The following is a 72,089-nucleotide window of genomic DNA, read 5'->3' as shown; positions in this document are numbered from 1 at the left end:
GACATCCAACCACCTCATCCTGAAGGTGCTCCAGTTATCTAGCATTAGAGCTGCTTAAAAAATATTCTTGAGACATACGGCTTTTTTTGCTTCTTTCAATTATGTACGTTCTTCCCTTTTGTTGTCCCCTACAACTTCCCCAGGTCCGTAGTAAAAAGAAAATAATAATATCTGGCATTATGCCTGCAAAAATAAATCAAAAACATATTGGTTTCCCCAGTAAAAATGACACTGCTTTTTCATTTCTGTTACTCACTTATAAGTTCACGATTATTCGTAGACAAACAACGGAAGTGAATGTTTTGATTCTATGTCAATGATTGAAATTCATCAGATTTCAGACAATTTTAGGTCTAAAAAATGCTTTTTTGTGTGTTTACTTTGAATCCTTAAATCTGACATCTGCCCTTTAATTACATATAGGGGCTTTATAACTTACGGATGGATATAGTGTAAGGTTTGGCTCTTCAGGCTAATGATGACGAACCTTGCTCTGTTGGGTTAAGGTCTCAGCATTGTGAAAGCTATTGAAGTAAATAGGATTTGTCAACCCAGGAGTGTTTGGGATCGCATGCCCACTTCAGCCAGTGGAAACCTGTGTGGAAATTGGGTTTGTTTGCTGCAATAATCTGTGACAAGAGCCGACGAGTAGCGCGTTTTGAAATGCTGTCCTGACCACCACTGTTTTACTGCACAGGTTTTTGCCTGTTTGTGGCACGACTCTTAGTTTGCAGCAGTCTTGCCATTGTCCTAGATGTTTCCATAACCAATGAAATGCGTGAAAATCGGAAGCAGTGAAGGACAGACATTTGTGACGCCGGGACCGGCGAACCTGGCACAGTGCAATTCTCAAAGTCGCTTGGCTGGCGGGTTTTGCCCACTTCAGTATTGAACCAAACACAACTGAGTGCCTCAATACCACAGCCATGTGACTAGGAGGGGTCCATTTTGGGGAAGTGATCAATGAGCCATGTCTCCTTTGAGTGCCATGAGACTTTCGGTCTGTCTTTATAGTGTATATAGGGCCTACCTGCCCCTCTGTGCGGATGAAGGAAGGAGAAAAGCCACTTTGGACCAGAGAGATGCATTCAGGCCTCATCTGGTTGCATGCATCCTCACACACTGTCTCCATTTTGCACCACAGGGGAGCAGAGCAGGCTAGGTTGTAGCTCAACTGGAAGTCCCAGGGAGACGCTTGACTTCCCTTCCTGGACTCAGATAGGCTTAGCCAGATGTTTTCTCCCTCCGCCTTTGTCCTCCTTCATGCCTTCCACTTCTATCTCTCCAGGAAGGGAGGCCGTAAGTCGCTGAGTCATTGACGTGACTCGACTAATCAGCTCCATATGTTTGAAACACCGTGTGGGCCTCCTCTAATCATACCTGACCTAATCAAGAAGCTCCCCTTTGGGGTTGAGCCTGCATTGGTCTTTGGTTGCCTGTTCAGCCCACACTGTTTGATGAGATTGTACAAACCCAAAATGGCCTCCAGCCCCCCCATAACAACAACAACAAACAGAATGACCAACAAAGCAGAGTCAGCCGAGCAATGGTCAACAAGGAAGTGGGTAATTTAATAAGCCAAGTCATTTAAATGTTTGTTTTCAACTGCACTGTGAGGAAGTGGTATTATCGTTGCATTTCATCAAGATAAGGAAGGAAGTCTGAATGTGATCTCTCACCAACAGAGCTCCTCTTTGCCAAATAGCTCTTGTGAGGTCTATTAACTGGAGTTTGGGTTCTGGTCACAGATCAGTTGTTCTGATTGTGATTGAACAGCAGGGGTAAACACCGGGGCTTAAGCTATTTTGAGAGCGGCAGAATGGGTTGAATTACACTGACGCCGACAAATAAGACACTGAATAGGAAACATTTCAGTCAGTGCAGGTTTTTTTTCTTTTTTCCAGTACAATTCCAGTACACAAACAATTTTTTAGAAAAACATTTGTGTGTGTTGTTCTGTGGCCGAAATGGACACATCTGAATGACTGACATACTGTAAACCCTGAGTGCCCCAGTTTAATTTAATGTCACAGTCGTCATTGATAGGTTCAGTCCCTGTTGAATAATCTGATCTCAGTGTTGGAGCATACAGCGCTGCACTAAGGGGAACAAAGCCTGCGGACAATCCTTGGGTCATAAACCACATGTAGCTGCGAATCGTCAAGATATGAACAGCCAGGCCCTACTAATGCATGTTGTGAATGTCACTTCTGAGACTAAACCAGGAGCAGAAGATGAGGACTTTTGTAGAAGATGGACTATGAGCTGTCAAATACAAACTATATGTGGTCGCGCATACACACACATGCACGTCTGTCTGCATGCAACTGAAACTGCTGCCAAGTATAAGATACTGCTCCAACCATGACAGGAAGGAAGTGTTTTTGCAGAAAATGAGAAAACATTTCATTTCACTCATTATCGTGCAAATGAGGGGGAAAAGGTTAACTACGTAAACACTGTACAGGACTATGATCCACACAATTCCACACATATTGCCAGGCTAGGCCTATGCAACAATAGTCTAGTTATGGAACCAAAAGACAATCCCATAGACTTATGCAATTCATTATGTTTGAATTCTTCAGAGTCTACAGAGCTTTTTCCCACAGAATATTTCAAGCTGTTTCTGATGACTATGTTATTCATTAGTTATCTGGGACATATTCCTTTAGTAATGGGGCTGTGAGGCAGACATCAACGTGATGGATGGGGGCTATCGAAGCCCCGGAGGAGACCGTAGAGCTAGGAAAGATGACAAATGAACAAAATCTTCTTGTGGTTTTATAAGATATTAACTTTGGTAGCGGTTAAATATTTCATTTAGGAGGCATTTATTTTAATGTGTTAAGCCTTGAAATTAGACAAAACAATGTTCATAATTAGTCACGCCTGTCGCATTTTCTGTGAAACTGCACTGACTCGAAAATATTGTGGTGCATTATGGGATTCCCCTTCGCCCATGAAGCCAGCGTCATCGCAAGCTCACTGGAAGTGGCCACTTCGGGGTCTAATTAGCCCAGAAACCCTCAGTGACAGCTTTGAGACCCTTGAGCTTGTGGCGGAGGTCCACGCAAATGCACAAATGGGGAGTTGAGGGTAAGGGGATCATTTGGAATTCAGCCTGTCACACACACAAGATATGCACGTGTGCTCTCTCACACACTCATGGGGCAGGGGAGGGGGGAAATTTGTAACAGAAGTTAGATGTAACAGACAGTTTCACACCGGAAACGCTCTCTATAGCACATTCTGTTCACATCTGTTTCTTTCCTTGCACATGCAAACTCCCTCACAGAAATGACCAGTCTAATGTTTTGGTTTTCACCTCTACTGAACACCCATTTTCCTTATCCCTCTGTCCCTCAATCTACATGGACTCACACGTCCAGCACATTCACAATGATCTCTATTCAACTTTGCCAGAACGAGGGGTGTGGAATGCCTGCTGTTGGCTGCCTGGCTCGGCTATTGAGTGGTGGGGTCATGTGATCAGGCTGTGGGGGCGTGGCCTGGGAGAGGCAGCACAGCCTGCCCAGCTGGAGCAGAGATCAGGGTGATTGAGAGGAAAGAGAGAGAGAGGGAAAACAGGGAAGGGTTGGGTGAGTTGTGTCTCTAGTTTTCTGTCTATTCATTACATGCTGTGGCTACTGGTTTCTCTGTTTGTATGTGATTTGCTCTTGCAGAGAGGCTGTGGAGGGGTGAGAGAGAGAGAGAGAGAGAGAGAGAGAGAGAGAGAGAGGGGGGGGGGGGGGAGATGAAGGGGTTGTTCTGTATGTTTTGCTTGTGGATGTTTGGGGTGTATCAAAGTTAATTTGCAAAGTGTCTTGTCCTGTCTTGGTGGGGTTTTGCAACTATGGTGTGAGCTTCATTTGTCAGGGTTTGGGATCTGTAACATGTGGCGTGAGCTCTGTTTTGTCAGGGATATGGCTTTGCAACATGTCGTTTGAGCTCTATTTGTCAACGTTTTGGAACTGTAACACGTAGTCCATGCTCTATTGACCACGGTTTTGGAATGTAATGAATAGTGTGAGCTCTATTTGTCAGGGTGTTGCGACGTAACATAGTGCATGTGTTGTTTTTGGCTGGATTTGGAACGGTAACATATAGTGTGAGTGTGGAATTTGGCAGGGTTTGGAAACCTTGTAATAGTACAAAGAATACTCGGAGCAGGGCATGTAGTGGTTTTCTGTCTTTCTCTTGTTCCGTTGTGCTGCTGTTCAGCTGTCCAGGAGTGTTGGGGTCATTGCTCCCATTCCTTAAGGCTACCCCCCCCCCCCCCCTTTTCCCCTCTCCTCATTCTTTTGTGTCCTCCGCTCCACTCCCAGTTTGAATAATCAATCACCTAAAATGGACGCAGGGAGTGTTTGTTGACCAATTACGTTAGTCCCAATTGGTCCAATCATCTCGTGGTTTAAAGCTTTCTTAATGCCTTTTAAAACTGAATTTCTCCCATCCAGGATTAATTCTAGCATGCCTTTGAGCCATTGCAGTGGATTAGTAAGTAAGACATGATTGCATTTTTGGCAACTTGATGCATCTGTTCTCTGCTATAGATAGGGCAAGGTGAGTCGAAGCGTCGGCACACATTTTCTGCATGAGCCTTCCTTCATCGGAAGACAGGATCTAGAGGACCGCTCCTTACAAACCCAAGACCACCCCTCCCCCTCGTCTCCTTGTCTTGACTCCATTATGGAAAGAAGCCCCCAGCCTGCCCCATCCTATTTGCCGATAGCCATTTGGAGGGACCCTGCTTTTGTGGAAGGTAGCATGGCGGTTTGAACCATTGGGCCGGGAACCCAAATGTTGCCAGGTCAAATTCCTGAGCCCACGAGTTAAAACCAAGTCTGTTGTTCTGTCCTTAAGACAGCAAACCGTTATTAAGGGGTTGGGGATTGAAGCGGAGATAATATTTTGGTTGATCTGTGTATGCAACTGGAGACTAAAACTATGCGTCTTAATTGCTATTTTGCAGTTAATATGAAAGGTCTGATTTGGTTTTTAGTCATTCACGATTGAAGTCACACCAATTCAATTCATTGGATTGACAAAAACCACCATTAGACAACTGTAACTGAAGGCTGCAGAACAAGATGCAGAAGCAGTGTCTCTTTCTGCTGACGGTGTCACACCATTGAACGCATCTGATGTTCTAGATGTCTTTCCCCTCTGGGTGTCAGCTACACTCTGTCCCTATGTGGCTGAGTGGTTATGTGGTTAGCCTCACTGCATAAAGTGTGTGTGTGTTCACCATACCTTTAATATAAAAGTAATTAGCCATTGCCATAAAGCAGTAGTTTGTTAGCAACATTAGATTTTCAGGGACTAAATACATTTTCTGATTACTGTAGCCAATGAGGATTTTATTTACAATAGCTTAGAGCTGTACTTGTTTATTCTATTGACCGTTATACACCTCGTTTGCAGAGTGATGGGAATGAACCGGGGATGTGTTCACAATGACTAAACATTATAAATAATGGCATCAGCCATCACAGATGAGTAGAGTACGCTTCATCTTTGTCAGGCAGTGTCACTAGAAAATATATCCCCCTAGTCTTGTCCAGTATTTGTATGTATCGTATGCATTCATTTGTTTTTAGTGGTGTCGTTAAATATATTAGAAATATATTGGTTTAGCAAAATCTGAGTTAAATGTGTGGAAGTGTTTTGCATGAACGCATGGAAATGTGTTGTTCTTGGGTCTCTGCTTTTTAAGAGGTGAAAGTTACGTCTGTTTAACAATCCCCTTGAAAGCAGCATACAGTTGTCAGCGGTTTTAGTGGAGCTTGGGCGGCTACTTGTTGTCCCGCATGGGAATTGAATGTTCTGTACTATATTGTATAGTTTGAGGTAGTCTCGTTTTCTAAACCTGGTGAGGTGACAACCCTGGAGGTAGTTGGCCAGGAAGAGCTGAAAGTGGTCATGTACCTCTGTACTCCTTCCCACATCCAGTGACGGCTTCCTCCAACGACCAGACCACACTAGGAGGCTGTTTACCGTGGTGCCAGTGTATATGAGAGGGGAAGGGGGAAGGAGGCGTGCGGAGGCGGTAACGGTGCGTCGTTTCCTGTTAGAGGTGACAGTTGTTGTTGGCGAGTCAGTAGGCATGAAAAGGAACGACTGTATTTCAGACACACCCTTTATAATGACATGGTTGACGTGATTTAAAATGGTTGTTTTGAACGCCTTGGTTTGGTTCTTCTGAACAACACTCCATTTACAGTAAACTCAGGTTATTAATGGACCAGTATCGGTGTAAACTCAGGTTATTAATGGACCAGTATCGGTGTAAACTCAGGTTATTAATGGACCAGTATCAGTGTAAACTCAGGTTATTAATGGACCAGTATCGGTGTAAACTCAGGTTATTAATGGACCAGTATCGGTGTAAACTCAGGTTATTAATGGACCAGTATCGGTGTAAACTCAGGTTATTAATGGACCAGTATCAGTACGCACACCAGGTTGTTGCTTTAGCTGAATAAATGTACACACAGGTTGGCAGCTTCTGATTTATGTGTATTTGATGTTAAACTAAGATCTTTCAGGAGTCGTCTGCCATTGCTTGTAGTCTTGAAGCAGCTGTCATCAATTTGTTCTCTCTTGGTCAGCGTTGGAGTTTTTAGTTCTTTCTCTGGTGAGACTGGAGTTTCCATATGTTCTCCTGCTGCTTTCTTCTGTTTGTGGCCTACCTTCTGTTAGTTCAAACAAGGACAGAGTCAGCATACTGTCTGAACCTTGATGTGGTATATGGTTCTTGACATAATGAAACACGTTCTGGTCATTCGGGAAATCAGAAACATGTCTCTTTCCCCCCGTAAAACACCCTGCTTAGGTGATATGACAACTTGATGAATCCAAACATCTGCAAAAAGCCTTTTTTCCTAAAGGGATAGTTCATCCTATTTTTTTTAAATGCCTAATTGGTTTGATTTTAATGTAAAGCAGCGATTTAGATACATGGGATATGCTAATGTCGACACCAACACTTGGGATTTTTTGCTACAAATGCTACAAATTCCAAAACATTAGCATTTGGTTTAGAGGTTAGAAAATCAATATGTAATTTGGGTGAATGATCCCTTTAAGTCTCTTTAGGCCCCCGAATAAGGTTTGATTTGACTTCTGTTGTTGGCCCACAGTGTGATTCTAATTGCTTATCTTACAACTCCACAATGTGAACTGACTAATAAACTTAATTGCCGCCAAATTTTTAGGCTTGCCTATAAAACCTAGGCTATATTTTCCTGTTATAAGGAAGAGTCACAGTTTTCAGTGGGTGTACAACATTTTCAACTCCGGTCCACCATGTGCCCACTGCCATCCAGCCGTTCCCTCCCGTTTCTGGGGATTTAGTTGGACTGGCTCTGTTTCTGGGTGCATTTGAGTCTCTTCCTCAGAGGCCAAGGGGTTTGATGGGAGAATTGTGGTAAGTGACTTAGCACAGCTGGATCGCACTGTGCTCAACACGGCACTCAACAATAACGGCTCCGCTCATGAAACTCCCTCCTTCCCCTCCTCATTTGGTCAGTACGATGGTGCGAACCTTCCCTGTCTCTTTCTCATTCTCCCACACTTTGTCATTTGACTTGCTGTCCTTTAGTTTCTCCTATTTTTCTAGTTCTCCCTCCTGGGTCTCTGTCACTGTAGAACTCACTGTCTTCCTCTCCTGTTTCCACCAGCTGGATCTCTTTCGTTCCCTCTCCATCTTTCTCCCGCTCCTGTCAGCGGGGGCCTCCTTCCCTTATGAGCCCTCCGTGATCTCCTCCCCTCCCTCCCACTCCCCCTTCCTCCCTCACTCTGACACTGTCTCTGTGGTGCGTAACGAGGGGCAAGTCATTATCTATGTGTTCCAGAAGTTTCCGCGTGGAAAGCTTTATTTTAACACCATCTGCTTTGGGCCCTGCCGGGTCAGAGGTGCCATTCTTAGGGAGGCTGATAAGCAACGGCAGCAGTGACAAACCAAGTGGCCAGGTAGCGTTGTTCACAACAACCTTCGGTGTGACCGTGCGTGCGTGTTTTCGCGAAACGCGTGAGCGGGATATCCCCTTGGATGTACGTCACAGGACTACGTCACGTATCCTTCTGCCGACCTTCTTTAATGACAGTTCTAGCCCACCATTGACCTGGAGTCCTGTCCCGAGTGAGACATTAACTATTTATCTCCTCCACAGTTTACACAGCTCTCTGACCTACTCCTCTTGGCCTCCTTGGAAACATCGGGCATCCATCATGGCTCTCCCCTCTTTTCTGCTCGGGGGGGGGGGGGGGGGGGGGGGATTCACAGTGGAGCCCCGGTTTAATCAAACCCGGAGTAGATTCCAGTAATGGCCAGGGAAATGCATACCGTCCAATCTGAATGGCTATATGTAGCCACAGGCACAGTCCTCTCTGTGAATTGTCGATTTCGTCTCAAGTCGTCCGTGTGCACGTCTCGTACCACAAGATACTCTGTGTATTATCAAGTGTCGGTTGCATTGTGTTTGCTCTAGTTCCTCTAGCTCTTGGCTGAGTGTCGTAGGAGGAACTATTGCCCTCCTGCCATGCCCGTCTCCTCCACACTGCCCTGTGTAACATGACCCTACTTATCTGCTCTCCTCCCTTTAAGAGATGGCTGCCAAAGCCGGGGAAATGGCATCTCCTGGTAGAAAAGAGAGTAAGCGGTCTGTTCTGCTGATATCCTTAGCATCTACTTGCTAAAGGGTTGAAGTGGTGTGGACTAGCTGACACGACCCACACGACTGCACATTAAAGAGCTATGATTTACTGTTCGTGACGGGAAACACCACATGAAGTTCAATACTCAAACAGAACTTATGCACACACAAAACGCCCTACATCCAGTTTATTGCCTTGGTTTGTTGACAGAGTTGAACATGAGGAGCTGTGATGAGGAGGCGTTGTAACTTAACTTCTATTTGAATCGTAACTGTTGAGTATTGGCCTGTCTGCTTTACCGAGAACAAGTTCTACTCCCAAATAAAGCACAACATATATCTCCAGGATTTTAATGAAGTGTTCATTGTGTTGCAATGCCGACATGTGATACTGTTGGGAAAGTGAGTACTTCTCAGCGTAACCCAGTGCCATTGAGGGGGGAGAGAGTATCGAGACTATACAGTTTAGTTTAAGAAGCTGTGGAAACAGTGTCCCTCAACAGCAGTAAAAAGTAGTGGATGAGGTAAATATACAACAGGAGACAATGTAGAGGTCTGTGTTAGATCTGGAAAACCTTTCGGCAGACTGAAAGGGTTTTACAATAAAAAATGTCCCATATTATTCTTCAGAAACAGAGTCATGGTACTAGGTTGAACAACAGTTATTACATTTCTCCAGAATACAGAGAGAGAGAAATTACACCTTTACTCTACTAAAGTCTAAAAAGGATTGGTTCTTGATGGAACATTTAGAGGTCCTTTAGGAGTTCCTAAACCCCTCAGCATTTTTTGCAGAACTCTGTAAAATAATTTTTCAAAGAACCACTTTTCCAAGTTTCCACAAAAAAACTGTTTGAAGTAATCTTGGGGATGGATTATTAAAGGGGTATGTTCTTTGGGGAACACTTTAACAGTAAATCATTTTTCCTGTTTTACTCTTTAATTGTTTTAATTAAAATTTTAAGTTCCTTCATAGTTGCTTCATATTATGAATTATTGTCGTTGTTATTTCTACTTATTATAACAATTAGGTGGGTGTTGCTATTTCTCCTGTTTGACATCTACATGCTGTATTTCTGTTATATGAATAGGAATTGCATTTCTTTGCATGTCTCACGCTCCCTGATCACAGGAAAAGTTAGGGTCAGGGTGTTTCACCTTGTCAGCTTGGATATATGATCTAGCAACCTATCTGGTACTGGTCAGATACTCTGACCACTAGGCAACCTGCCATTCAGTTGAAGGTTCCTCCATGAACCTTGTCTTTTTAGTGTGTGTCTTCAGATTCTACATCTTCACATTTTAAGCCATTCCCTGTTGGCTTCCTGCATTATATCATCCAGTGAAATTAAGTACATTTTTGTACATGTCCTGTGTTTCCTTTTTCTACATTAGTGCATTAAACATTTTGGTTGACTTAAGTTGATTCATAGCTAACCCTTTTGGTTATACTTGGCCTTGTCTGATAATCTTGTACAATTATTATTATAATTATGATTCATGTTATGGGTATTTTGCGATTTGGCAGAAGGGAGCATGAGTAGTACATCTAAAATGCATGGGAGATACACATGGATTATATCCATGGTGGAAAATACATTTCTAAAAGAAAAACGTAGACCGGCTTAAAGTAGCAATAGTTGGCCAGCCGTTTAAATACAAAATAACCAAAAGGTATTATCAAACTGTCACATGTACTTTCCCTAAATCATAGTTGGCAGTGGCTCACTGGAGGCAAACCAGAACGGAGTGATTCAATAATATAGATTTTTCTGACTTGGGTGATAGTTATTACATCTGCTTTAGTTCATATGTTATTAAATTCTATGCAAATTGAGATTTCCACTGTGTTTTCCCTTTAAGTAGCTCATTTTAGTTTCCATTTGTGACTTGTTTGTGGAATCTTACTTTGTGGCCATGAAAACTAGTGTGGACTGGATGCATACAACCATATTCAAGTTAACCCAGTTGAAAACAAAAACAAATCACTCCCAATGATCTTTATCTGCTGTTTGAAATAAACAAATAACATTTTGTTATGTGGAAAAAAGTTAGTACACAAATCTTGTCCATCACATAAAATGGCTCAAAGGTCAAGCCATTCATAAAGATTAGAAACATGCATGCCAATCAGTCTGGAATGGGTTGCAAAGACATTTCTAAGACATTCAAAGTACATAATTTCGCTGTCTGCCGCGTCGTTTACAAATCACTTGCAGTCTACTTAGGACCGACCATCCTACCAAATTCAGTACCAGAGCTGGCTCACAGAAGTCTCTAATCCCCGGGTTAACTTCAAACGATCTACAGACCCCTCTTGCCGCACTCAGTGTCGAAGTGCTTAGGTCAACTGTCAGAAACGCGCTTCATATCAAGACACAACTGATATTTTCCAGACAACACCTGAGTAAAGACCAAAACTACTGAAACAATATGCTATAGAAAGTTGAGCCAAAAGGGGAGTTGTCTTGCCGCAATGTTCTGTTTTGGCATAAACAAAACCCTGCCTTTGAACAGAAGAACGTCTTACTAACGGTAAAGCATGGAGGCGGTGGAATTATGGTTTGGGGCTGCTTTGCTGCCTCAGGGCTGTCCCACTTGACATTGCTGAGTCAGCTTTGAAATCCATATTGTACCATAGAATTCTCGAGGAGAATGTGTGGCCATCAGTCAAAAAAAGCTGGATCTTGCAAAATGACAAAAGAAAATTAGGATTATGGAATAGCTGAGTCAAAGCCCAGATCCAATCCTACGGAATATCTGTGAGGGGACTTGAAGCAGGCATGAAAGAGAGCCTGCAAACATGACACAGTGGAATCAGTGTTGTAAAGAAGAGGGCGCAAAACATCCTCCCAGTTGATGTAAGAGACTGCTGCCACAGGTACAAGAAACAGCTACGTTAAGTTATTTCAGCCAAAGGTTGTGCTCATCTTTGCCTCACTATGAAAATACATTAATTTAAATAAATAAATGATTGCAAAGTTTCTTTCATTGTCATTTGTTAAATTATGTAGCCTCATATGAATAATCTGGGAGTGAAGAGAACATCCATAAATCCATATATGTAAAAGTTAAAAACAAGACAACTTTCTGAGGGGTGTACTTTTTCACATGACTGTAAGATTGAAGGGTTCACAATGTGTGCTGCATTTGGAGACGGCAACTTGATCGGTATGGTCTGTAGGTGTTATGTCCTCTCCAGAATCTTTTGAACTGGTCTCTTTATTTCTCCTCTTTCTGTCTGCCCGTCTTTGTGGACAAGCTTCGCTGACCACACGATTCAAACAACACACTGAGTCACCAGGCCAAATGACACATTGTGCTTCACAGAACACTGTCCTGGTTTCTCGTTTGTGTTTTCCTTTCTTCCATACTACTGTTTGGTATCCAGTGTCCTGGTATAATCAAATGTTGGGTTTGCCTTAGAAACAAATGGATGCAAAACCCATCAATGTAATTTCCTTCAGAACATAAAGGCATCAATATAGGGATTGTGTTTTGAAATTGTAAAGGTTCTGGCGTTTTGTTTAGGGTTTGTACTTCTTTTAAATAAGATTCTGCTGTAGTCTTTGCCATAATCTATTATGTGTTGATATATTCAAAAGTAAGCCTATATCATTACCAACAACTAAGGCATGTTCTCAAATGTCTACAAACAACACATTTCTTAATATAATAATGATATATTTCTATTGTAATATAAATACAATTCTTTGAACATTGTATTTGGGTCAGGATAAACATTATTACAACCCCGGATCCACAGGGGGGCAAAAGGAGGCATTGCATTGAATCTGTGCCCCCCCAGTCTTGTTTCCCCTTTAACACAGCAAATGCTAAATGAATTTGATATGCCCACCCATTGATAAAAAGAACATCTACTTTACTGGGAATTGCTCCCCCAGTCATTTCGTCCTGGAGCCAGGTCTGTATTATAATATGAAGAATGTTGGAATGGCAGAGAGGGGAAGCAGAGCAATATTTGGTTATCACTGTATATAAATCAGCCAGGGATCCTCCTTTAGATTGGATTGTATCAGAACGGGATGTGGGAGAGTTTCCGGAAGATGAACATACCTCTGGGAATCGGAAACAGTGCTGGCCGGCCAGGAGCACTGAATTAGTACAGGGATCCTGTAGCATGAGGGGATTGAAGGAGTATCAATCAGGCCTAGTAGGGAATCGCAGTTTAAGTTGACTGACTAGATTTAAATGGAATCGGCCACTAAACTAAAGGGCAGACAAAGGGGGATGTGGTTGTGTGTTTTATACATAGACCTCATTATATTTTTTCATTTAGTTTATTGATAGAGGTGTGAAAGTGGGAAGGACAAATGAGAAGCCTAAACGGCACCGGCCTGGCATCGAACTACTACTGCAGTGGCAGGAGTGGCCCAGAACGACAGACCACCTCGTGCTATGTCACACTACATCTGTAATCTATCTTTCTCCATGCCTTGGTATAGTCCTCCTCTGTTTAGTCTACAAAGCCTGAGACAAGCACGAATGTACTCCGTTGTGCTTTCAGCTCTCTGCTGACAAACAGGAAACCGTGACTCCCCTGAGCGTAAAACCTCATGTGTTTTTTTAATTTAAATTTTTTTTTATTTAGACAAGGGTGCGCTCTCGCCGCCTACTACAGAACACTGATTTACTATAATGTATGTTTAAGCCCCTGTTATCATTCGCATCCATTAGTTCCAGTGTTAAGGTCTGGCGCCTGTGCAGTGCCACGCCCACTTATCAACACCAGTGGGAGCAGCCTAGCATTGTCGTCCCCGCCCCCCCCCCCGCCCCCCCCTGCCCCCCCGCGGCGTCCTCTGGTAAGCGCTCGCAACTCCCATCTCTTGAACGCGCATGTTAGCGCCTCTTCTGAAAACCGTCTCTTTCGAATCCAAGCCCGTCCTTTAATGTCTTAAAATAGAAGCCTCATTTGATGGACATGCTCTTTCCGTATGGACCTCATTGATCTAGGCTGAGTGTAATGAACCGGTATTCAGATGAATAAGATGGGGTCGTCCAACGGCGCGTACATGGATGTGGAGCCTGTCTTAGATCAGTCTGTCTGACGGTCTCATCTGTTGAGTTTCATCCGTGGAAGCGCGAGGACCCACCGACTGAACTTTGAACTCCGCTCCATTTAGCATCGCTGCAGATTCCCTCTGTGAACACTTAACGCATCAGACACGCTGGTTAGCCTATTTACAGATGTATAATATCGACCCCAGTCATAACAAGTTGTCCGTTTTCAGAGTTATGTCGAACACGGTCCGTCGTCGTCTGTTTTGAAGTGTTATTAAGAGGAGTGAGTACTTGGATGTTGCGTTAACACGGGTTCAGCTGGGCACTTGGGTTTGTAAAGGTCAAATACGTTCTTTGGTTTAAATAAGCAGCAGCTGCTTCACGTTTGAACTTTGGGTGGTTTTGGATTCGGCGCTGTTTGGATTCAAAGTCGCCGTTAATGAAATGCGTTTGGCATGGGATTTCACATTAAATTAGGGTCGTTACCTTGAGCTGAGTTGAAAACATGGTCATATTTTTACTTGTCAGTTTTAATCAGGTGACGCAGTGCTTCAAGGACTGCTCTGTAGGACACTGCTTTACCCTGACCGCAATAGTGAATCACAAAGGCCAATTATTGGTTTTCTTGTCTGGAAGCTTGTGAAGGATGACCGGACATCATCAGAAGGCTAGACGTTTCAGGGCTTTTACCTAGAGCTTTCAGACTGACGTAGGCGTTATCGGCGGTCGAGAGGGAAACGCTACCCTCTGCCATGCCCGTCCGACAGGTTCTCAGGCCAGATGACGACCGTCTGCGCCCGCTGTCTGTTCCATTCCTCTTACAGAATGTGTGCCTGCCCGTGTCTGTTTTCCTGTGTGAGTCCGACTGTGCGCCCGAGTGGCTCGTCTCCGTTCTCAGAGAAGCCCTTGCGTCACGAAGCAGATGGCACAGGGGGAGCTGGCGTTGTCGTGGTACCTGGGGTGAGGGGCGGCTGTAGAGCCCGCCCCCTAGTGACACACGCGCTTTGCCAGTTGTGCAAAGGACCCCATAACACCAACAGCATTGGCAGTGTACATTCCATTGTCATGTGTTTCCTTCCCCCGTTTACTTCAAATGACGACGGCCTGGTATTCCCAGTGTGTGTGTGGGGCTTGTAGGGTGTGTTTATGGTATGTGTAGGGTGTGTGTGTGTGTGTGTGTGTGTGTGTGTGTGTCTAGGGTGTGTGTGTGTGTGTAGGATGTAAGTGTAGGGTGGTGGTGGTGGGGGTTATATGCTGGGGTTGTGTCTGTTCAACAATGGGGTGTCTTGAGGATAGCCACTCTGATATACACGGACTCGATTTCAACACATCCAAAGGGTCACATTTCATTGTTTGATCTCATGTAAAATGTCAGCGTCTTAATGTAAGCTTAATGATGGAGCATGACGCGGTCGGAGTGCTTTGCCGGTTGAGAGAATACAAAAACAAAACCCAATACTCAGCTGCTGGCGTCCATTGATTAATGGAGAATGGAGTTTTTATTTTTTTTTAACATAAAGTTAATGTTCCCCCAGACTTTTTTTGCCAAGCCGCTCTGTGGTATCTCAGCCTCCATCAATCATTTGCGGTGTCTGGGATACTTAAGGTGGAGACTTGTGCTGGTTAATATTGTAGGTGTAGTCTAACCCAACTGCCGCCTCCTGCACATTCTACACAGTTGTACTGGCTCCATATTAGTGGAATTGAAAAGGGCACTCGGTTCAGAGGGATTCCCAGTCAAGTAGATGTTCTACTGGGTGAGATACTGGCAGTGGGAGCCTTCGATCTTATGATACATCTGTGGATGTGGGAGTCTATAAGGGTGTGTGTGTGTGTTATCTGTGTGTGTATGCATTGTATTTGCGTGTTTACGGACCTTAGGGTGTGTGTAGGTTGTGTGTACGGTCCCATGCGGGTCATGAAAGTAGAGCTCCCATGGCCCACTTGGGAATACTGGGTTTCTAAATGTTTTATTAGAGGCACTTTCCCCTGTTCTGTTTTGTGGGAAGTCAGTGACTTCTCAGTCACAATACAGATGAAAGCTCAGCAGGAATGGTTCCACCGAATATTTATGTACTGCACATGAGACATTTCAGTGCTCGGCGTTGGTATTTAATTTAGTGTCAAATCTGGGATTGCATAGTAAACTGTGCTGTTATCGGACACAGACAGGAAATATGGTGGCGGGTAAATATTACTTCCTGTATCTGAGCTGAAGAGTGACAGCCCAGCGATCTAACGAAAGCGTCTGTCTGTTCCTCTGCCAGACTGAGGTCTGCTCCGTGGTCGTTGGTCCATTTTGTGAAAGTGCAGAGGGGAAGTGTGCAGGACGTACTGATGAAGGCCTCCGGCTCGTCCATATTCATCAGGTCGATTGGCAACCCCCCCCCACCCCGTTACAACACACAGTACCACACAGCCCAAAATGGGATGCCTTCCGCCCTGACCTGTGTGTACGCGCGCCGCCGACATTTAAAACCCTGGAAACCACTACTGCATTTCTCAGTGTAAGGCTTTCTAGACGGCTAGGTGCTTCAGTCTGATGGGCTGTCTGTTTATTTCATGCTAGCGTGTTTGAAGTCATTCTGATCTGTTTCTCTGTGGTTGGAAGTGTCTGTGTGGTATGAAGCGTCTGTAGGCCTCGTGCATACAGATGACACCACAGCAAGCTGTCAAAGAGGAAACGCACTCAACCGTGTCCTCGCCTCACCGACAGTATAACGTGTGTGTGCGTGCGCGCTCCACAGTTGAGAGGATCTGGCTGTCTGTTTAGTTGGCTTGTGAAGACACTGCTCTGGCAGGTAGCCTTGCTACGATAGTCAAAGCTTCTCTTCAACGACTTTGGACTATTTCAGGACTGTTTGGACTCTACTGAGCTGTCATCTACCCGACGCCGACTTAGGTGAAGTAAGACGTGACTTGTACCTTGTAACTGCTCCTTCGTCCGGAACAATAATCTTTTTGTGATCTGAAATATTGTGGCCTGACTTCCACTTCGCCGCTGCAGCTTCCCATCATTGTTTTCTGTGCTTCTGGCTAACACAATGTTCTAAATCAAAACCAAATGAGTAGCTTTAAGACAAGCGTGATGTTCTTCAGATGTGTGTGGCGTTTGGGAGCGTATGTGCACTGTACTCTGCCCTGCCTGTGATCTGTTAGGCAGTAGGTTGTTAGTTCTGTTTTCCTGGAATCTTCCAGTTTTGGGGGGTGGGTGGGTGTTTGTGGGAGAGTGGCGTGGCTACAACTGGACTTGGTGCATAAGGTTTAGGACTGCCGCTCCTGGTTGGTTCTGCCTCATGGCATCCATTAAACACCACACAGTACAGTCGTTCGTTGGCCAAGTTGCCAGTTAGTTCTGTTTGACGTAAGCCGCTGCAGCTCATTGGGGTGCAGCCACAGAGAAACTAGAGGAAAGCGTGGATCTATTTTCAGTGTTATATACTGTATGTTTATGCTGATTTAAAAAAAGATCAGCGTCTTTTTAAAATGGTTAATCCAACCACATGTCACAGAGCATTGACTGATCTGTCTTTCGGCGTCCGCTGTTGTCTTCTCAGGGTCAGAGGTCAATCCAAGTCAGAGCAACATGTCCGCCCCGCAACATCCGCACCTCCCTGGCAAGGCGGCAACGCCGGGAGCCGGTGACTTCAGCTACGTGGGCATTGATGCCATCCTGGAGCAGATGAGGAGAAAGGCCATGAAACAGGGCTTTGAGCTCAATATCATGGTTGTGGGTGAGTGCCATTGAAGACACAACTTAAACACACACACACACACATGCAACACAGACACCAGAAACAATTCATGGCATCAACTGTCTTTGGATGGGAGAACAACTGCAACATTTACTCTCTGGTTAAACAAACACTTTATATTTTCAGATTAGTCTCTGGTTAAACAAACTCTTTATATTTTCAGATTACTCTGTGGTTAAACAAACTCTTTACATTTTCAGATCACTCTCTGGTTAAACTCACTCTTTGCACATACATTCCCTGGTTAACCACGATCGTTACACATACAAATCACTCTCTGGTTGATAGGACAACAAAAGATCCAACAAAATGCCACTATCATGCAGTTCTTGTCCGCTGTGTTTTCACTGTGTGTGTTTTCACTGTGTGTGTTTTCACTGTGTGTGTTTTCACTGTGTGTGTTTTCACTGTGTGTGTTTTCACTGTGTGTGTTTTCACTGTGTGTGTTTGTGCATGCGCTAAGTGCGTAGCAGCAGTGAGACCAAGACTAGGGAGTGTGTAGTATGTAGACTAGGGAGTGTGTAGTATGTAGACTAGGGAGTGTGTAGTATGTAGACTAGGGAGTGTGTAGTATGTACCACACACTGGGAAGTGATGGAAACTACAAGGAGCCGTTGAGAGAGTAACTCTCTTGCCAGATTAGATATCACTGTGTTTATGTTTGTGTAGGTGGTAGTAGAGAGCTGGACATGACAATACAGCACACACACACACACACTGTGTGTTTGAGTACATCACTGGATGGAATGTCAAGGGTTCAAAGGCGATGCCAACACAAACAGTGATTGGGGAATGTTGTTTAAAATGTCTGGCATCTCATGACAAACAAGCCATTAAAGACTTATCTGTGCAGGGTCTTCCATTCTGTTGTAGGAAGATGAAATCAGTGTGGCTAATTATGTTTAGCTGCGTAAATGCCTGACTAGGCTATAGCATTCTCTTGAATGAGTCACAATTCTCATTATTGTTCTTGGCAAATGACTTGAGGCGCTACATCAGACACGTTAGAAACATGTGTCTACTTGAAGTGAAGTTTGAACATTTTTAGAACGACCATACTTATTTCCCAGATAGCACAAAATGCTTAGTATAGAGTGAATATCCGAATGGATGACTTTTAAAAACTGGGCCCTGGGGATTTTGATCAAGAACGTGCTATGTAAGGTTGTCCTTATAATGCTTTTTATATGGTTGATCTAGTGACTTAGTGCCGACCACAGTCTCCAGAGGTCTCTCTGTGATATATTTCCCTAATCCCAACACTCAGCCCAGGGCCAGCCATAGGGATAAGTGACTTGGGTGGTTGCTTAGGGCCCCTGACCGCTAGGGGAGAGGGGGCCCCCCAAAATAAATGTTTTGCCTAGGGCCCCCAAAAGGCTAGGGCCGTCACTGAGTCAGCCCCTCTGACCGCACCAATGGTTCCTATGTGTAAATGGCAATTAGGCCAGGACAGCTGAGCTCCTGATGGATGCCTTCTGGGAGGTGGAGGGACGGGTGTGCGTAGGCTCTGAGAACACTGAGGCTTTTGTGGGTGGAGGAGTGCGTGTGGTCGCTCCATCTGCCCTCCGTGGCCCCACAGCTGGCTGAAAAGGACAGCTGTTGTCCCGGTCAGTCGGTGCATAAGGACACGCTCTTTGTTCATCTCGGTTTCACGTGGATGTTTCGGGCCTCCGTTCGGACTCGTTTTCCGCCGGCGCCAAAAACTGGCGTTTCACCCTGAAGGACCCGACGCCTTCCTGTTGCCGAGCCCCGGCTTGAGGTTGTTTTTGGTGAGCGTGTCCGGTCCTGTTGTTAACCCTGTGTTTGTCCCAAACAGGTCAGAGTGGTTTGGGGAAGTCCACCCTGATGAACACCCTGTTCAAGTCTAAGGTCAGCAGGAAGTCTTTGGTGTCAACCCCTGAGGAGAGGATCCCCCAGACCATCGAGATCAAGTCCATCAGCCACGGTAACACGGACGTGCCCGCTCCACACACACCGACAGTACATCTGCCACGTTTTTCATGTTTTATACACACCCAAGAAGAATATACGCAGAATAATCTCCAAAGGTTTCCTTTCAGTTTACGAAACAAGGATTAACATTGCCTGTGTTTATATGTAGCTCTGCAGTCATTGGTGGAAGTTGTGTTACACAGTATATACTGTACATTAGAAGTATAATGCAACCCTGTAATGAACTCCCTTGCCTGTTCAGACATCGAGGAAAAGGGTGTGAGGATGAAACTAACTGTAATCGACACCCCTGGATTTGGGGACCAGATCAACAACGAGAACTGGTCAGTTGTCTTTTTTTTTTTTTTTTACCACAGGTATCAGACTAGTTCCACAGAGGGCCTAGTGTAGTCCAAGACAACTAGGAAGGGATATATTCTAGCTAATTAGTGACCAAATTAATCAGTTTAGTGCACTCAGCCCTCTATAGAACCGGTTTGCCACCTGTGATCTACACCTTTTAGTGAACTCCATTTCCCATGGTTCCCTACACAACTGGTAACCAATAATGAACGTTAGTTGTAGTTCTTTTACCCTTACCACACACAATTTCTATGCCTTTCAACTTGAAAGCGAACGCTATTCCCCCATGTGCCCTCTTCAGCTGGCAGCCAATCATGAAGTTCATCAATGACCAGTATGAGCAGTATCTGCAGGAGGAGATCAACATCGACAGGAAGAAGAGGATCCCAGACTCACGGGTCCACTGCTGCATATACTTCATACCACCCACGGGACACTGGTGAGTTCCAGGCATGCCCAAACGCCTCCTGAAATGCACACGGTGGGAGGACTACGGCACTGATCCGTACATTCGTCCCGTTGTCTGCTTCATTGGTGTTGTCTGCTGTACCCGCTGGGATTGTGGTAGTACACCTAAACAATGTAGTTTGTCCGGGCTTCCTCTAGTCTTCCTTTCCCCTTCAACCCCGCCCCCAGTCTGCCTAGCGACTACATGTGGAACTCATCCTGTCCATGGAGACAGATGTCCATTTCGGTATCAGGTTTTGCCAAGGCCCTTTTGACTGGGAAGAATGGGATGGGGCCGTGAGAGGCCAGCACAGTGTCTTCACGTTAGGGGAGGGAGAGACCGACACAATGTTTTCACATTTAGGCAGGGAGAGACCGACACTATCTCCGCATTGGGACGAGGACCAGCAGAATACCTTAAAGATACATTTGTATATGTTCACAACTGGGACTTACCAAGAGACTGTATCCTTAACCCACACCAAGAACACCCAGGGGCTGGCTATTTGTTACATTTTCATGGTGTCATTTAATGTCTGAATAATTCCACCCTCTAGCCTCTGTTAGTGATTTAGCACCTCCTGCTTTCCTCAGGTCTGTTGTTGGTTGCTTTCACACACACACACACACACACACACCTGAGTCACGGCTCCTCATGGTGTGTTCCTCTCCTCCCATGTCGGTTCCTTGACCTGCATCTGTTGTCCATTCCAGGCTTCCTCTGGAGCGTATTGTGTGTGTGTGTGTGTGTGTGTTTGGATCTTACTGTTTGACACACTCCCTCACCTGCTTCTCATGACACCACAGCTGCAGATCGAGGCGGCGCAGCGTGCTTGTGCGTGCGTGCGTGCCTTTCTGTGTGGGGTACTGCACAGCCAGGGCAACATACCGTTCAGTCCCTCTGTCACACAACATGGCCGCAGCCCTTTTCCCTGGTTCCCTCTCTTTCCCAAAATCCAAAAGGCCTTTCTTCCCCTGCCAACACTGCCCCTCCCTCTCTCCACCCCCTGGCCTCGAGTGCCCCCTGACAGGCTCTCTTGGAAAGTTCCAACCCCCCCCCCCCCGGCCTTCTTATTGAGGCCTGGATATGAAGGGGGTGGGGGGGCAGGAAGTAGGGTCTTCCTTACTGCTCTGTGTCTGTGTGTACACATACAAGTAGAAACAACACTGCACACACACTCACTCTCCGCGAAAACACAGTGATGGCAGGGGAGAGGCTATAGAATGTGTTAGTGGCTAATGCTCCTCTGCAGGGCGATCTGAGGATACAACCCTGGTGTTCTCCTGTTTTTTTTTAAGCTCCATAGAGCTTTCTGTGGGTGGAACTTGGCTCCAGGTCTACACTCGAGAAGGTTCTGGAACAATTCTCAATTCTCCACCAAACCCAAAGACTCCCCGTTTCCCTCTGTCCCTTTTTTCTTTCCCCGCACTATTATTGCTTTCACAAATGGATTCTTGTCAGTCGGTTGAGGTTAGGAACCAGGGCCTGTAACCAATTACATAGACACCATGCCAAATCCGTGTGTTCCACCCAAATGGGCTCCTGTCCCCTTTGTAGTGCCCTCCTTTCAACCAGAGCAGATGCGGTCTAAACTAGTGCACTGGATAGAGAGTGTAGGGACATTTAGGATGCAGCCCGTGTTTCTAGGCAGACTCTGTGTTGGTGCCATTTGGCCATGGAAGAGAAATCCCAAGCAGAAACAATGATTGGATGGTAGACACTGCGCTGAATATTCAGTAACACTGGAAGCACGTATCCTATATCGCCAAATTATAGCAGAGATATCACATTTTTCAGTTGTGGCTTTGACTTTTGAGTATGGAGATTCTCGACTACAATTAGAATATATTAGGACTTGGTTTTCGTAGGACTTTGAGTGTCAGCAATTTGCATTACTGTCATTTTTTTTGGTAGCCTAAGTGGTTTTCGATAAAAGTAGGACATGTCTTAAATGGTACCTAAAGGTCTTTGGGCCACTTCATAGGGGACATAATGCAATTTTGGACGCAGTCATTGTCAGCAGTATCATATGCAGTCTTAGCATGGCTGCCTGTTTTGCCCGAGATGTTGGCCACACTTTTTTTAGTTACCGAATGAAGGAGGCTTTTCTTGAGAACGACCAGGGTATCCCACGGTTACGCCTGGCAAACACTGCACTTGGATCCCACTCGACCTGGCGGGAGGGGGGGTTTCGGAGGCATCGGGAATAGGTGGTGGGGAGGGTGCTGTCTGAGTGTGCCCCCACCCCCCTCTACTTGGTAGCTTCCATCTAACCACAGAGGGGCTTTGAGGGATCTATCAGTGACTGCTCAGCCCTTTTACTACAGACACTCTGCAACCGAGTTTACTATTGACATGCAGTGGAGAATTGGAGGTGTGTGTGTATGTGTGTTTGTGTACATTAGCACGTTTATTGTGTACTACTGGACTGCAGTTAACCTGGATTTGATCACTTCCCTATGACGTGGCGAGACGGATGTGTTTAACAGTTACATTTTAGGCCATCGAGCAGACGCTCTTCTGCTGAGTACATTCTGCACCATGTCTGTCTGTCGTGCACACTGTGTGTGTGGGTAAATAGGTTTTGTACATCCTGGCATCTGTGTGCGCGTGCGTGCGTGCGTGCGCTTATGTGTGCGAGCGTGTGTGTGGGTAAATTGGTTTTGTACATCCTGGCATCTGTCTTGTGTGCGTGCGTGCATGCATGTGCATGCTTGCTTGCGTGTGTGTGCGTGCGTGTGTGTATATATATGTATGTGTGTGTGTGTGTGGGTAAATTGGTTTTGTACATCCTGGTATCTGTCTTGCCTGTGTGTGGGAGCGTGTGAACAGCCACCTAGTTGCTGCGGCACAGGCGTGTCTACAGCCTGTACCAGACTGGGCAGCCGACGCACACGAAACACGTCAAACACCAGCCTCAGCAGGGGATGTCGTTGCCCCCCCCCCCCGTCCCTGTCTCCCGTCCCTGTCTCCCTCGCTCCCTTTTCCTGGTCGTTCACCATTTGCATGGTTTTCAGCATCCCACACCACAGTCAGGATTTCTAAATTCATATGAATTATATTTTACTGGGCCAAGTTATCATGGAAACTTTGATTTTCATTTGACAAATCTGCGCAGTCTGATTTAATGTTCTGAATTTAAGGGACAATGTTGCCCCCTGTTGATCAGTCTGTGTCATGCACTTTGTTCCTCACACAACGTGTGGCCTACAGTAAGGTACGTCCCACAGCAGTGTATGACATCTTCTACCAACCACGGCCTGACCTCTGACCTCCATGTCTGTCTCTCTAGCCTGAGGCCCCTGGATGTGGAGTTCATGAGGCGCCTGAGTAAAGTGGTCAACATCGTCCCTGTCATTGCCAAGGCAGACACACTCACCTTAGAGGAGAGGGACTCCTTCAAACAGACGGTAAGGCTTGTGTGCGTGAGTGCGTGTGTGTGTGTGCGTGTGTGCCTCAAGCTTTTGGGTGGCATTAGAAGTTAGGTTTAGGGTTAAGCATTAGGGCTAGGATAGGTTTAGGCGTAATAGTTGGGTTACTAGGGTTAGTGTTAGGATCAGGGGATAGAGAAAATGGGTTCAGATTTTCCAGTCCCAACAAGGATAGAAAAAACGTTTGTGCGCGCCCCCTGGACTGACAGTTGACGTGGCGTTGTTTAAACAGGCCTGGGGTTATATTTACCTCTATGTACAGATCCATGTGCTACTGTATGTGACATGGATTTTCTTTAGATCCAAAACAACCTGGCCCAGTGTTTTGTGGGCCTTTAAATCAGAGGGTGATAACAGCTACACACACAGGCTAGCGGGAGGGTGAGATCATACACACACCGCTTTTTTTCGGGAAGCCGTGCCAGACATCAGAAACGGCAAACATCTGGATCAACTACCGTACTCTGTCCTGCCTCGGGAACAACTGGTATTTAATCCCTTAAAAGCTCACCAAGTAAGGTTTTTAGCCAGAAAGAAACATTTTAAGAAATATTTATGTACAGTGTGGTTGTCCAGCTTTCCCTTATCCTCAGAGGCAGCACATATGCTGTAGTAGGCTAGTCTCTCATTAGCAATAAGCTACAAGGTTCAGGACAAACCACCAGAAAACCACAGACAAGTTCCCTCTAGAGGTTCGGCTCAGGGCAGTCAAGTTCTTCAGTAGTTACCTATAGACTGTCTAGCTAACAGAGGCTGTTTAATAGCTAGTTGGTGAAATGAATAACATGAATATCCATGTGCAAAGTAGCGATTAATTTGCAGCACTCACATATGGACAAAATCATGTGTCGAAAAAGCAGCTTGGTAGGAAGTTGGTGGTAGGCCAACCACTGGTAACTAATGAAAAATACTTTGTATTGCAGTACTTGTGTTTTTTTAGTTTTTCTTTAACAAACCATACTTACTCCATACATTTTCCATGACCGTGTGACCGGTCCAGTTCACAAACCCATCAACGGAAGCTCCTTTGTCATCCCTACTGCTTCTGATCAGACGGACTCACTAAGCGCATGTGCGCGTCTTGTAGCCTGCGTCTGACAGTTTAATTGTGCCCATGTCCCTCCAAAATAAAAGTTTCCCGCTCGATTTCCAAACCTTTTTTGACTTCTAGATGCCGAGGGCACGTAGTGTCACGAAGGCCCTCTGGAGGATTGGATCCAAGGGGAACGCTCTTAGGATTCAACATGGTCGTTCGTGACTGTTGTGTCTGTACGGTCTCTAACTCTGCTCCACACCAGGCTTCTTGTAGTGGGTCCGAACCAGCTGCTTGGCTTGGACAGACGGGGCTTTGCACCACCCTCTGTTTCTCTGTGTTTCTGTTGGCTAGTGGTCAGCTCGATTGTACACACACACGCGCTCTCAGGGGACACTCCCTGGCATCCTGCGACACAGCTTTATTAATGCTGGAGAAGGAAGCAGGCTGGGCGTCTTGGCTACCGTTTCCCCCGACATTGGCCAATGAGAACAAGGCCTGCCCGCAGCTGTGGGGCTTGTAACAGCCTTGTTTTGATTGGCTGCTTGGACAATGGTCGACCTTGGAATTTTGACCTTTGTTTTTTGTAATTGTTTTTTATTCACACCTTCCCCCCGAAGCGGCTGACATGCAAACGGAACCAGAGGGCTTACTATTGAGGATCTAGTAGAAATACTGGGTTCCAACACAGTAGAACTAACTAACTGGTTGGATGTGTCATGCGTATACAGTACAGTCTATAGCGCACGCCTAAGGCTTAGGCAGTTTACACGTGTAAACATTCCAACAAGTACAAACATATTTTGAAAACCTTCCAAGCAGTAATGGTTAGTGAATCGTTCATTTGAAGACTAAAAGGCCGATCTTTATCTGGCTGTCTCCTGTCTGCGTTCCAGTCGTTGTGAAGACGTAGAAGAAGGGTGGCCATTTTTTTAGCCACCGTGTTCTGGCTGTTTGTGTAATGGTGGTTAACCTCCTTATTAACCACCCATGTTTGGGCACCTAATAGGTTGATTAATGTCAGCACCAGCCGTAACGGAATGACAGACTGGTTACGTTGAATCGGAGTGGGGATACGGTTCAATTTTAGCCGGTCATTTCCTTTTCCCTGAAAGGAAATTTCTGGATATTCCGTGTCACTTTAATCGGGATGACCTCACACTGCTCCCAGCAACCAGACGATCTGCGTGTAGAATATCTTTGAAATGTTCTTGACTTTGGAGGTCAGCCATTGACAAGTTGAGTTGGAAGAACGGTTGTATGCCTAAAGATGTGTCCTGTGTGTGTGTGTGCGTGCGTGCGCGCGCAGATCAGGGAGGAGCTGCGAGCCAACGGGATCGACGTCTACCCTCAGAAGGAGTTTGACGAGGATGCAGATGACAGGATGATTAACGAGAAGATCAGGGTGAGTTTACAGTAACGCGCACAACCACCACGCACACATGGCTTCTTCATGAACTATTTCATGACGTGAACTGTGTGTGTGTGTCTCTCATAAGGAGATGATCCCATTTGCTGTGGTGGGGAGCGATCAGGAGTACCAGGTCAATGGAAAGAGGCTTCTGGGCAGAAAAACCAAATGGGGCACCATAGAAGGTAACTCAACACACACACTCGCCTAATATCATTGATCAACCCATTACTCGGCCCGATCCAACTGTTAATGGTAAACGGGTTAAAGCCGATTCAACATCCCGTGATCTGACCCTACGCGGCCCTTTGGATCCACCACGGACACCCCCGTTACTGCTGTGCTATATTGCTGCCAGTACGTTTTAAATCCAGGCCGATCGACGTGTACGCATGTCATCCAACTCCCACTGTTTCTCACGTTCGTTTTGGTCCGGGCTGACTGTGACCGAAGAGATTCGAGTCGGAGACGTGACCAGGATGTGGGGAGCCACCTGCGTTCGAAACAACTGTGGACAGATGCTGATTGGCTGTGCCCCAGACTCCCGTGCGCATAAAACAGACGGCTTTTTGGGGTCGCCCAGTGCACTCATCCCGCGGTGAACGTGCGCCCGTGGAAAGTGATGAGGGGGGGGAGACCGTGATGAGGCGCGCTGCGGGACAGGAGGAATGTTGCTCCTTCCCAGAATGCACCTGGCCCCTCCAGGGCCTCTCCTGGCCCTCTGTGAATGCGTTCTCCTCAGTCCGCGCTCGTGGCCAAGCTGATTAGACGCCTCGGCAGCAAGTCTGCACAGAGGTCCTGATGTCCAGTGATCTTGGAACGCACTGCTCCCATTGCCTCTGGAGCCCCCCCCCCCTCCCCCCAATGACCTGTGACTGAACTGAAAGATAAAGTTGTACTTGCGGGACCATTGTTGTGTTAAAACAGTTGTGAAGTGCGGGGGGGGGGGGGGGGGGGGGAACGACGTGTGAGAGAGGGATCAAGGGACAGTAAAACTCTGGGAAGGTCTGAACCACTATCATAAATTTAGCCACAGAGGTGCGAAGCCAATGGGCCCTTGGTTCTCAGTCAGAACCCCTCTCTCTCCTCCCATATTCTAAAAATCTTCCTCTGTCCTCCTTAACCTCCCTTTTTGTTTCTCCTTCCTACATTTCTTTCTTTCTGTCTGCTCTTTCTGTTGTTCCTTTAACATTCTTTAATGCTTGCCATTCCATTCTTTAACAGTCATTCATCTCGAGGGCTGAAATCTACAAAGCAGCAAAGAAAAACTGTGCATTGCTGTGTGTTAGACATGTGGATTGAAGAGTGACCAGCCTGGTTTTAAACTGTGGCAGTCCTAACGACGCGCTAATCAGTACACTCCCAGGCTCCATTGGTAGCAAAGCACTGATTCCCTGCTCAGCGCTTATGAAGGCGTGACACAACCAGCGCTCCATTTTCATTTCTTTCATTTTCTCAACTTGATTATCTAAAATTCAAACAGGTGTTGGGCTCTTTGCAGACAGGCAAATTGTAATTAGGGGTTTGTTAAACTGTGCATTTCCCCCACTCATTCTCTTGCCTCTTAAAGGGACTGTGATACTGTATTAAATTACAAGAGGGGATGTTATCTTAAGAAAATTGTTTCAGATGTCAAGATAACTGGTGTCCTTGTCCCGTATTTGGTGCAACACTGCCATCTTGTGGCACCTCGTAGAACAACATGTGGCAATACATTAGTGCTGAATCTGTTACACCAAAATGTGCTGCTATAGATCAACTGTTTATCCTGTGCAACAGTCTTTATTTTCTCTCTGCAGTTGAGAACATTGCACACTGCGAGTTTGCCTACCTGCGGGACCTCCTCATCAGGTGAGTTTCCTGGCATTCATTCGGATTTAAATGGTGGGGAGAATAAGACTAGTTTACCACTGTTGAGAGATGACACATTTCATATAATGTATTTCACATAATTCCACATGGCCCCTCTTTTTTTTCTCCCCAGGACCCACATGCAAAACATCAAGGACATCACCAGCAGCATCCATTACGAGGTGTATCGTGTCCGCAGGCTAAACGAGACCAACGGCCAGCCCAACGGCCAGCCGCCCAACACACTGGCCGACCCAAAGCCGCAGCAGGCTAACGGGCTGGCAGCACAGCACCAAGTCCTGACCCACGAAATGTAGAAGGGATATAGTGCGATCGACCCACACACACAGTGAGCCTCTCCGACATGTAAAAAAGTTAGTTTCCGTACACACTCCAAAGACGATAACCGTATCTTGCTAGCAACAATTCTAACATTCAAACTGCCAAAACAGAGTTTCCCGGTTTTGTGAGGAGCTGATGGGTAAAGAGAGAGAGATTTCCCTAGCGAGGCGCGATGCCAAATCAGTAATAGCATACGGATTTTAGAGACCACCTTCCGAATTACGGCGTCGTCATCTTAGCTAGAAATTACTGCTTGAACTGACCTGGTTGACGTTTGTGTGGTGCTGTAGAGTTTTGTCTAGATAATAGGAGATTCTGCGATGGCGGGTATTGCTTGGGTTTAGGTTCTCTGTGTTGTTGTTTTTTCCGTTGACACATCTGCACTGCCCAGTAAAACAGCAATGCGGTGTGGAGCAGCTTTGAATCCTCTTGTCTGTTTCCATTGTGTTTTCTTATGTACTCGACCTCTTGCCAAACCAACCTGTCTAAACCAATATGCCAACGAATGCCAGAGGTTGTGTCGTGTGGCATAATGTGCATTTTACCTTTACTGTTGTTGTGTTGTTGTTGTAATATTGTTGTGTCGTTTATTATCTGGATGGTGGGGGATGTAGAACAAATACACCTCTATGATTCCTGTCCTTTTTGTAACCCCAAATAAATGACCTTTCCATTCTAAAGAGAAGCAAATATAGTATAGAATTGATTTTACAAATAGATATTTATGCTTGTTATGTATTCAGTTTAAATCGATGATGCTACTAGTCAGACAGCCGTTCTATACCTTCTCCTGTTGTTCCCAGAGAGTAGTTGTATCAGAGCAGATGGGAAACCTATTTAGGCACAGTTGGTTATATTTAGTGTACCTATCAGAATATAATTTCACTCCCAATAAGTCTGCCATGTTCTGACAGGGAATTGCTGTGATTTAGATCCGGTCTTAATGGATGCTGTGTAGAGTAGTACTAAAGGCAGGTTGGATATTATGTAGCACATAAATGCATACACGGATTGAATTAATATTGTTCTGCATTCCCGGTTTAGTCATTGTATAACTTAACCTCATCTTCCCAAATAAACATGTTTGAAAAAGAAATAATGAAAGGTGCCATTCCGCCAAACACGATGGGGTTACTCAGGCTAAAACTATTGGGCAGAGGTCAAGACCAAGAAGACTATTAATTTAGTAATTTATATCTTGCATAACAAAAAAATTACAAAAGGTAATACAATGTTTACTGTTGTATAGTTGTTTGTTATGGTATGATAAAATAAGGTTTATCTTTGATAAATGTCTTTGATGCTATACTCAAAGAAATAAAGATTGATATTTTTATTGTTTGCACTTCATTCTGTCTTGATTGCTAACTAGATGAGGAACACTACAGGATGTGTGTGTGGATGTGTACATAAATGAGCAGAGTCTGCAGCCACAGAAAAGGATGTCAAACTGGAACAAGAGATGCAAAAGGTCAGAGTAAAAATGGGTGGTCCTTCTGAAGGATCCTGAGCAGAACCTGTGAGTATTAAGGAAATAATTTAAGAAATATTTGTCTTGGAAAACTGAACTTCTGGAGTGAAGAGTAATGGCGACAGAAGGGGTATGGAGACATTGTGGAACAGATGGGTGCACTACTATTGCTGCACAGGTGGCGAAAACATTTCAAACCAAGGAGGGGTTTCACAGTAGGAGACCCTGTGATCATCACAGAACGCACAGCTCCTCTTTATTTAATTTTTTTGTAGCTCCTCCGTCCTTATGGCTTATCAGTATAGAAACCTACACAGAAGACGAAAGTTCTAGGACCTATGTGGTTGAAAACTAAGACTGGAGTGCCTGAGTTAAGTCTTCCAATGTCAATAGACCACCTGGACTACCGACCGAGTAGTTGAAATGAACCAGACATACAGGGGCGTAGGTTTCATTATACATGAGTGAGACATGCCCCCCCCACTTTTTGAAAATTGCATTTTGTGTCGTCGTCGTCCCCCCACCTCTTTAGAACGTTGTAGTGGCAGTCCGGTAAGCAATTGCATAATTCAAATCAGACTGGCTTTTTTAGGACCACATGCAGGCACTTTGCTTTGAGATAGTTGCTGGATAGGTCTGGCTACTATAGTAGAGTATAGGCTACCGTTGTATTGGCTAATGTTGTAGTTCCCTACATAAGTAGCTGCATTTCAACCTAATGTGGGTCTTATGGATCAAACATTGCCATCAGGTTCTGCAGGCGTCAATGTAGATCAAGTTGTTCATGTAATACAGGTGCTGGTCATATAATTAGAATATCATCAAAAAGTTCATTTATGTCAGTCATTCCATTCAAAAAGTGAAACTTAGTATATTAATTCATTGCACACAGACTGATATATTTCAAATGTTTATTTCTTTTAATTGTGATGATTATAACTGACAACTAATGAAAATCCCAAATTCAGTATCTCTGAAAATTAGAATATGAATTAAGAACAATACAAAAAAAGGATTTTTAGAAATGTTGGCCAACTGAAAAGTATGAATATGAAAAGTATGAGCATGTACAACACTCAATACTTAGTTGGGGCTCCTTTTGGCTGAATTACTGTAGCAATGCGGTGTGGCATGGAGTTGATCAGTCTGTGCGCACTGCTCAGGTGTTATGAGAGCCCAGGTTGCTCTGATAGTGGCCTTCAGCTCTTCAGCATTGTTGGGTCTGTCATATCACATCTTCCTCTTCACGATACCCCATAGATTTTCTATAGGGTTAAGGTCAGGCGAGTTTTCTGGCCAATTAAGAACAGGGATACCATGGTCCTTAAACCAAGTACTGGTAGTTTTGGCACTGTGTGCAGGTGCCAAGTCCTGTTGGAAAAAGAAATCTGCATCTCCATAAATTTGGTCAGCAGCAGGAAGCATGAAGTGCTCTAAAACGTCCTGGTAGACGGCTGCGTTGACCTTGGACCTCAGAAAACACCAGCAGATGACATGGCACCCCAAACCATCACTGACTGTGGATTATGTGCCTCTCCTCTCTTCCTCCAGACACTGGGACCTTGATTTTCAAAGGAAATGCAAAATGTACTTTCATCAGAGAACATAACTTTGGACCACTCAGAAGCAGTACAGTCCTTTTTGTTTTTAGCCCAGGCGAGACGCTTCTGACACTGTGTCTTGTTCAAGAGTGGCTTGACACAGGAGCACATAGAGGCCAACACATTTTCTAGCATTTAGGGCAGTCTACATGGCACTGCATCACATTATCTCCACTGGAAGGAAATGTAATAACATTATCTCCACTGGAAGGGCACCCACTAGGACACTTAATCACATTATCTCCGTTGGAAGGGCATGTAATAACATTATCTCCATTGGAAGGAAATGTAATAACATCTCCACTGGAAGGGCACCCACTAGGACACTTAATCACATTATCTCCATTGGAAGGGCATGTAATAACATTATCTCCATTGGAAGGACATTTAATAACATTATCTCCATTGGAGGGGCATTTAATTACATTATCTCCATTGGAAGGGCACCCACTAGGACACTATCACATTTCCTTACAAACAGGGGCACCCATCAGGACACTGCATCACATTTTCTCGCACGTTGGGGCCCTTTAGAGGGCACTTTATCATGTTTTATCTATCATAGGGGCATCCAAGAGGGCACTTTGGCAGCGCTTTTTTATTGCATGGGGCACCGGGCGGGGGGCAATCGCCAGCTGTGAGACCAGCTTCTTTTTGACGCTTGGATTGAAAACATCCGAAACCCTAACTCAACAAACAGTAGAATAACTGAACTATTACAGACTGTTCCATTGTTGCATCTATTGTGCAGACTTTTTGAAATTAAAACAAGTTACTTGATGTAAATGTATCTGACTACTGTGTTGACTCGATGGTGGTTGATGCTGGTAGACTGCTTGATTTCTGACAAATTAACCATTGTGAATTTGATCGATGAAAATAACATTACCCTTATCGGAAAGTGTTACCAGTTGAACTAATACATGGCATTTCTCAATACACGGTCTTCTACATTTTGATTGTTTCTTCATGTCAGTTTTTGGGTAAAATCTTTTCACACACTCATTAAGGGCTTTGTGCCAAAGTGAATTAGAAGGTAGGTACAAGACTTGTGTAAAAAAAAGTCTTGTACCTACTTTTTTTGTGTAAAATTTATTTTTTACACAAAACCACATTTTGGTTGAGCCACTCATTGTTTCTAGGAAACCCAACACAAAATTCACCTGGAAACAAAATATTTAAGAAGAGGTCATTTTGAGTCTTTAATGATTCATGTTTTTTCTTGACACCCTGCAGATTCCAGAGAAAGGTGTTTCACAGGATCAGTTCACGGGATCTGGGGAGTGTCATGCCATATGGGTTTAATGTATTCTATAGAAATGTCTGAACAAAGATTAATTAACTGGAAGTAAACTCTGAATCAGCTGTTTATTTGTGGTGTATTAAGGGAACTTAATATAAAGTGTTACCGTTATTTTATCTTTTCACCTCCTCCCCATATTCACAGAAATAGTATTCACCTTACATATGATGAATAGGCTTGTGGTGTCTAACAGAAACAACTAATCTGTTCCAGAGAATAAACAGATTTTAGTGGAATGTTTAGTTTGTTACTTTCTAGCCCTGATTTGCATTTTCTGCTGTTTTTGAAAATATCTTAGGATGTGTCTAATCTTGATACAAGGGTGTTTTTCGAGGGTGAGAAGATATGCTTCTACTCACTCTAATTTCCATTTTGACACTCGACCCATGTCATTACTGTCAAACCAGTTCCCCTGAAATTCGACATGAAGAAGCTTTAATTCACACAGGACTGGGGAGTCATAATGTACTGTTTTCTATCCAGTCTGAACCCCAAAAGCAACAAGCAACAAGAGTTAATGGACAGTGGCTAGGAAAAACTCTCTACTAGGTTCCAGTCTGAAGAAGAAACATAGGGAGGAACCAGACTCTGAGGCCAGTCCTCTTCAGGATGTGCCAATTGAAGAATATGAGAGTACAAGACTTATTGGGCCACGTCAATGGTTTTTCATGATCAGAAGACAAGCAGGTGAATAAATGCAAGTGGGCTGTATCCAGAGTCCTTGAACATAGTCCAAGTCAGCTGTATTACTAGACGGACAAGGACAATCAGGTGGGGTTTGGGCATTGACCATAGGAATCCTCGGGCAGCAACTTGACTTGCAACATATCCACAAGGACTTTGGACAAGGACAGCTACGAGTCATTTGGGTCATTATTTTAGAAAGCCCTTTCTACATCAGCAGTTATAACAATGTGTACATCAGCAGTCCAGAAACCCAGCAGAGCAATGAAAAGCAAGACTTGATGCACAGTGGTTAGAAAAAACACCCTAGTCCCCCCGAACTTATGCTATCGCATTGTAATAACTAGGGACTGAGATGGTGGCAGTGGGCAGATATACAGATACTGTTTTCCAGTCCTCAGGGTGGTGAATTATCTAGGAGGTGTCCTCCCCCAGGTTTGGACTAGAGGACAGTCCTCCCAGTGGAACGCAGGATATCCCCAGGATAAAATGAATCATAGATTATTGCAGTGATAAAACTAGGGTCTGAGACATGGGGTTCAGAAATACTATAGCCCTGTCCACAGATAACCACGGACAGAGCCAACCAGGCAGGAAGCAACATGACCCACTTTGCCAAACATCAGACCAAGGGGGACACCAACCAACAGAAACCACCCAGAAAGAGGGCCACAGAGTTCATTCCAGATCGTGTGGACGGCAAGGGGTGAACAAGAGTAAGGGCATCTGAGTGGAGATGAGAGCCTCCAAGTGGAAATGTGATGGGAGTGAGTTACCCGAGAGGAGCAGAACCTAACACCAAGACTTGTAGGAGGATTGTTATGCAATGATCTTCAATTGCATAAAATTAATGTGGCATTTTCTGTGTGAACTTTGTTTCACATGATATGCCTATCCCAAATAAATACTCCTAAATATTTATTGACTCTGACAATGTACATAGTTGCACATCTGCATGAATAGTGTTAGTGTATAATTAAAATGTTCATAGTTTTCTTGGTTCAATCATGTGCTGAGTATCAACTGTTATAGACACCAATAGGAACTGTATGTCATAGTCAAGGTTCATATATTTTTTGATAATCTGCTATCCAGACACATTGTAATGAGAAGAAAGTCTGTCAGATGAGGACTCATCTGCCCAAGGATGTGTGAGAGGATAAACTTAATGTACAGGTGAGATGATAACCTAAATGTATAGGTGAGAGGATTAACACTTAAAGGGAAAATAGGTGGACAGCTGGACAAAGCTGGAAATGAAGCATCCATTAACTAACGTTAGCTTCACACTAGCTGGTGTTTTTACACTAATTTCAGTGTCCCAAAAAGTATTTTTACTTTAACGTGTAGTGTCTTTGTCCAGCTGTCCACCTATTTTCTCTTTATGTGTTAATGACCAAAAAATGCCACTGCGGGGATAATGTCCCAAAGTATCTATTCAAAAAGGCAGTTTATTGCTCTTATAGTGTAATTGTTACCACGTGTTGTTCAAAACAGTTTTTTAAATGGAACTTTGTCACTGGCATCAGTTTGTTTAGTAAAAATCTAATGTATATGGTGGATAGAAAGCATTCAGTCATAGTTCTCGCAGTAACACGATGATGATCGTAAGATGCAAGTAAGTGCCTCGTTATTTTATCAGTGCGTTTCCCGAAAGCATCGTTACTTAAGTGGCACGTAACATCGCTCGATAATTAACGAGTGCTCTGGACCCCACGTTAGTCCATCTTAACCGAGCTAAACAGGCACTTCACTGTTTTATTGAAATATAGCGCCTCCCTCAACCTGAGAGGAATGATCGCAAACAGTTAATATCAAAGCAATAGAACACATAAAACGAATCAAAACTGTTTTGATTTAGACACATTCATTTAGACAAATTACATAATAAGTGCGTGACCGGGTGTAAATGTAAAATAATGAAATTGGTCAGCTGAGGATAAAGAAAAATAATGTAAAACAAGAATTAGCTGCAAAACGTGTTTTATCGTGTTTCATTTGTATTCCAAACAATTAGAAAATATTTTTCTCACTATGCTTTATATTCCCAGTTAACCAATCATGTGACTTATATTCTTTATAGCTACCGGAGGAATTGATCATTGGGCCCTGCTCATAATCCACCCCAGGGCTCCCCACAGCCACGACAACCGGGTGACAGTAATTGACGTCCGCGTCGCACTGAGGGATAGCTGCCTTTCCATGCTTGTTTTGGGCAAATAAATGTTACCAAGCTGAGTAAAAAGAGTTCTGTGAATTCTTGTTATGACAAGTAACTCGTAATGTGTGTGTGTGGCATCAGGGTATGGATTTGGGACAATGAGGACTAGCTCAGATTGGACATGAAATGTAACTTTGATTATGGAGCCTGGAGTAGATGAGTAGCTCAATTTGCATAGACAACCACAGACACCACAAGGGATTCACAACCTGGAAGTCTTTAGTACATTTCTAGATGCTCTATAGATAGATGCTCTATCTACCACCTATATTCAGATTGGAATTTTGGGATTGTTGTTTTTTCATGGTTGCACAACATCTAGTTTTACAACATGTTTTCTGAAATTATCCACATATAAATACTTACACAAAGAGAAAATATTGTCATTTGTTTAACCCATTTTGACATACAGTAGGTTAGAGTTATTGTAGTGATTTGTTTTATAACCTTTGCAGAACATTCACTGCAATTCTACACATGACATTCAAGACATGACACAAATTGAGGGTAATTGAGTAACTGTCAGTGAAGGACATGACAAAAGATAAGCTGCTGGTCAGCAACCAAATTTCTAATTTTAACCATATTTTATTGTAACTCACTCTTAATGAATACCCCTCACCACTTCTATGCATTTTTATTTGGTCTCAGGCCTGCTAAGCCTTAGCTGCCTAAGGTTGTGCCCTGAACCAGCTTCTGTTTGGGCTTTCCCATCTGTTTTTGCACCATCAAAATTATATTTTACTGTGGTGCTGGTTCTGAACTAGGTTACTAGCCTCTTTGACTTGCAGATGTCAGCTAAACCTGGATCCTCACCCAGACTCTTCCAGTCAACAGGGTCCAACCCATGTGCTGTACAAATGACATGCCACAGTTGATGGCAAAGGCGTTGGATGCAACATTAATCACTAGACCTCTGATTTTCCTTTTGATCCCCAACTCCTCAATAAGGAATTATTTTGACAGTTTTTTTTTCTTTGGTTGTGGTCAAATACGCGCTGCCATATGGATGGCAGTGAAGGCCAGGGGCCTCGACGGACCAGACCCGGGCGGCAGGGGCTGGCTCTGGGGACGTGGAATGTCACCTCTCTGTGGGGAAAGGAGCCGGAACTTGTGGGGGAGGTAGATCGCTATCAGTTAGATCTGGTGGGGCTTACATCCACGCACAGTCTTGGTTCTGGAACTGTACTCCTGGATAGGGGATGGACTTTATTCTTCTCTGGAGTTGCCCAGGATGTCAGGTGCTGCACGGGGGTTGGGATACTCACAAGCCCCCGGCTGAGTGCCGCTATGTTGGAGTTTACCCCAGTGGATGAGAGGGTCGCCTCCCTACGCCTATGGGTTGTGGGGGTGGAATCTCTTGACTGTTGTTTGTGCATATTCCCCGAACAGCAGTTCGGAGTATTTGGACTTCTTGGAGACCCTGAATGGAGTCCTGTATGGGGCAGAATTCTGCTGGGGGACTTCAACGCACACATGGGCAATGATGACAATGATGAGACACCTGGAGAGGCGTGATAGGGAGGAACGGCCTCCCTGATCTGAACTTGAGTGGTCGTTTGTTCTGTGCTAGTCATGGATTATCTATAACGAACACCATGTTCAAACATAAGGATGCTCATAAGTACGTGGTACCAGAGCACCCTAGACAAGGTCGATGATTGATTTTGTGATCGTGTCATCGGATCTGAGGCCGCATGTTTTGAACACTCAGGTGAAGAGAGGGGCGGAGCTGTCAACCGATCACAATCTGGTGGTGAGTGGGGTCAGGGGGTGGGGGAAGACTCTGGACAGACCGGGAAAACCTAAACGGGTAGTGCGGGTGAACTGGCAACGTCTGGAGGAGGCCCCTGTCCGAAAGATCTTCAACTCACACCTCCGGCTGAGCTTTTCTGGCATCCCTGTGGAGGTTAGGGGCATTGAACCTGAGTGGTCGATGTTCAAAGCCTCCATTGCCGAAGCTGCGAAGGGGAGCTGTGGTCTAAAGGTCTTAGGTACATCAAGGGGCGGTAAGCTCCGGGGATTGACGAAATCCGTCCAGAAATGTTGAAAGCTTTGGGTGTGGAGGGGATGTCTTGGATGACACGCCTCTTCAACATTGCGTGGGAGTCAGGGACAGTGCCAAAGGAGTGGGGGACCGAGGTGGTGGTTTCCCTGTTCAAAAAGGGGGACCAGAGGGTGTGTGCCAATTACAGGGGTATCACACTTCTCAGCCATCCTGAGAAAGTCTCCTCAAAGGTACTGGAAAGGAGGGTTCGGCAGATAGTCGAACCTCAGATTGAAGAGGAACAATGCGGATTCCGTCCTGGTCGCGGAAACATTCGACCAGCTCTTTACTCTTGCAAGGATCCTGGAGGGGGCCTGGGAATATGTCCATCCAGTCTACATGTGTTTTGTGGATCTGGAGAAGGTGTATGACCGGGTCCCCTGGGAGATACTGTGGGAGGTGCTGCGGGAGTATGGAGTGTGGAGGTCCCTTCTGAGGGCTATCCAATCCCTGTACGTCCTTACTACCGGGTTCTCGGTAGTAAGTCAGACTTGTTCCAGGTGGGGGTTGGCCTCCGCCAGGGCTGCGCTTTGTCACCCCTGCTGGAGCTGCTGTCCCCGCCACCCAATACCGGATAAGCGGATGAAGATGAGATGCTCTGAAATGCCTTAGCAGATATGAGGTATGGCTGGAATGGAGCTGCTTTGAGCATATCGTCAGCTACGTGGCACATTTTTTTGACTAGTTTAATGTTTTATGTCATCTCTGTCATTTGTACGTTTAACCTTTTATGATATGGCATGTGGTAATATAGACGGCCCAGACTGTTGGGATGAAGTTGTGTAATGTGGTCAGGGCATGTTCACCGCCTTACAGTTTTTTTTACAATCGCTAGGACCCATTTCACAATACTTAAGTCTCTTTTTCAAAACTCTTCACACAGTGAGCACAACAACAGTCCATTAAGTCTAAACTGTGGATAATGTTTTCATTGCTTTGGCAAAAATTTATGCAGTGACAACATCTTTCAAATTACATGAATTATTTTCTCACTCAGACACAACCACCACCAAAACTCTATGTACTTACAGGACAATTTGCATGTGTACATATTATTTTCAAAACTGTTCAACTTAAATTCAAAACCTAACATAACACAAAATGTTATACATTTCCACAGTAATACTGTATTGAAATATATTCCATATCTAAAAAATAAAATACTATTAAAACAATTAGACCAACCACAGCTGATGACGATAAAAAGCTGTATTCTATGAGGAGATGAGGGCTACTATATATTATCAAATGTCCCTCCTGGATTCAATGAATCCTGGATGCCTGGACATATCTACAAAAGATTGACAGGGATGGACCAGGTATGCCAAAATCATTTTATTTAGGTGTATTGCCCAAGATGACATAAGATGTGATGTGGATGAGAACCTGTGGCCAAATGCAGAAAACAAGGTTGACTAGCATTGTTACTGTATCTGTATTGGTTGATGGTGATAAAGTAGCAATGCACACATTATTGTATTTTGGAATCACTCAATGCCAAAAACTGACATAAAGCATATTGCATCATGTCTGATTGATTCCTGTAACATTTACTGCAGTGAATTCTAAACAGTAGAGATGCGTCATAAGACATGTATGAAGTGTTTTGGTAGTTTGAATGTGAAATAGAATGTGCCAAGCTGAAAGTGTTATGGACATTTTTAACTAAGGTACATTTGAGAAATGTCTGTCTTTCTATTGCCTGGCATATACATCGTTACTTTGATTGTGACACGTCTGTATAGTATCAGCAACTTACCAGCAACTTACCAGCAACTTACTACACCCCTTTTTCCTCTATAAATATGAACTGTTCATGTATTAAGATAGAGACTCCTCGGATGATTAAGTTTGTAAGCATTTGACATGTCTCTCTATTTGCAAATAAAATATGAAATTGTGCAAGACAATTTTGTCTCTGTTCTTACTCCTTTAAGAGTGTCAATCGATGGAATTGCCATCACAAAAGTTGGTTAGGAGAACTCTGAAGAGTTTTGAAAAAGTGACCTAAGTATTGAGTAATGGGAACTAGCGATTGTAAAACACAGTAAAACCCTGTGGGCTTCTGTCACTGTATGCAATTCATTTTATGAAGCTATTTTTCATTTACAGTTTTTTACAATCGCTATGACAGTTTTTTCAATACATTTAACAAGTTTCCTAAACTCTTAACACGGCTAGCACAACATCCATCTTTGTAGGCTATACAATTAACACATTTCTTGTTGCTTTGACACAAAATGCATACAGTTAACACAAATTTTAAATGCTTGAACTTCTTTTACACACAAGCTCAACCAAGACCAAAACAATGTAATTTTACAGTCAAATTTACAAATGCTTTCACACTGTATGTCAGAACAGATAACACCATGTTCTAAACCTAACCTTACAGGCTAAAGTCAAGGTAAACCGCTGTGTATATTGTGAATTGAAACACAAATATATTCCCTGTATCTTATTCCATTGCTAATGAGAAACAGCTTATTGAAGTTATGCAAATATATAAATCACAGCTGATTCCCATCTAGGAAGCACACTCAGGTGTTGAGGTTCTTTCAATCGCATGATCATATGTTCTAAAAGAGTACTCTTTGGGCTGATATTGTGTGGAAAAGGAACAATGTGGAGCAACACAAAGAAAGAAAGAAAGAAAGAAAGAAATGCCTGCACGACGGAGAGGAAGACGAGTACCAGGACCAGGGAGAGGAGTGGGACAAGGACAAGGGAGAGGAGTGGGACAAGGACAAGGACAAGGGAGAGGAGTGGGACAAGGACAAGGACAAGGGAGAGGAGTGGGGCAAGGAAAAGGGAGAGGAGTGGGGCAAGGACAAGGGAGAGGAGTGGAGCAAGGACAAGGGAGAGGAGTGGGGCAAGGACAAGGGAGAGGAGTGGGGCAAGGACAAGGGAGAGGAGTGGAGCAAGGACAAGGGAGAGGAGTGGGGCAAGGACAAGGGAGAGGAGTGGGGCAAGGTAGAGGATGAGAACATGTGGCCAAATGCAGAAGACCAGGCAGATTAGAAGATTACTTTGTTTTTGTTATTATTATTCCAGTGCTTTTTCTGTTTGTATATCTTGCAGCAATGTCCTTTTACAAATAAAGTCTTTACTGCAGCAATTCTGTCTCTGTCTTTTTTTTTTCATAAACTGTACATTCTATAAAGGTACTCTAAGATGGTCATTCATTTTTTGTATTGAATTTCTGCAGCAAAAGAAACAAAATGCATGCATTTACTAAACCCAACAAAACAAAAATGTAGAGAGGCATCAAAAGAAACTGCAGTGCAAAACACAATCTATGATCAATACAATATACTGTCTATTGTATAAGGGCAGACCTGATACATAAAATAATGCAGTTTCTGTAATTTCAGCTGATGATAGTGTTTTTTTTGTCATTGTGTTATGATTGACTAAATGTTCCTGTTGGAAGAGAACATGTGTTAGTGTTTTGAATAATTATTTGATTTTGAAACATGTTTGCAGTGTTTTGTTAGACATAGTGTATTGTGTTAGTGTATTATTGTATTTTGTAAATTAGTTTTGGAGTTTAGTTTACAATGTGTGATTTTGAGCATGAAATTAACCGTTTTGCCAATTGTGTGTTTTAGGTGTGTTGGTGCGTTAAGAGTTTAGGAAACTTGTTAAATGTATTGAAAAAACTGTCATAGCGATTGTAAAAAACTGTAATGAGTTCTCTGGTTTAGGCATGTTATTCCTTCAAATTGCTGCATTTCTGATTCATTCTTGTTTTGTATACTCTAATATAGTCAATAAGGTGAAATACCGATTTATGTGAAAAATCTTTTGAAAAACTTACTTTCTGTAATGCTCTCTGTTATTGTTTTTAGGTCAGTGTGTTCTGATTGACAATTGTTATGGTTGAACAAGCTTACTTTGAGACATTGTTTTTTTATTTTGGAGGTGAGATTAACTATTTGTCCAAGATGCATGTTAGAAATGCAGACTGTGCAAAGAGTTTTGCAAATGTGGTTTCAGTATTGATCGCTGCTTGTTAGCTATCAGGAAAATCTTTTATACCAGTGGCAGGGGTCACACTGAGCAATCAAAATGTTACATTACTGATTACAAATGTGCACAGGTAACTTGTAACTCTAACAGGTAACATACTCAACCCTGTGTAAAATGTAGTGGTGGATTATTGGGGTATGTTTTGCTTACAATTGGTCCTAGAGCCGGCATCATGAACTTTACCAAGTACTTGGAATTTGGGACTAAAAACCTGGTTTTCTCTGCCAGGAGGTTAAAATGTCCAGTGAGACAAAGAAATTGTGAATTGATCACAAAGTAACGTATTACAAATGTCTTTTCTGTCTCCAGACTTGCAAATCATTCAATACCAAAAAAAAAAACATTGCAAAATAACAAAATAAACATGGATAGTTTTTACTGAACTCATTCCTTAAGGTCTGCAGTATCCCATGTGTGTAGAAAGTGATTCAACTTTTCCTTTACAAAAGTATGTTCAACCTGCAGTCTTCAATCCCTAAACTATCCCTAAGCATTTCTGTGAGGTCGCTTTGTACAGTGGACCTGAACTGACATAACCGGTATTGTTAGTTGTTAGTTAATTTGAGCACATAATGTCTTTTCTTTAATTCTGTCAGATTCCACTGAGAAAGCATTAATGAGCAAAATCAGGACTTGTTTTTCAAAGCTCACTTAAATGTCGATTCTTCATCAGTAACTAATCTGGTAGCGTGCACCCGTTTTGTGTGTCACTGCTGCTCAGAGGTCCACAAGTGTGCAACTTGTGGTTATGAAGCACAGACCATAATGAGAAAGTTTTGAAATACATACCACAGGTCTATGTCAGAACATGTTGGCTGACATGCTGATTTTGCGATGACAGCTGGGACCCTATGTGACTGTTTTATTTTGTAAGCTGTTACCTCCCAGCACTGATTTGCATATTATGCTGTTCCAGAATATATGTTAGGATGTGTCTAATCTTGATACCAGGGTGTTTATGATGAGTGGCAAGATGTCCAAGTGTCATTCTACTCTGACATCCACTAAAAAGGTTGTATTTATTGAAGGTTGAGAAATTAAGCTGAGACAGTTGAGGCTTGTGTTGCAGAAAGAAAATATAAAAATTGAAAAAATTAAACAACAATCGAAGCACAAAAAGTGATCAAATCAGATATATGAACTGTTATATAGGGACCCATGTTTCAAACTTTAGTTCATTTTGCAAAATGGGACTTGGTAGTCCAAAGCAGTTCAACTAACTGAGATTAATCCTTCAGGATCTCTAGTTACTAGCAAGTCTTCTAAACATCTGATAACTGCTGTTTTTCCAATTAATCTTGGTGGTGAGAAAGAGGAAGTCCAATATACAAATATACGCAAGTGTTTGGCCCTTCTAGAAGTCAAGGTGTCCCAGCCAATAGAAGTCATTGTATCTTTGGCTGTGTACGTCCAGTCGTTTTACCACTGAAATGTGAATATCTGAGTTTTATATTTCTTGCAGGGGGCAGCATGTTTACCATCCATTAACGGAATCCTAGAAAAACTGCTGAAACTATGCTGAAATTATTATGGTATAACCCTATTGTGTTTGTTCCGGTTCATTATTATTATTATTAGGGTTTCAGCCAATTGTGTTTGTTCCTGTTTGTAATGATTGCACACAGACTAGTCGGATGGAGGGATGGATCCGAGTGCAGAGTGCAGGACCCCTTTATTAGGGAGAAAACACAGCAGTGCAAAAGGAACAGGCAGTAGCCACAGGCAATGGGTCGATAACAGGGGAAGCACGTAGGTAGGAGGCTGAAGTACAAGTGGGGTAATCCAGAGAGGCGGTCAACATGCAGGCGAAGGTCAGGATACCAAAACAGGCTGTTTTCAGAACTAGGCTCAGACAGTAGAATGCTCTGGAATAGAAGGCTCAGTAGAGTTGCAAACACAAACAATACCTCACGAGGACTGGCAGCAAACACAGCACTCATATAGGGGTTAAACGAGACACAGGGCAAATGATAATGGGGAATGGATAGGCTACGTTCAAGAAAATGAAGGGAAACAGAGCACATTCCAGACCTCACATGGTTCATTATTATTATTAATTACCCTTTTGTGTTTGTTCTTGTTCATTATTATTATTATTAGGGTTTCAGCAGTTCACTGGTGAAACCCTATTGTGTTTGTTCTGGTTCATTATTATTATTATTATTAGGGTTTCAGCAGTTCACTGGTGAAACCATATTGTGTTTGTTCTGGTTCATTATTATTATTATTATTAGGGTTTCAGCAGTTCACTTTCTATAGTGAGGTTTAGACTGCTTTGTGTTAGATTTTTTGTTTAGATTTGTACTGAGCCATGTTATCTAACACACAATGGAGGAGAAGAAATGCATTTGTTGGCGGATTTACTGGCAAAGCTGTCACGATAAGGTGAGCCAGGCGGTTCGAATGTTATCATTGGATTGAATGGGCCTTATCAGTGGTTATCAGCCTCATAGATATGGGTCAGAAGGGGCCTGCTAGCCTACTGGTAGGCTCAGAAGGCTGTTATCATCTATTTGCATGGTTAATTTAGTATTTTGATAATTTAGTATTGACGAAATCATCACAGTTTAAAGGCTCTCATTTTAATGAGGACTTCCACCTGAAAGGTCGCTGTTTGCAAACTGCATTTTTCCCAGAGGATCATACAAGTGAGAACATTGCAACAGGGATGAGAGAACCTTTAGTTGATTGGGGCCTAGATGAGAGTTGTCTAGTCTGTATTACAACAGACAATGCTGCGAACATGGTGAAGGCTGCACCTGAACAAGTGGACCAGATTGCAGTGCTTTGGCCACAGACTGCATCTTGCAGTTGGTAAGTTATGCCAATTGCGCATTCTATTTTGCTACTGTTGCAATACTATTACTGTTACATGTTATTACCTAGCAACCTGTTCTGATATATAAAAATTTTCATAAGTTTCATACATTTTAATTGTAGAGGATGTGGCATTTACATTTCTGCTGACTCATCACAACGGAGTTGTAGGGTCATGCATTTTGTTCAGGTTGCCAAATCAACTCCCACTTTCAAAAGAAGAAGCTTGGGTAATGTGAGACAGTTTGATTTTTTTGGTGATAATTTGTTTCCCTTTGTCTTTGATTTACATTTTTATTATGTGAGATTAAAAAGGAATTTCCCCCCCCTGTATTGTTCAGTCTGCTTGTGAATTAAATACACTCACTCACTCCAAACTCCAATCTGAATGTCAGAATGGGAAAGAAAGGTGATTTAAGCAATTTTGAGCGTGGCATGGTTGTTGGTGCCAGACGGGCCGGTCTGAGTATTTCATAATCTGCTCAGTTACTGGGATTTTTACGCACAACCATTTCTAGGGTTTACAAAGAATGGTGTGAAAAGGGAAAAACATCCAGTATGCGACAATCCTGTGGGCGAAAATGCCTTGTTGATGCTAGAGGTCAGAGGAGAATAAGCAGACTGATTCAATCTGATAGAAGAGCAACTTTGACTGAAATAACCACTCGTTACAACTGAGGTATGCAGCAAAGCATTTGTGAAGCCACAACACGCACAACCTTGAGGCGGATGGGCTACAACAGCAGAAGACCCCACCGGGTACCACTCATCTCCACTACAAATAGGAAAAAGAGGCTACAATTTGCACGAGATCACCAAAATTGGACAGTTGTTGCCTGGTCTGATGAGTCTTGATTTCTGTTGAGACATTCAGATGGTAGAGTCAGAATTAGGCGTAAACAGAATGAGAACATGGATCCATCATGCCTTGTTACCACTGTGCAGGCTGGTGGTGGTGGTGTAATGGTGTGGGGGATGTTTTCTTGGCACGCTTTAGGCCCCTTAGTGCCAATTGGGCATCGTTTAAATGCCACGGCCTACCTGAGCATTGTTTCTGACCATGTCCATCCCTTTATGACCACCATGTACCCATCCTCTGATGGCTACTTCCAGCAGGATAATGCACCATGTCACAAAGCTTGAATCATTTCAAATTGGTTTCTTGAACATGACAATGAGTTCACTGTACTGAAATGGCCCCCACAGTCACCAGATCTCAACCCAATAGAGCATCTTTGGGATGTGGTGGAACGGGAGCTTCATGCCCTGGATGTGCATCCCACAAATTTCCATCAACTGCAAGATGCTATCCTATCAATATGGGCCAACATATTGATATGCTTTCAGCATATTGATATGCTTTCAGCACCTTGTTGAATCAATGCCACATAGAATTAAGGCTGTTCTGAAGGCGAAAGGGGGTCAAACACAGTATTAGTATGGTGTTCCTAATAATCCTTTAGGTGAGTGTATATTTCAAACAAAAAATATGTAAAATAAATGTTTACATGTTATTAACAAGAGTTCACTTAAGAGGTAAATGCATTTACAGGATGGGTTGTTTTTCTGTGTGATAGTTTTAAGGTTTACGGCTAGGGGATAAGGAACGTTGACACAAAGTTTGTAAAACCTGACTTCTGTTACATTTCTTCACAGGGTAAATAGGCTTTCGGGTAGAAGCTGTTTAGGTCCTGTTTCACAACTTGTGTAACTGAAGACTTCTTGTCATCACAGATAGGGACATGTTTTATAACCGATGAGCAATTTCAATGACAAGGTAAAGGTTTTTCTCAACTTTTTACCACACACACCTAATGGCAATAATCTGCTCCTGAACGACATGACCACACAACTTAGTGCATTCAGTCATTCTGTCAAGGTTGACTGAGAAGCAGGGAGATGTGATGACGTTTGTGGGTACATTATGACTGACAGGTTTTCCATGGAGTTGTTTTATTTCATATAGTCATGAGTCATGACTTCCAGATAATTTGGACCGATTTTCAGCCTGGGAACTGTGTTTCGTCTTGGCTGTCTGAATGCATTCTTGGGTGTTCCAAGAATACTTAGATAATTTGTGATGTGCTTTGAACTGCTAATTTGAATATTGAAGCAATTCTTATAAAAAGGCCCAGGCCGACACATTGGTCCAATCAACACTGAGAACAGCCATTGCTGAATCACTGGTAAGCTCTTTAATTTTTTACATGGTAATCTAACCCATGTTTGTGATCTGGCTGCTTAACTTTATTGTTTGTCTTTTATTATTTCTGCAGAGTAAAACGAGGTTTTGAGAGAATCTAATCTAACAGCCATGTCTTCCGATACAGGTAATATGTCCGAGTTTGTCATTTAAATTGTAAATATTTTCCAACTAGTCTTTTCTTATTATTTAGGGAAAACTCATGAAATTCTTTTTAGGCCAGGACATTGTCAGGAATAAAAATAATAGCATAGTCTAGAGATTCGTACATTTGGCTATAAAAATTGTCATGTAATTTGTGGATTTCTTTCTCAAATTTCACCTTAGATGTAGTTAAATCTAGCATTGGTAGCCCAGATTTCCTTCAAGAGATGCTGCCTGCTGCAGAGAAGACAGCTCTGTTGTACAAAATTTCCTACTTGTGCCTGGCCAAATTCCCTACTCTGGAGAAGATCATCAGAGCAAATGCTGTGGAGACCCAGATGGTCTTCTCCTCCTCGGAGTCTCTGCTTTTGATGGTATCTCTGTCACAATGTTTCTACACTGCGTGCACAAATAGGCAAATCATATTTCTCAATATTCATTTTATTGTTGAACAATCACAATGCTTTATGTCAATCCAAAATATAATTGAACCTCAAACCTCAATGTTTAACAAAGGAAAAGTGAGTTTTGATCTTTCTCAGGGGAATACATAAGAGTGCAGACTTATTAAGCAACAATTAGTGTGCAGAATTATTACTTTTAACAAATTAAAAAAATATTCTCCCAACTCACGTGATTATTCTAAAGTGTAACAAATAAGTAACACAAAATTACAATTAATTAAAATGTTTGTCCTTTCAGAAATATTCAGTGACCAGTATAACCACCCTTCTTTTCAATATCTGCCATGAGCCTTCCATCCATGGAGTCTGTGACTTTCTTGATCTGTTCATGATCAACTTTTGCTAAAGCAGCAACCACAGCCTCCCAAATGCTTTTCAAAGGGGGCCAGGTCATTATTCGGGCATCTCTGTGGCCCTTTCTGGCTAGCCAAGCAGTGGAGTACTTGGATGAGCATTTTCCTGCATGAAGATTATGGCCTTCTTGAATGCTGAGGAATTCTTCCTGTACCACTGTTTGAAGAAAGTATCTTCCAGAAACTAGCAGTAGGTTTGAGCGTTGAGTTTCAGTCCATTTTCAATCCGAAAAGGTCCAACTACCTTAATGATAGCGGCCCATACCAGTACCCCTCCTTCACCTGGCTGGCGCCTGACTGAAGTGGTGCCATGTGTCCATTAGTGATCCAGCCACGGCCCCATTCATCTGGGCCATTAAGAGTCCCTCTCATTTCATCTGTCCATAAAACCTTTGAACAATCTGTCTTCAGGTATTTCTTTGCCAAAACTTTATCAAATCTTATTCAGTGGTGGTCTTCCTTCAGCCTTCTTGACCTTGGCCATGTCTCTGAGCACTTGACACCTTCTGGACACTCCAGGTTGGTGGCAGTTCTGGAATATGGTGGCACTGGAGGTTAATAGGGTTCCTGGTAGCTTCACGTTTAATTCTTCTCAAGTCTTTTGCAGTGAAATTGCGTATTTTCTTCTCCATGCGTTTTTTGCACCCCCAGTTGACTTTGATTGTCCTGTAGTTACGACTCAATAGTTTAGCTATTTCAAGAGTGTTGCATCCGTCTGAAATGCGTTTTTTAAAAATTGTCAGTGTCAGTTAAATCTCTTTTTTGGCCCATTTTAACTGAGGTCATGAAGCTGCCTAATAATTATGCACACCTTGATATAAGGTGTTATTCACTGTTGCCACACCCTCCCTCATTACACAAATACTTATCACCTGAAAATGATTCAATCCAATGAGCATTCAAGTTTATATGGTTTGGATTTGGAAAATGTGCATAAGAAATAATGATACAATCAGAATACTCACTTGCCTAATAATTGTGCATGCAGTGTATATACAGTACATCCTCTGTTTATTCATCTATAGATTACATTACTTACACTATATTGGTGACTAACAGTTTACAGTGGTAGAACATCAATGCCTTTCTGACATTGTACATATTTCTATCAACAGTGTGTGAGCACCAGTGACAACATGGTCAACACATTATTTCCCATGCTGAAGGCTGCTGTAAAGAAAGAGAATGCACTAGTGGCCACCCAATTCCTGCAGAAGGCCAGAGTGTGGATACATGATATCATTAAAGAAGTTGAGCGGGTGGTAAATGCGTAAGTCAATAAGTCACAATGTACATTTTGTTTGTCCCTGAGTAGTTGCTTGAACACAACTCCCAGACACAGCCAAAAATACAAGAGAGCTTACAAAACAGCTGGCTGTTTCCTTTTTGATTCAACAATAATTTAGATTAGATTCAACTCCATTGTCATTGAACAAGTACAGCACAACGGAATGCAGTTACTGTAGCATCAAACCAGAAGTGCAAATAGAAGGCAGAAAATGTACAAGTATTAAGTGTAATGTATGTTACAAGTGGGATAAATAGTTGAAAAATAAATGGCAATTATAAACAGTATTCTAAATGTGCAATCGAGGGAAATTGATGGAGTAAGGTAGCACGTGTAACTGGAATGCAGGGATAGCAGCAATGATCAGTCCCGAGGTAGACATGTATATGCAGGATTGGGTAGGTTACTTAAATGTAATCGTTACAGTTACAAGTGTCAGGATGCCCTTTGACCCAAAACACAGAGACAACACACACGGAGGCAGATAGCTTTCAGAGATGTTTATTTGAACAGTCAAACTAAATTGTGCAAAGAGGGGGAGTTTGGGCAGTGCCGCTTCTGGATGGTAGTGAGGTGCAAGACAGGCAGGCAGGCAGGCAGAGGGGAATCCAGGGCAGGGCTGAGAACCAGAGTGGGTAGTCACAGAATGTCCAGTCTTGACTCACCAACGGAAATCCAAGGGGAATGTGAGTGAGCAGTGCAGGGTGGAAGTCGGCAGCTTTGCAGAGAACAGCAGAGAATGGTTCAACAGGTCTCGGTGGGAGGCAGTGACGGCGGTAACTCAGGTAAAGAGCAGGATCATAGGTGTAGACTAACGATCTGGCGCTGAAGAGGTGAACAGCCTGGGTAGATATACTGCAGAGGTGATGAATGGAATGAGCTGCAGCTGTGTAGAAACTGTGCAGGATTGAATGGCCACGCCCCTTGACCTAATTCCTCCATAGCCACGCCTCTCACAGCCTCAGGTGCAGATGAACACAACACAGACAGAGACAACAGGGGGAAAAGGGGAAAAAGGGCCACACACAGGAAAGGAGAACACCGCCAACCCATAACAACAAGTTACCTGTCCACATTTGTAATCAGTAACATACATTTTGATTACTCAAACTCAGTAATGTAATCTGATTACTTTGAATTACTTTTAGATTACTTTAATAATAGGCATTAGAAAACAAATAGGAATAGCCTGTAACCAATTAAACACATTTTGCAGGATCAATCAATGTTAGTGTTTACGTAGCTAATTATTAGGGCCACAAGCGATGGATTTTCAGGACGCAAAAGAAAGATATAAATAAACTGTGATTACACACCTGCACTCTTAGCTTGAATTCAATGCAGTCAACAACCAAAGCTAAACACAATTTTCTGAGATGCAAAGCAAAAGCAGGATCACATGGCCTACTGTATGCACAGAGTTGAGGTGTGGCTGCATCAAATACAAATAATTATCCTTTGCTTCCCAACACATTTTCTCTTTCTCTTGATTAATTCCTTATAATCTAATTCCTTATTTCTTATTCTAATTCCTTATAATTCCTTATTATCTTGAAGGTAGCGCCATGTTACAGCTATCAAACAAATACAAACACGATGCCAAAAAAGTTGAGACACTGTACAATAGTGAATAAAAACAGAATGCAATGATGTGGAAGTTTCAAATGTCAATATTTTATTCAGAATACAAAACATTTAAAAAATCTAACATGCAACATGTCATAATTATTTCATGCAACTATTATTTTTCAGTTGAAGTAATCCAAAAGTAATCATATCTTTTTTCAAAAGTATCTGTAATCCAATTACAATATTTTAATTGGTAACGTAACGGATTAGATTTTGTTTTAGTTACATGTAACGGATAATTTATCTGTTACTCCCCAACTTTGTGTATATGTAAAAACTGTAACAATGCAAGAATGATGGAAATTCTAAATGTGCAATGAAGGAAAATTTAAGGTGCTAAAATATTTTTTATTTTAGCAGGGTTCCCAATGCAAATAGTACCACAATTAAATTAAATAACATTATGAAACACACAAATAGTATCAAAACCCAATTATAATGCAACATAAATTTGATAAAATACAGGTTATACCACAATTTAGCCATGCATAAGAATAAGCTTCCAGAATAAAAGCTGGGACAGGGGCAACAGAAGACTGGAAATATAAAATGTCTCAGTTTCATCTTTTAATATATTGTCTTTGTGCTATTTCTATTGAATATAGGGTTTTAATGATTTGCACATCATTGCATTCTGTTTTTATTAACATTTAACACATCGTCCAAACTTTTTTGGAAATTGGTTTGTACTATTTTCAATTTAATATAAGGATAAAAAAATTATATGCACATCGTTGCATAGTGTTTTTATTTGCATTTTATGCAGCGTCCCAACTTTATGGGAAACAGAGTTGTAATATAACCCAAATAATAGGTATTATTATATTTAAGTCTTAAAGACTGCATTAGATGTTTGCTATGTAATAACAAACATATTAAAACATCTCAAAAGATAAAACAAATGACTTTGTGCCAATGAAATGGGCGTGAAATGGCTAGTCAGTTAGCAGCCGTCACTGATTTTTTGACTTTTTGAAAATGGCTTCTTTTTGTCAGAAACCGTGTATTGTGATTTGATAGGTCAGTGTCACTGGGTACTGGTCACTGACTCACTGAACAACAACTGGGCGCATTTGTTTTCTTGGCTCCACAAGGTGCAAACATTCCATGGTACTGGGAATATATGTAGTTCATACAGAGATTGTATTCTGTAACGTATGGTTTTCAAAACGGTAGCAAATGTCAGTACTTCACCTTATATATACTGTGAAATAGAAGAACTAGAAAAATACTCTACCTACTTAATTGCAATAACAAGAGTATTTTCATAATTTGTTGCTTCCTGTAAAAAGAGAAATGGTCATGCAAAACATTCCATAATCCCCACTGTGAAGTAAAAACCATTTATCTTGGCAAAGGGAGGGTGCACCATGTTCTAAACGCAGGGGTGCCATTAACAGTGGCATGAATGTTTTTGAATAAAATAATAACTCAATTAAAATGTGTTTACAGTCAGTTAAATGTTAGATTCATATGATTTATCCATGGTGCCAATACTTTTGGTGGGCGCTGTAGACAGCAAACTGAATGGGGATGTCGGTGACCAAGGTCAACTGAATATTGTATGTTATTGTGTTCTTACTCTACTCTTACTACTCTACTACTACTCTAGCTACACAAATCTCAACCACGGTGTGGCAAGTGCTACCAGCGACGTTAACTCAACCAAAAAGGAAACCGATGACAAGATTAAACAGTTGACCAATGAACAGAAGAGTCTGCAGACTGCCGTTGATTCTTACACAGCAAAACTTAATAACATCCAGAGGGAGCTGAACGACTGCAATAACCAAATCAACAATGCTGAAAGGGAAATGCAAAATCTGGTCAACAGCATTAGCTGTAGAAATTCAAAGTTTGGCATATTTGCTGCCGTGTGTCCATTCATAGGCTGGATTGTCAATGCTGGCCATAGGGCAATCAATGACCCTAAAGACAATGCAGCGATTGAAACTGCCAAGAGCAAATTAAATAATCTTCAACAGAACAAATCCCAGTTAAACAGTAAGGAGTGGATGGCCCAAACAGAGCTGATGAAAAACCAGATGCAACTGACAAGAGCAAGATTTGATCTGGGTAAGGAAAGACATCAAGGTGTCTATGTCTTTTTACATTTGTTTTGTCAACACCTCTTTAGGCATCTGACTTGTTGAAATGGAAGAAATCTTTTTGTTAAAAAACTAGTCAAATTGTAGACTATTGGGAGGTAACTGTTTCAATGCTGTTTCATTTTCCAGGTGCTGTTCCAGACCCTGTCCATCTTGCTGAGGTTCAAACATACCTGAGTAGGATACAGGAGATTCTTTTGAAGCTCAAAGGCTTCTGGGAGAAGATTGGAGTATTGGTGAATGATCTGGAGAAGAAGACCTTTTCTGGGGAAAACCTTATTGAGGTTCTCCACGATTGTGAATTTAAGGAGATGTTCTTGTATTCCTTGGAACGTGCAGAAAAGGTAAAGTAATAGAGTTTCTCTGCTGGCCCTCTGCCAGAGCAATGTATCATGATCTGTCATTCATATGAGAACCTGGTATATTAATATTTGATCATAGCATACAATTCTATCAATTCAGGGCAACACACATAAACCACCATAACATGATATTAGAGTACTATACTTTTGTGGTTATTAATGATTCATAAGTGAGAAACATTTTAAGTTCTATGATGTTTGTCACCTGACAATATTTGTCCACCATCTGCTGGGACTAAACAACAAATCCAAGTGTGTATGTCTGATGGTCTGAAACTGCAGCATGGACACTGCTTGGCCGTGGCAAACATAGACTGAGTGAGACTGCCTATGCTATAAAATAGCAAAGGCAGAACACATTGTATGCATATTACCACTATGTCTCATTTTAAATGATAGAAATGTGTGTTGTTTTGTAGGATATGTAAGTATATCCTAATATGCAGTCACATGGATAATAGGGTCAGTAATTCAAACGGGAGGGCTTCAAGGGTAGGCAGAAACATGCGCTCACCCTAGGGAGGTTCCCTAGTGACCTTAGCTGATTTCTCTCACCTGGTTTACCCTATAGGGTTGGAATGATTTTAAATGCGGATGCCAGAAAGTCATGCGCATGTTCAGTGTCCAGTCCAAGGATGCCTACAGGTTCCTGGAAGTCAGCCCATCCTCTCTCAGCAAAGAAGAGTGGCAGAAACAGTATGACGCGGTCAGTGCACAGCTGCAAGCCTTTTACCCTGCCCTCCTGGAGAAGAAAGCCTCTGAGTGCAAGGCCATTCAGTGACAGACTCTTTAGGACAAAACGTTTGTGGAGTCTAAAGACAAATTTTGGTTTTAAGTAATGTTTCTGCACACAAGCAATCATTCTGTACTGTCGTAACTTTCCTTTGTTGTGTTGATTTTAAGGCCATACTGTTGAACATTGTTGATCAGTGCTCATATCAACTATAATTGTAATAACAAATTACTACAGGCTACCTTTCCTGTTGGATAATGTTATGACTAGCAGGCATGTTTTTCTGCATGCTATGCTTCATATAATATGTTCCTCATCTGGACCTCACATCATTCAACTTATTCCAGAGTTTACAAGCACATGAGCTGATGTAAATGTTACAGTATTGATATAGTTATCGTATAATCACAATGTGTCTTTACTGACATTGTATTAGTTTCTAGTTGTGGGGTATTAAAGGTGATATATCGATTTTTGTTGTACTTGTTTCTTTTCAATGTCTAGAAGTAAGAAAACACAATCTAAATAAAATCAAATGCAATAAAAGTTTGCCACATTGTCTTGTATTTTTATATTATATGTACAGACCAGTTTCCCAGAAATTTGGGATGCTGTGTAAATAAAAACAGAATGCAAATCATTTAAACACTATATTCAGTGGGAAATAGTAAAAAAATATCATACATTTTGTTCCTTGAAAATGCTGTGACAGTGGCAACAAAAGATTGGAAAAGTCTCACAACTAATCAGGTTAATTGACAACAGGTCAGTAACATGATTGGATATAAAAAGAGCATCCCAGAGAGGATGAGTCTTCCAGAAGTAAAGATGGGGAGGGGTTCACCACTCTGAGAAAGACTGCACAGTCAAATTGTGCAACAATTTGAAGGAACAAAAATGCTAAAATGTATTGAAAACACATAGGAGGATTGAATCTTCTTTTTGCTGCCTAGCAAAAACAAGCCTATATTTAGCCTATAACTTGGATGTGTATCTCACACTATGCTGAGGTAAACAACACAGTATTAGTCTTTTATGGCTGCCAACATCAATGTTTATGTCATCGTCACCAGTTCACTGCTCTACAGTTTATTTACCTACACCCACCAATTTCTGCGTGATACTTATGCTACCAACTCTGATGAGAGGTAGTTTGCACGGAGAGGTTTAAGTACAGTAGCTACTTTTAATGTGGTCCACTTCACTTCTTTTTAGTTTTTACTTAACTGAGGTTTTCCACTGTGTGACAATAAGTGTCATGTTATCATTTTAGTGAATGGGTAAGCGGGTCCAAAATGTGGACTGTATACATATACAACCAAGTTTCCAAAAAAATTGGGACGCTGTGTAAAGTGCAAAAAACTGAATGCAGTGATGTGCAAATCATTTAATCCCTATATTTAATTGAAAATAGTGAAAAGATAACACTATTTTCAGCAGAGAAATATTATAGTTTTTGGAAAAATATGTTTCAAAAAGGTTAGGACGGCTTGTTTATTACCGTGTTGCATCTCCTCTTCTTTTAACAACACTCTGTGTCTGGGAACTGTCTGGGAACTGAGACCAATTGTTGTAATTTTGAAAGTGAAATGTATTCCCATTCTTGCATGATATAAGATTTCAGCTGCTCCATTTTCGTATTTTGCATTTCATACCAAATGTTTTCAATGGGTGACAGGTCTGGACTGGAGGCAGGCCAGTTTAGCACCCAGACTCTTTTACTATGGAGCCATGCTGTTGTAATAAACGCAGAATGTGGTTTGGCATTGTCTTGCCTCAAAATGACGTCACCTGGATGGCAGCATATGTTGCTCCAAAACCTGTATATATCGTTAATGGTGCCTTCACAGATGTGAAAGTCACCCATGCCATGTGCACTAATGTACCCCAATACCACCACGAATGCTGGCTTTTGAATCTTGCGCTGATAACAAGCCGAAGGGTCCCTTTCCTTTTTAGCCGGAGGACGCGCCTCCATGATTCCCAAAAATAATCTCAAATTTTGATTTGTCAGACCACAGGACAGTTTTCCACTTCACCTTAATCCATCATAGAGCTTGGGTCCAGAGCAGGAAGCGGCAATTCTGGATCTTGTTTATACAGTTGTGCTCAAAAGTTTGCATAACCTTGGTGAATTGGTAATATATGTACCATCTGTAAAAATAACATGACTGAGCAGGCAAAACACATGTCTTTTATTTCTTATGGGATTCACATTGAACTGTAGGTCATAACAGAATGGCACAAATAAAAAAAAAAAGGAAAAAATTGAACTGACCCCAAAAGTCTGCATACCCTTAGTTCTTAATACTGTGTATTGCCCCCTTTGGCATAAATGAGAGCATGCAGTCTTTTGTAATGCCCCCAGGTCATGCAAAGTCTTTGGTCGTCTTGCATAAAGTGCACTTTCGCGATCTCCACAGAGTCGCTCGCTTATATTAAAATCAGGAGAATGTGACGGTCAGTCCAGAACCTTCACCTTTTTCTGCTGTAACTACTGGAGGGTCAACCTGGCCTTGTGCTTAGGGTCATTGTCATTCTGAAAAGTCCAAGAGCGTCCCATGCACAGCTTTCGTGTAGAAGAATGCAGATTTTCTGACAGTTTTTTCAGATAACATGCTGCATTCATCTTGCCATCAATTTTCACAAGATTCCCAATGGCTTTAGAGCTCACACCTCCCTTTTATAGCCAAGATCATTGAGAAGGTTGTCTTCAATCAACTCAGCAATTTTGTGACTTCGATCGGTCTCTTAGACAAATTTCAGTCAGGCTTCCGACCTCACCAAAGTACTGAAACGGCCCTGATTAAAGTTTTAAATGATATACGGCTTAATACTGATTCAGATAAAATAACAGTTCTAGTTCCATTAGATCTCAGTGCAGCATTTGACACTGTAGATCATAGAACACTTATAGATTGGGTAGGACTCTCCGGGACAGTCCTTGATTGGTTCAGATCTTATCTAGATGGCCAGAGTTTCTTTGTCACCATTGGTAATCATGAATCTGATAGTGTAATGAATGGGGATAGGGAGAGAGGCTGGTTCCAATCGCGGAGCAGGCGGTTTATAAGGGAGACGAACTCCCAGTAGGGCAACGCGAAGGATAGTCGTACAGGCTAGGGTCAGAATCACGAGATACGAAACAATACAAAATCACAGGGCTAGAGACAGAGTCGAGGAGCAGATCAGGCGATGGTCAAAACACGAGAATCGATGCCGGAATAACACTAGGCAACGGCGAAAACAGAAGGCACAGTAATGAATGACGGAGTGACAAACAATACCTCACAAAGGTTAGGGAGAACTGAACCACACTACATAGGGGCATAAACTAGACCCAGGTGGAGACACAGGTCCTCAGAATGGGGGTGATTGGGATCTGATGACTGGGGTGCGTTCGTGTGCCGTGAAGCTAGGGGTGCGTTCATGAGAGGTGGAGCGCGGAAGCTGGTCTACGCCGGCGGAGGACATCACAGATAGGGTGGCAATGACATGCGGAGTTCCACAGGGATCAGTTCTCGGACCACTTCTGTTCAATCTCTATATGCTACCTCTGGGCCCAATTCTACAGAACAACAACATTAACTACCACAGCTATGCAGATGATACTCAAATATATTTATGGCAATTGAATCCTATGACAACATCACAATAGACTCTCTGTGTCACTGTATAGAGCACATAAATACCTGAATGAACCAAAATTGAGATTATTGAGTTTGGCAACAAAAATAACAAAAAAGTATTAGTAAAGAGCTGGATTCTCTGGCCCTTAATACCAGGGATCAAGTGTGTAATCTTGGTGTTCTGATTGACTCAGACCTCACATTTAACAGTCATATCAAATCAGTCACCAAAACAGCATTCTATCATCAAAAATATATAGCCAGAATTAAAGGCCTGGTGTCCCAAAAAGACCAAGAGAAGCTAATCCATGCTTTTATCTCTTGTAGGGTTGACTACTGCAATGGCCTCTTAACTGGACTCCCCAAAAAGCCTGTAAAACAACTGCAGCTCATTCATGCAGCTGCTAGAATGTTAACCAGGACCAAGAGAACATAGCACATCACTCCGGTTCTAAAATCTTTGCATTAGCTTCCAGTCAGTTACAGAATAGATTTTAAAGTGGTGCTTTTAGTTTATAAATCTCTGAATGGTTTAGGACCCGAATACATTTCTGATATGTTTGAAGAATATAAACCAAGCAGGGCTCTTAGATCCATGAACACAGGTCAGCTAGTAGAGCCCAGAGTTCAAACTAAACACGGAGAAGCTGTTTTTGACAGTTATGCTGTACACAGCTGGAATAAACTACCAGAAGATCTTAGACGTGCACCCAACATATTCAATTAAAATCCAGGTTAAAAACACTTCTCTTTTCACATGCCTATGACTGAGCTTTTAAATTAACTTAAACTTAACCGCACTGTTTAGTCTTACAGCTGTTATATCTTCCTATGTTTTAACCATGTTTTATTTTGTTTAATTATATTTTTATTTTATTATTCTATGTTTTATTATTATGCTGTATTTTATATTTCTCTTCTTGATATATTTTGTTATTAAATGTATATTTTGCTATCTTTTACTAATCATAATTCAAGAGGAATAACCTCAGTGCAAATGTAACAATCTGCGGATGACGGATAATACAAGTTATTGTGCTGCTGTTTAGACATCGATGTAGGGTATTATCTCACAAAAGGACTGACGAGTTTATCCAAGCGCTGGAGCATGAGGATTGAGATACCGGGGTTGTACAGTAAACAATTATGGGAACTGTAATTCATTGAGGATGAATATAAAATGCATGTGCAGACATGGCATAAATGTCCCCCTGGAGAGAGCCAGGTAAGACATTGTTGAAATGATTATCTCACATAGGGACTGACGGATTCATCCTAACGCTGGAAGGCGAGGATTGAGATACTGTGTTGAAGTTAATGCAGTCCCCCTGGAGACAGCTGAGCTAGAGAATTGTAACAAACTGACTGTTTTAATTCCATTGCATTTAGTATTTTTATTATCAATATAAAGCACATTGAATTGCTTCTGTGTATGAATTGTGCTATATAAATAAACTTTCTTGCTTGCTTGCTATCCTTAAATAAAAGACAGTTTTCTTTCCAAAAACATACTTTCAAAATCAATGCCAACATTTCACAATTTCTGCCAGGGTTTGCAAACTTATGAGCCCAACTGTATATGGTTTCTTCTTTGCATGGTAGGGTTTTAACTTGCATTTGTGGATGCAGCGACGTAGTGTTCATAGACAATGGTTTTCCGAAGTGTTCCTGAACCCATGCAGTGATCTCCACTACAGAATTGTGTCTGTTTTTAATGCAGTGCCGCCTGAGGGCCCGAAGATCACGGTCATCCAATATAGGTTTTCGGCCTTGACCCTTGTGTATAGAGATATCTCCGGATTCTCTGAATTGTTTTATGATATTATGTACCGTAGATTATATCCCCAAACTCTTTGCAATTTTACTTTGAGAAACGTTATTCTTAACATAACAGCATTTTTCTTTTGTACACAAAGTTTATTTTGCCTTGATAGAAATTGCAATTGTGCTTTGATGACGAAGTTATTTCATATCACCTTCAATCTAGCTATGGTGTTTTATGGATGAATGGGCTACATAGCCACAAAGTAAATCAGGGAGCCTAAAATATGTTTAATTTCACCAGTGAAATGTGGTTCCCCACGTTCACCAAAATGATCCATTCAACAAGAGATTTGTTTGTTAGTAAAAAAAAAACATCGCTATCGAAGAGAAAACATGTTGGCAGACAAAGCAATGTTTGATCATTGTGGAGCTGGGTAATGTTTGATCGCAAAACCAGAGCAATAAGCTGAGCAGCCATTTTGTTCAGTTGACAGCCTTATAAACTGCAATAAACTTAACATGTTATATTACAATGTTATTCCAAAATGTTAATAGGGAAACACAGTTGCGAAGTAGATGTTACAATTAACTCTGCTGTTGTGAATACTTCAAAAGGGAGAGCAGGTGTAAAGCAACTAGCTAAAGACAGGTCTTCACCTGCCATGTAAACACGCTCCTAAGCTTCAAATTGCCGCTTTATACATCAGTTGGTATGCAGTCACAATGGCACAAGGCCAACATACAGCATAACTGAGAAGGTGGTAATATGTGTTATGAATGACACTTGCCGTGTTGTAGATGCACAGTTATGGTACATATGTATACCAGAATATGATAACTAATGCTGCATCCATAACATATTTCACATTTACAAACATGACCGGGTACTGAGGACAGCATCAAAGAGGTTTTGGCTGCCAGCAGTTTTGATATCTGACTAGCACTCAGTCGGCTGGTTGCATCTCCTTCATCTGATATTCACTTTATTTATATGAATATTTGTGAATCTGGACAGGTTGTGGACATCTAAGGGCTTTTTGTTGTGCAAGGCAATCGACAGTTGAAACAGGGCATAAACAATGCTAGTATTATTTCACAGTGCTCCGTGCTTACTCACACACCAGTGCAAAGCAGTCCGTCTACAGGCTTGTTGCGTTATTGTATTCATCAGGTTACACTCATCAGCGAATAGGCAGCACGTTAGGAAAATCACCTGATGAATGCAGTTGGAAAATGTCTTAGACAAGAATAGTACATCATCACGACAGAATTTAAAAAAAATAATTAATTAAGTTCCATCTGCTGAATGGACTGTGATGCTGAATGGACAGCGCCTGCACCTTTGTTTATAGGCAGTGATAAATTGGCAGTTTCGGCACAGTTCAAAATTCTAAGGTGCAGTTTAGATGTAATAATAATTTTTTGTTCTAGCCTCAAATTGCAAAGTGCAGTCTGACCTGGGTGTGTAGGGCTGAGTAGATGGGTATGAGTACAGCATGGTCGAGTCGGTATTGTGCTCTTATGGCCAACATCAGCCCATTTACAAATGGATAGATACATTTTCCCCTTTACCTAAGTATAAGTAAAATGACAAATCCAATTTGTTTTAAAATGTTCTACAAACAAATTGGATGGTAAGTCATAATTTTATTGATGCCTGGGTGAGTAAGAAACTGGAAAGCTTGGTTATAAGTTCCTCATATTGTAGGCTAGAATATTTGTTAAAGACATGCATTTATAGATCTTAGATTTTGCGTTTGGTTCTTACTATATGTTCTGGCATCTCACAATTTAGAAATTAAGCACAGTCTTTATTATTTATTTTGGTTATAGGGGAGGGTCACTTGTAACTGTGAAAAAAATGTATTTAGCTGAATGGAGGGCCCTCCATTTAAATTTCAGAGAGATCCACCTTCCTCCAGGTATGAATAAGGTACACTCCCTAATTGAGTTGTAATCTTAAACACTCAACAGCTCTCATTAAAGGAATGCACTGAACACATTCTGTGCTCAACCCAAGTAATCTGGTGGCTACTAGGATAAATGGTCACGGTGATCAGTGATGAAGACTGCTGGTAATCAAATTATTTACTTTAGAAGCATGTGTGAGTCCGGGACTTATCTAAAAACACATCTGCTTCTCTTTTAATATGATAAGACACAGGGGTTGACAGTGTTCAAAATGGCGCCCACCTTGGGTCTTCTATCACCTTTTCTCTGCACCAGACCACCTGGTGCTCTCTAACCCTTTTTTCACTCCCTGTCCTCAGTCTGGCTAGCATACTGGTTTAACGGACTACCGCTTTCAGGTGAAGAGCAGCTCTCTCTCTCTGTATGTCCCTCCCTTTCCAGCACACTGCTCTCAGACCCATATCAGGAAGAAGTTCCTGAGCACACACCTCCGTCTCCTAGGTTTGCCAAAGCGTCGCTACTGTGTGTGCGTTGTAATTGAATTAGCGGAACTTCTCAGGCGCAGAAACACAAGTGTGTGTGTGTTTGGCGAGTGGCTGGGCGGTAGCATTAGACTTGTTAGCTAGTAATCAAACAGCTGTAGATTTGCATTTGGGTACTTTCCAACCATGTAGCCGCGACCCCTGCGAGGCGGAGTGTGAATCCCCGCTGATGCCTACGACGCCCAAGGGACTCCCGGTCGTGTTGTTCAGACATCGCTTTCCCACAGCTCTCTGTGCGTATGCGCCCGTGGGCACATGTGTGACTGTGTTTCTCAGCAGCGTGTGTGTGTCAGGGCGCTGCCCCCGCGTCGCGGCTGTGCCAGTGTTTGTTAGCGCTGACAGCGCGTACGCGGCACCTGGGGAGCAAACATGCGGTGCCACGAGGTGAAACACAGGGTGGTCGGCATTAATGAGACAACCATACCGTCTAAAGTACCTAAGATGGTGATGATAGTTCCCCCACTGTTGCTTTGGAAACACAACATCTCTTTTTTATGCCAATATAGTATTTGTGGTGATAATCACACTGTACTCTTTGGTACATTTTACACTCTTTTTTCCCTCCGGTGCTGAGTCATTGTTGGTTTCAGTTGTGCCAGGCGGTACATTGGGTTCTGTCTTTTGGGAATCGTGTTTGGCATCACTTCATGCCCGCCGTGCCGTACTCTCAACATATCCCTTTTCCTGTACAGTGGTGCCGTTTGGCTCGGAGACCGTTCACATCTGAATGCTGTCGTCGTGTATAGTGCCTTTTAAAAGCAATTTAACCCCTAGGACTTTTCCACATTTTATTGTTACAACATCAAACAATAATGGATGTAATTAGGAGTTTTTGTTACTAATGGACTTGTGTACTGTGCTCTGGGGGATATTCAGTGGAAATGGTTTTATATGCTACCCATGATTGGTGCTTTTGAAGAACCTTATTTCCGGATTTGCTTTGAGTAGAACCTTGTCCTCATGATGTAGAAATTGTACTAACCGACTGTGGGATATCCCAGAGACAGGTGCATTGAACCTGAAATCATGGAAACTGCTTAACTGCACACAGGCAGACTCCATTAAGTCACTTCAAAAGACAATTGTTTGCATCACAGCTCCTTCAGTTGTGTCATACCAAAGAAGGTGAAAAGATATGCAATCGACTATTTTAAGTTTAAAATTTGTAGTTATGTAAAACAATTTTTTACAGATTTTATGAATCACTTTTGAGAGGCGCATAACATCAGCCCTGTCTGTATTGGTACTAGAGGACGTCTCTTGAATTTCACCCATCTCTCGCTAATCCTCATCCTCCACACTGCTTCATCCTTCTCAGTGAGCCTCATCCTCCTGGGTCAGCGTCATCCTTCTCTGTGAGCTTCAACCTCCTCAGCCTCACCCTCTGTCTCTTCCATGAGATACAGACAGTCACAGGACAGAACGGAAAGAAGTCCCTCTGTCGTCACGTCTCCTGATCCTTGTCATCGACCAGAAGATCCCGTTCGAGCCAAAACAAAAGATCGCCGCCCGGCCCCACCCCCTCGTCCCCTGTGTGCCGCTAATTATCAACGCCAGGTAATTTGTCACTAATTAATTGCGGGGTTTGTAAATGGCTTCGCTTTTAAAGCATGCGTGAATGTTTTGTTTTTCTGTCCCTCGCCGTTTCGTAATAAGTCGCTAGGAAATGTGTGTGATGGCGATGGGACCCGCCCCCCCCCTCCCCTAAAAAAGCCTGTCTCCCCGTTGTTTGGTGTGCCTTATCCCTGAGAGCCGTGCTCCCTGAACGGTGCAGCGTTCTGTTCCCCTGGTTGTTATTGTTGTCTGTGTCGCCGCCCCGTTGTCCATTTGTTTGCTTCATTCTGATTTTGTGTCACTCTACGGCACACACGCAAACACACACAGACAGACACACACACACAGACACTTTCCCTGGCATATGTAAACATGTCAGGATGCTACCTTGTCTCCTGGCTCGGTGCCAACCCTCCGACGGCCCTTGCAGGGGAGGGGCCGCCACTTCTGCCCTGCTTGTATGCAAATGAACCTAGTTTTGATTAAAAGACAGCTGCATGTTTGATTGAAGTCGTCAGAAGCAAAACACACATGCGCACACACACGCACACACGCACACATACAGAGCAATACTAAGGCATGTCTCATCTTCAGGGAGTGAATCCCAGTGAATATTGTGACCGATTTCAGATGTAAACAGAAAGCTAAAAGAGTGGAACAAAAGAGATGCCCAGGGACTGCTTTGAGGGGTAATGTGCTGGAACCACTTATGGGTTGGAGTGTGACGATCTCATAGATGACAACAGGATGCTGGGACCTGTTTGGTCTGGCGATAAAAGGAACGGAGAGCAAAAAACACAGACGGTCGCCGGGAAGTAACACCTCGTGGTGTCTAGGATGCTTGGCAAAGTCTGACAAATCTAGGCACTTTGTTTACAACCCTGCCAGTGTGTGAAACGGGCAAGTGTCACTTCTCCGTCCCTGACCCCGAGAAAACAAGCGCCGCCTCTCTCTCGCTTTGTGTCGGCGAGTGCTCGTCCTGCGCAGTTTGTCCCTGAGGGGCGAGGGTAGTACTGGAAGGGTGTGGGCCTCCCCAGAGAGGACCCGGGCCACGTGCGGGTGGGTGCTGCGCCCTGTCGGCCCAAAGGGACGGGTGGATGGTGGGAGGGTGCTACGGTTGGCATGCACCCAGTTCCTGTGGAATGTATTAAGACGGAGGGGGATGGAAGAACAGAGGGGTGATGCTGCATAATTAATCTGAAGCAGGGGGACACAGCGAGGGGCCAACAAAGCCCTTGCCCAGGGGTTGTCTGTTTCAGATGGGGGAGAGGTGGTTTGTGAGGACAGGGCGGTTACTGTCCAAGGGTTTCCCCTGGGACTGAGGACAAATCCCAGTGGTGGCCTGAAAATCATTTTAATACAATAAGACAGGTACACGAATAGACCAGTTAGTTATAAAGCTGCATTTTTATATAGATTGTATTTTGTCTGAGATGGGCAGCTGTGCTCCAGGCTGTTGTCTTTAAATTTTCTTAGAAGGTAGATATTTTACTGCAGGCTGTTTTATTCCTGTGGGTGCAGACAGGCACAGTAGAACTACCTTGTGTTTTTTTGGGGGGGGGGAAATTATGAAATTCCTGGCCCGATTTCCATGACAGAGGTTTTGGTCACAAAACCTGGGAGTTGTGAAGTTTAATTGGAGAACAATGGACATCTGTTATCTGATTTGATTCGGAGACATTTTTCTTAAGGGAATGTGTATACTGACAGTTGAATGTTGAATGTAGCACCATACAAGTCTCTGTGGATGGTGTTGCAACACTGCCCCCTGCTGTAAGTCTGGAATATTTCACCCTGTCCCTGTCTGGCAACGCCACGGGCGAAGATAATTTATTTCTGACCGTGATGCATATTCTGATGCATGAGCCCTCTCCACTCCATCAACCTCACTTGTCTCTCCCTCCCTGCCTCTCTCACTCACTCATGTTATCACTGTTTTCTCCAAGGAAAATATAAGTTAAACTCACCTTATTTACATTTATATGATAAGAATTTCCTTTCCTTATGGACTGTATGCAAATGTGCCCTTTTCTGAGACTTGGTCACTGAGCACACAGATTTGTTGCGGGTTAGAGAAAAATAATTACATTCCTCTGAGGGAATATGCAAACACCAAGTTTGGAATTTTTCGGACCTCATGAATTTGCTAATGATACATTTTGTTTACCCTCCTTAAAGCCGTATCAGTCTATTTTAAGCTGCGGGTACATAACCTAAGATGGATTCAGGTCTGCACTAGAGATGTGTATCTTTATTCTCCTGTCTGTGTATATTCTTTTGGGGGGCGGGGGGGGTGGGGTTCTCCTGCCAAGGGCTGTCTTCCAAATATATTTTTTTCATCATCACCAGCTCTCTTCTCTAATGTCTCTCCGTCATGAGTTTGGTTCTCTCGTGGAACGTTGGCTCGGAGCTGCGTGCTGGGCGGGGGTGGCTCGGAGGCACGTGTTTTTAACCATTTGGAGGACAGGAGAGCAAAATGTATCGACCGAATGGAGGACTGAGGACTGGCTTGGTGAATTTAGTCAGCTCTTGCTTTTTCATTTGAGCTCGTTTTCACTGACGGGACTGCGCTCTGTGCCTACGCGTGCAGACGCGTGCTACCTCAAAACACCGACGCAACGCGCTGATCCGACCGTGGCACTGCGTTTAGCTCCGTGAATTCAGTCGGCTCTCCTATATTTATCATGAAGGGAAGCCGGTGGGTCGATGTGAGCCTGTCAACGTGCGTCCACCTCCCCGGACCCACTGTGACCGTACATTGATTTGGAGCACCGCGCGCCCGTGCGTGAGTGTGCGCGCGCGTGCCTGCTGTGGAGAGGGAATAGCACTCCAGCAAATTGCTTTTTGCCAGCATATTGCCAACGCCAGTCTTTATATTCCGGGGGACAGCTAGTCACGTCTCAGGTGATTACAGCACTCCTCATCCTCCCTCCCGGCGGCCTCGGCCCTAACCCACACAGCCGGGGCTGGTCTCTAATAACACCCTACACCCCCCCCAAGGGCCCTACGTATGACCCGGGCTCTGGACAGCAGTAGTACCTGGGCTAGCGCGCAGAGTTCCATTGGGGAGGCCGGCGCCCTGCCCGCTCTGATGAAACGCCGCAGAGGAATATTTAACGGGCACTCCGAGCGGAACCTAATAATGTAATCAGGTAATAAGAAATTCATTTTCTCCCTGGCTGCACTTTGACTGGGGCTGTTGACACAAGGGGGAGAAGTCGAGGGATTTGTCAGGTGGTCTCCACTAGCCCCCCGCCCCCGCCCCCCGCCGGCTGAGACACTCAGGCGGATCGCCCGGACACCAGACCAGTGTGTGACCGGGCCAAGCGCCGGCAGATTGGTGGCATCAACCCCAGGACTAGACTCAAAGGTCGCTAATCACTGCAGATGACCTGGACTCCTCAAACGCACCGATCGAAAAAGCAGCCGTTCCTCATTCGGGGGGGGGGGGAGACGTCCACTTGTCAATCCTGGGGGAAGGGAAGTGACACGGTGGCGCGGGGATGTGGGGACTTTTCAGGGGTGTGATGACTTGTGAACACCTATAGCGTGTTAGAATCCTTGTCAGAGAGCGGACGGCTTCTTTCGGTGGCCTCGTTTCAGTGTCATTACTCTCCCATCACTCTCAGGTCGCCCGTCTGTCTCCTCTCTCCGTCCCCTTCCCTCACTCCCTGTCTAGCTCTCTTTCTCTGTCTCTCTTTCTCTTGTCTTATATGGAGTTAATTAGGAAGCAGTAGTCCATTGGTGTCAGAGCTCTGGTGTTTTATTGTTCTTCTCTCTCAGCCACTAGACTCAGATAGTGGGTCATCAATAACTGTGCCACACACACACACACGCACACCGCTTGTGCCATAGCGGAGCTGCTGTACTCCCGCCTGGCATGGCCATCCATCTCTTTTTCTCAGTTACCCACAACCCCCCCTCAGTCCCCCCTAGCCCTGCCATTGCAATGCCGCCCCACCTGAGCGTAATTTGTCATCCCTCCGCTCCGCTTTACGAGCCCCGGCCTCAGTCTCCCGCTCCGACGCCGATGGAAAACTCACGGCAATATGCAAAAATGCAAAAAGGTAAACGTGGGTTGCCCCGGCAACGGCAGGCGGAGGTTATTTCCGAGCACTGATGGAAATCAATGTCATGTGCCAGGCTCCTCCATCCTCGGGAAAATTAGAAAAATAGAGGTTTTTGGGGGGTGGGTGCGGCGTTGAGGAGGATTAACAGAGGAGGAGAGGAGAGTGGAAGAGAGAGGAGGGGGGAGGTCGGAGGAGGTAGAAAGGGCTAGAAGGACAAAGAAAAATCGGTCAGATAGAGAAAGAGGGAGATCAGGTTCCTCCGTCTTAACATTAAGGGCGTCTGACTCTTCGCTGTTTTCTTTTTTTTTCTTTTCAATTGCTTGCTGTACGTTTTGTCCTTTGTGTCGTGGCGTTTTCCATTTTCTGTCTTAGCGTTTTGTGTGTTTGATGCATTAGAGAAAAGACAACTCCTCTGCTCTTAGGTTGGCCAATCAAAAAGAGAGATAACCTATTAGGCCGTCAGGAGGCGGGTTAGAAGATGTCCGCTCACCAAGTAATATTGCCGTGAGTATTGCCAGGCCTTACAGCCTACCAACTCAACACGGGACAAAACCTGACACATCACAGGGCAACACCGTTGTCAGGGCACGGTTTCCGATAACAACGCACAAAACCCGGCCGCGGCGGGGTCATGACTTCGAGGGAATGAAGTGCGAGGGTGCGTGTGGAGGGCATTGTAAAAAATTGTACATACAAAATTTCATGTGAGGATGTGAAAGAGGTGTTAGAGCATGTGACTGAAGGCTACAGTAGAGCGTGGGAGCTGATAGCATCATCGAAATAGTGCCATTGTCACTGGTGAATGATCAATCTCACCGTAAAGCCGGGAGAAGTCGGAAAGCTGCAGCAATGTCCATACAGCCAGATATACTTCAATAAAACCCCATCACTATCTCAACAAGGTCATTGTTGCTTGAATGTATTTCCATCATAATCTTTGACTGAATACGAGAAGGTTATGGTCAGGGCCAGTTCCATTTCAATTCTCTCGTCGCCAGAGGTGAATGAAAATTCCAATTCCAACACAGAAAAATCCTTCGTGTAGATAAATGGCACTCCGATTTTCAATTAATCTCTTGACTGAACTGAACGGAAATGGAATTGACCCTGAACCCCAGTCATGCCAGGCCCAACCTATCCCTCCCTTCCTGGTTGTATAGAATGTTACTGTACCTTAGCATACCTGTACACATACACACACGTACACACACACACACACACACACACTCACACAGTGTCCATCACAGTCAGTGGAATACATGGCCCATGTCAGGCCATGCCTGGCGTCTCATTTGCATATTCAAAACTGCATTCACACTCCAGTTGGCACATTTGCCACCCACCACTTATCCCATTACTGGCTGTGCCTCGCTGCTGATCTGTTTGCTGTGTCGCCACTCTTTTTCACTCAGCTTATTTCCCACAGTATACGTTGCATGTGACGATAATGCAATGTGAATGCAATGCATGCATATTAAATGCAAAACGTATGCACACAAACAGAAATGCACATATCAATTGATGGACAACACCGTTTCAATTATCTACATTTACATTTATATTCTCTACACTTAAATGTATACTCATGGCTTTGGAAGGTTCGGATGGAGACGCAATTAATGCATAAGAAATGCATCCAAAAAGTAACATTTTGGGCCACAACGCTTTTTAGGTTGTGCAGCAGATCAAGATGATTCCAGCCCCCCACACCCCCCCCGGTTGTCCCTGACCTTTTCCATCTGGCCATGCTTCTGACCTGGATTATATTTTATGTTCTTCCAAGTCTAGTTCTATTTGCTTAAAGCCCCCATGCATTTATTAATAATTACAATTTGTACTCATAAAATGTTCACCCGGCACAGCCAGAAGCGGCCTGGTCACCCCACCAAGCCTGGTTCCTCTCTAGGTTTCTTCCAAAATGTTGGCCCCTTTTATGGAGTTTTTTCTAGCCACTGTGCTTCAATACTGCTGTTGCTTGCTCCTTGGGGTTTCAGGCTGGGTATTTTGTAAAAGCACTTTTTGACATTAGCTGATGTAAAAAGGGCTTTATAAAAAAGAGTATTGATTGAGAGTTCTCCTGTAGCTAGCTCACAAGTCTAACCTTTTCTGTAGTTAGCAAGTCCACGTCGGAATCAAAGTTATTTGAGAAAGACAGTGTTAGATCAGTCATTCCAAATATACATTGTAGAAGTTTATGGTTACAACAGGAACAGATTTGAGATGAGAGAAATTGTCTGCCATGTTTTTTATTTTGGTCAGGGATGGTGGCATTGATGTATTTATACTTTGATGTCAAAATGGCCACTTTTGTAAAGCTCTTGGGTTATTGTCATAATATGCACAATGTCTCCCAGCTCAGTTGTGGTAGACTGTAAGTCCTTTGGAGTTGCTGTAGGCCTTTTGGTGGCCTCCCTGACTTTCTCACCCGGATACTCCGTTTTTGAGGACGGTCTGTTCTGGACAGATTCGTGTCTTTATTGTGCCCCTGGGGCTATTCATTGCCTTGGAAATATTCTTATATCCTACGCCTGGTGGGGTTTCTTGAATAAAATTCTTCCTTTGTCTTAATGAGGTTTCGGTTAGGAGTGGTACTAACCTACCGCTGTACCTCCCAGATGCCGGTGTGTTTAACCTGAAGTGATGCCGAACACTGTGCACACTGGTGGACTCCATGCAACTAATTACGAGACTTCTAAAGACAACTGGTGGCACCAAATCTCATCCAAATGGAGTGAATACTTGTGCAATCAATTATTACCTTTTTTATATTTGTAATTAATGTAGACGATTAGCGATTTTTAAAAATTAAAAATTAAAAAGTAATTAGTGGATTTAATCCACAAAATAGTCCAAAGGGGTGTATAATAATGAGAGCCACTGTAAAGATATGCTTCTGTTTCAATTTTTGTCAAGAAACTTGACAGGACATCAGTTGAAATATGATCAATCGTCTAATCTGTGTATGAAAACACACACACACACACGCAAGTCCAGTTTCTATGTATTTCAGTTGGTGTCTCTACTCCTGCTTCTCTTTTCTCTTATCCCTCTCATGCTCTCATCCTCTCCTCTTGTCCTCCTTTCCTGCTCTCATCCTCTCCTCTCTTTATCCATCTCCTACCGCTCATCCTCTAACCATCTCATCCTTTCCTCCACCTATCGTCCTCCTCCGCTTCTACCTCTTCTCTCTTTTCCCAGACCCCTTTTCATCCTTTATTCCTCTCCTCCATCCTCTCCTCTCTCTATACCTCCTCTTGTTTGGGAAGTGAACAATACTGAATACAACTGATAGATACGGTTGTTTGGTAGATGCTCCATAGAAGAATTTACATTCTCAACTAACTACTGTATCCAGCCACCTACCCCGCCCTGAACCATTACATAAACCCTTATTTAATTTAAACCAAACCACTAATTATTTGTGCCATGGCAAACCGTGCCGAGCAGATCTTTCCTTTACATTGGACCATTTGGGGTATTTTTTTTGCTTTGGGCTAAGCTGAATTTCTCACATTGAGCTGGTCAGGTTAAGGTCTTACACCAGGTTAGTTGCCTTCTGCAGGATATCCCTGTCACTGCAACACACCAGATTTTTAAGCAGATAGAACTAGACTTGGAAGAACATAATTATTATTGTATGATGCTTTCCCTGATGTTCACTGTTTATGGTAACCAGGAGACGCTGCATTAAGATTTCAGTCTCTCTGTCACTAACTCTATACCTCGCTTGCTGTGGTTCTCTATCTCACTCTCACATACTTTATGTCTGTCACTCTACCTTTCTCTCTCTGTATTTCATTTCCTAGGGCAATGTAAAATATATTGTGCCGAAGATAATAAGAGTCTGTGGTAGCTAATTATCTATAAACACACCTTGTAGTGAAGAACATTGAGTTGTAACAGACAACAGTAATTACACAGTTACCTTTCCCCAGCTACAGAACATAGGTCTGCCCTCTGAAGGAGTTTGCTGCCAAGCAATAGAAAATAAACTCTACATCACCTTTCTGAGCATGTGACCCCCCCCACGCTTCTGCTTGTTCTATTTTAGTTGTTGTGATTCCAACTTCTTCCTAATGGCTCGGAAAGGCCTAGCAGGGTGTCATTGTGAGGTTGCCTCACTCACCTTATTTGGCAATGTTTCTCAGTTTACTGTTAACTGAGAGAAATCTGAGAGACGCGTTGAGAATCCGACGGCGCACGTCAAATGTATTATCCCCCAGGTGGCACATTCTTATCCAGCTTAGGAGATAAAAAGCTCTCTGAAGGGAGCGTGTTTAGGTGAATTACCTGTCACGTGTGCACATACAAACTGAAGGTTTTGTATGTGCATATGAATGGAGGGAGAGAGATAGATAGAGAAAGGCAGGCATGACCAAAGGGAGGGAGTGGAGGAGTAGGTCTTGGGTCCTGTCTATACTCCTACCACGCATCTGTGGTATCGAGACCCAACATGGTCTCAGTTGAATACGTAACATATTATACGTAAATGTGTGATGCCTTATTTCATATTATATGTCACATTAGGTTACGTTACAATGCTATTGACATGTGTCATATGTTAAAATTCACTAGAAGGGCTTTTGGGTTAGTGCTAAGGTTAGAAAATGAAAAAGGTCAGGTACTCTGATGTCAAACCAAAACATGGGTTAAGGTTAGAATTCTTTTTTGCCTCTGGATGGACTCAAACTTGTGACCATGAATTTTAAGGTCAGGGAAATTTCCATCCATCCACTAAATGTAATGTTATATCTCATGAATTCAGCAGTCAAAGATTTACATGAAATAATTTACCTATGTCCCCTGAGACCAGACTGCCAGATCTTGCCTTTTTACACGTCACGATCAGATAACTTGTGTGTCTTAATTGCTTAAAATCTGAGCACGAACTGAATGTGGACAAGATCTGGA

The 72,089-nt window shown here is 43.2% G+C and overlaps 2 protein-coding genes across 9 annotated transcripts in view; both read left to right on the top strand.

Moving 5' to 3' along the window:
* Window positions 1-29,589, top strand: part of sept9b (septin 9b) — a 72,942-nt gene extending 43,353 nt beyond the window's left edge. For 5 of the 8 annotated variants that reach the window (XM_013135383.4, XM_013135384.4, XM_013135385.4 and 2 more), the window contains 9 exons: window positions 17,240-17,416; window positions 19,254-19,382; window positions 19,632-19,713; window positions 20,034-20,171; window positions 23,473-23,590; window positions 25,954-26,049; window positions 26,144-26,240; window positions 27,855-27,906; window positions 28,040-29,589. In XM_013135383.4, the coding sequence (XP_012990837.1) occupies window positions 17,240-17,416; window positions 19,254-19,382; window positions 19,632-19,713; window positions 20,034-20,171; window positions 23,473-23,590; window positions 25,954-26,049; window positions 26,144-26,240; window positions 27,855-27,906; window positions 28,040-28,223 (1,073 nt within the window). In that variant the 3' untranslated portion in view covers window positions 28,224-29,589. Of the gene's footprint in view, window positions 1-3,488; window positions 3,603-16,380; window positions 16,590-17,239; window positions 17,417-19,253; window positions 19,383-19,631; window positions 19,714-20,033; window positions 20,172-23,472; window positions 23,591-25,953; window positions 26,050-26,143; window positions 26,241-27,854; window positions 27,907-28,039 lie in introns of those variants that run through there. The other 3 variants (XM_010902151.5, XM_010902149.5, XM_010902150.5) reach the window with 3 other exon arrangements.
* A 17,001-nt stretch (window positions 29,590-46,590) lies between these two features.
* LOC105029039 lies at window positions 46,591-52,790 on the top strand. The gene is made up of 6 exons (XM_020049518.2): window positions 46,591-46,610; window positions 46,701-46,754; window positions 46,955-47,145; window positions 48,704-48,858; window positions 52,118-52,565; window positions 52,743-52,790. Exons 2-6 carry the CDS (start codon window positions 46,739-46,741, stop codon window positions 52,788-52,790), a joined length of 858 nt encoding a protein of 285 aa, XP_019905077.2. The 5' UTR covers window positions 46,591-46,610; window positions 46,701-46,738.
* The last annotated feature ends 19,299 nt before the right edge of the window (window positions 52,791-72,089 follow it).

This window comes from Esox lucius, chromosome 9, assembly GCF_011004845.1.
Source record: "Esox lucius isolate fEsoLuc1 chromosome 9, fEsoLuc1.pri, whole genome shotgun sequence".
Taxonomy (NCBI): Eukaryota; Metazoa; Chordata; class Actinopteri; order Esociformes; family Esocidae; genus Esox; species Esox lucius.
This window is presented reverse-complemented; position numbering and strand designations above follow the sequence as displayed.

Bases quoted from the DNA above. Each gene is read 5' to 3' on its own strand.
- LOC105029039 (XM_020049518.2), top strand. The intron at 47,146-48,703 runs GTATCTCTGTCA...TTCTATCAACAG, and splicing joins CGGAGTCTCTGCTTTTGATG to TGTGTGAGCACCAGTGACAA. The intron at 52,566-52,742 runs GCAAGATTTGAT...TTCATTTTCCAG, and splicing joins ACCAGATGCAACTGACAAGA to GTGCTGTTCCAGACCCTGTC.